The sequence below is a fragment of the Lygodium microphyllum genome, chromosome 22, assembly GCF_053477565.2.
Source record: "Lygodium microphyllum isolate KBCC chromosome 22, Lygodium_microphyllum_v1.1.10, whole genome shotgun sequence".
In the NCBI taxonomy this organism is placed as follows: domain Eukaryota; kingdom Viridiplantae; phylum Streptophyta; class Polypodiopsida; order Schizaeales; family Lygodiaceae; genus Lygodium; species Lygodium microphyllum.
The window spans coordinates 468777-540865 of NC_141156.1; the positions used below are offsets into that span (position 1 = coordinate 468777).

The 72089-nt window shown below is 39.6% G+C and overlaps 2 protein-coding genes across 6 annotated transcripts; one reads left to right on the plus strand and one right to left on the minus strand.

Moving 5' to 3' along the window:
* Positions 1–24698: 24698 nt before the first annotated feature.
* On the minus strand, positions 24699–38330 carry LOC148016812 (uncharacterized). 5 transcript variants are annotated; one of them, XM_087662863.1, is made up of 9 exons: positions 38195–38330; positions 38036–38125; positions 37495–37943; positions 27547–27954; positions 26879–27100; positions 26589–26784; positions 25951–26470; positions 25078–25858; positions 24699–24945 (listed from the first exon to the last, which is right to left on the minus strand). In XM_087662863.1, exons 2-9 carry the CDS (start codon positions 38085–38087, stop codon positions 24838–24840), a joined length of 2736 nt encoding a protein of 911 aa, XP_087518989.1. In that variant the 5' UTR covers positions 38088–38125; positions 38195–38330; the 3' UTR covers positions 24699–24837. The 5 variants fall into 5 exon arrangements, with proteins under 5 accessions (XP_087518989.1, XP_087518988.1, XP_087518991.1 ...); XM_087662862.1 differs by having other exon boundaries at positions 37495–37955; XM_087662865.1 differs by having other exon boundaries at positions 37495–37966; positions 38195–38329.
* A 6886-nt stretch (positions 38331–45216) lies between these two features.
* On the plus strand, positions 45217–46908 carry LOC148016813 (uncharacterized). Its single transcript, XM_087662577.1, has 2 exons — positions 45217–45581; positions 45811–46908. The coding sequence occupies exons 1-2, from the start codon at positions 45314–45316 to the stop codon at positions 46614–46616; spliced, it is 1074 nt and encodes a 357-aa protein (XP_087518703.1). The 5' UTR covers positions 45217–45313; the 3' UTR covers positions 46617–46908.
* The last annotated feature ends 25181 nt before the right edge of the window (positions 46909–72089 follow it).

Below are 72089 nucleotides of genomic sequence, written 5' to 3' on the forward strand. Positions count from 1 at the left end.
CATTTTAGGGATTCCTTCTAAGCCTATAGGTTGTTGAATGCTTTGCTTACAAAGTATCTCTTGAATAACAACTTCTTCCATATTTGTGTACGGAACGATCTCTTCTAAGATGGGTTGCTACTAAATACTCTTGTCCCGCTCACGAATGGAGAACACTCTCAAAATTGTTTCCAAATTTGGTTGCTTCTGCACAGTTCCTGGTTGTGTAGGCTTTGGTGGTCCTTCAAACATGGTTTGAGTGTCTTGGATTAGCTCAATGTGTTTTGCGGATCACTCTTTTACCTCTCTAGGATTGGAGTATTTTTGGAGTCTCTTGGGGATTTTTGTATGTGCTGTAATATGATTGGTGAAGGCATTTAAAGTCACTTGCAAAGGCTTGTTCATTTTGCTGACAGCTATCAAACCTCCCAAGCTAGGCTTTGAGCTAGCTACCTCTTCTAGAGCTAGTTGCTTTTTAAAGATATATGGCATTTGCAGTTCAAGGGGTCTGATTTGCAGGGGCTCTACAATTGGCTCATTGGGCATTGATAGTTCAATAAGTCTCCTAGGTTTAGGTTCTACTCTAGGTTCCACTGGTTTTTCTTGGTTCTTTTTTGAATTTTTAGATTCCCTTTTGATTTGTTTGCTCCTTTTTAAGCAAGGTTTGCATTTTGGTATGTGGGTTGGTCTCAAGGATCTCTCAAGTGTAGGCTTTGTTTGGTTCTAGGCATTTCTTCTACTTTGAGCTTTTGTGATGATATTCAAAGATTTAAGCTCAAGCTTTGTTGATTTTGAAATACATGGATATGGGATTACTCTAATGTATTTTCAGCTAGTTCTTGGGCCCTGACTCATAGCATCTTTTGGTTTTGATGGATAGTCCTTAGGAATATGGTCTGTGGAGCATCCTATACAATAGTGTTCTACCAACAATAGAGGTTGTCTAGAGTTCTAACCTTGTCTGTTTGGATAGTCTTGCATGTAATGCTTCCCGTTGCACTCATAGCATTGGAATTTTGAAGGTGTCAATGTAGGTGTAGGTGTCTATGGCCGTCTCTAAGGATATGCTTGTAGAGGCTGCATGGCTGAGGCATTCTTGTAGGCATCGGTCCAAAAAGCATTGGAGAGCTGGGTTTTGGTGGAAATGTCACATAAGGCTTGTTTGAATTTTTATACTCTCTTTTGGGCTCATAATACTCAAGAGTAGGCTCTTGGTAATATGGTTGTATGCTAAGCGGCTCTATGGATGGCTCTACTTGATAGTTGGTATCAACATATCTCACAGGTGCAATACCAAACAGTGGCAAATGCACTCCTAAGACGGGGGTCTTGCCATCTCTTGATGGGGATATTCTTGCTAATAACCTTGCTAAAAGTTACCTTGGTTTCCTTGAGCTCGAGATGCATCTCGCTCTTTGGCCTATCTTGCTACATGTATGCAATCCTATGTGGCATGCGTATTTCTCCATTTGCATGCAACACACTAATATTTGGTTGGCGGTTGGTTTACTTTTGGTGCATATGATACACATTTTTTTGTAGGATGCGGTCCTGCGCATTTCCCACATGCATATGGTTCTCTTGCAAGCTATTGCACTACATATTTTTGCTGTCTATAAGGCTATTGAGGCCTTTGGTCTTGTCCTATCTTTTATAGGATCTTATTTGCTAGGGTGTCACTGTTAACATTCTCAACAAAGGAAGTCCCTCCAAATAAAGCTCTAGATACTCTAAGGTGCAATTTTGTGCTTATTCCTAGATTATCATCATAGTCCATGGCATCTACACAACATTTGCTGAATGTAAAATGCTTTCCAACGTACAACAATTTCATAAAGAGTTTTGTTTCCTTGTACCTTGGAAAAAAAAGAGATTAGTCTCTTTTGATTGGGGTTTTTGCTGTCTAGATATTTTAGGAAGAGTTGTTTCAACTAGTCAACACAACTCCTGACCATCTCATTCTCTAGCTGCTTAAAGGTATACACCTGTCCCACCGCACTATGATTTTTCCCCATCTTTGAGAAAGAAACCACAAAGATCTTCTCAAGCATTGTAAAGGAATCTGTTGATGCAAGATCAATGATCTAAAACCATGCCAAGGCTTCACCCCTAAGCGTAAGTCCAAAACCTTCTACTTGTGTGTCCATATCCTTGACTTGTTCTGCATGTATAGCTTGCCTATATGCAGCTATGTGACTATAAGGATCTCTTATTCCATTGTATTTCTTGACCAAATTTTGTAAAGTTGAAGGCCTTAATCACTTTGAGTGGTCATCCTCATGTCATCTTGCCGATCTAGGCATTGCTGGCTCAATAGGAGGAGGTGTAACTCTTTCTTATGCTCCCATAGATCTTGGTCTTCCTATGGTTGGGTTGACCCTTACCACTATTCCTACTCTTGCTCTATGGTCATGTCTTGGAGGTAAACTCCAAGCTGGCATTGATTGACAAAATGTTGTTCTTTTAAACATACTAGGCTCTGCATAGACAAAAGTTGGAGCTTTTGTCTCAGCACCATATGCTCTCTCATCCGGTCTAGCCATAGTGGACGGTTCTTTAAAGTTAAAAAGGGGTCTTCCTTTCCAATTTAGGTTCATGATCTTGCTCCACTCAAGCTATCTATACCTATTGCCATAGGAGTCTACAATTCTATTCCCTGTCTCGGTGAATGTTCAAGGGATGATAGAGTTTGGGTCACTAGATTCAACTAGGTCATTCTAGTGGTTGCAAAGTAGTGGTCATCAAGGTCCTTAAAGACTTTCCTAGAAGCTATCATCTTGAAAGATTTTGAGGAATTTTACTTCCCTAAATAGAGTTTGGGTCACTAGATTCAACTAGGGCATTCTAGTAGGCGCAAAGTAGTGGTCATTGGGGTCCTTAAAGACTTCTTGGAAGCTATCATCTTGAAAGATTTTGTAGAACGTTTTCCACACCCATGATCTCAAGCTCACATCTTCTCCCTTATTTCCTCGCTCTTCAAAAACCAAATCTACAAAGGTTGGCTCAATAAAAGTATTAGAGCACGTACCTGGACCTGTTGGTTTATCTAGAGTTTTTGCTTAATTTCTTGCATTGTTGGAAGGTTTATTTGGTCTTAGTGTTGTTCTTGACGCTTCTAGTGTCCGTGTGGTATCTAACACTGCTGGCCATGTTTGAAGCACACCAAAAGACATCCACTTGAGAAGGATGTTTGGCTACAATTTTTCTAGCCCCGTCTTTGCCAATGTATGTGTCTCCTTAGTAATTGACCTTTGGAAACATCACAAATGGCACATTGTATTTGGCAAATTTATAGACCCATCATTTCAACGGGTCCTTGTAAGTTTTTGCACCAAATTTGTTGGTCTTTTCATACTCAAGTTCTAGGTTGAACTCAAGTCCTATGTTGGGGTCATCAAAAAGATTTTCAACAAATTTTTCCCATTCGCATTTGGTCTGATTCATGTTTACATTTGTGTCCATGTTGCTCCTAGCTATAGAGAGCAAGTCAGATGGAGATTTCAAGAAGGAATACTCCTGAGTGCTCTCTAGTTGCCCTTGTGAGTGTATATCGCTTCCCCTTGTGGTGGTTTGTGAACCAACATTGAAAACACAAGTATCATGTTGTTTCTTTGACCTTAAATTCATAAGCAATATTGCTTAGGTGTTTGTTTTTGGATTTTTATGTTTTTTGTCTTGTTTGAATTTTGTATCTTTTAATTTTTATGGTTTTTTCCCATTTTACACCTATCGTTTTGGCTATGTACACTACACTAATCTATGGCTATGCTACCCAATGCGGTATGCAAGATTTGCTTGAGAATGCAAGTGTTGATGCAAGGTTTCCATTTCCATCTTGTGCAAACCCTCTTTCAATGCCTAAATGCTATCCTTAGTGTACTAGATCCTTGTGGTATTCAGTGACTTGAATGCACAAGAGTCTAACAACCTTGGCTAGGGGATGTTTGATTAGCATTCACACCGTTTCCAGGTCCTTTATCTTTCTTGGAATGAGTGGTTGTTCCTAAAAGTTAGAAATTTTGGCAGTGTTGTCAGGAACTTTTTTGAGTTTATTTTTTGCGCATATGTACATATGCATGCATTGTGTTTAAGAATAAAGGGATGCCCATCTCCAATGGCCGGACAGCTAATGGTGCTCACACAGTGTACATATCAGTGTTCTAGTGCATCGAGTGTGATTCTTCTCTTTTTGTTCAATTTTATGCAAGGGTTTTAATAAAATGGCTCTAAGGGTGCAACAAGCATCACAAGGAAGTTTCACGTTGGGTGGCTTGAAGAAGAAGCTAGAGGCGCACAAGAATTTGAGGGTCCCAGTTGCTGTGCCTTTTGTAGGCGTAGTGCATGAAATCAGTTGCGATGTTTGTTTGATGAATTATGCACCAAGATTATCGTGAATGTCAAGGGCAGGGCCACTTCACATGGTTTTCATATTCTTTGAGGAAAAGAGTGGAATTTCATTGGTGTGATGGCTGCCAGGTGTGCGAACGGATAGAAAAAGTCTATGGGGACTGTTTGGAGCATTTTGGGCTCATTCAACTTCAAAAAAGGATCAAACAAGTGTTCAAAGGTGGAAAATTAAAGACACACCAACCCAAGGACTCAAAATGTGTATGAAACCATCAGAAAAACATAAATTTGCTATGTAAGAGCCGAGAGCAAGTTGTGGATGAAGAGGAGCCATTTTGGAGAGTGTTTTGCCTCTAATTCTCTCATACGATGTCAGAACAGGGCAAACCAAAGTTGTAGGTTGGGAATTTGGGACATGCCAAATGTGATGGTGATGTCCATTTTGTCCAAAAATTCTCCCATTTGCTGCTATATCAAAGATGTTTTTCCCTTGATTGTTTGAGAGCTCCCCTCTGTTTGTGTGAGTTCTGGCAGCTGTGTAGTCATTTGATTGCCTTGTGGTACTGATGTATACCCCTATTGAGATGGAATCAAGGGTGTTGGCTCTCTAATTGCTAATATTTGAGTGAGTGAGTGTGTGTGTGTGTGTGTGTGTTTTAGGTGTGTATGTATAAGCCCAAATTTGGCGACTGTGTTGCTTTGCCTCTATTTTCCCACAGTTCTGGGTGCTCTTTGGTGTTTCTTGTGTTTGAGTGAGACTGCGTGAGTAACTTTGGTGCCCCTTGCATGTGTGTGTGATTTTGTGGGTGTGTGAGTGGAGACTTATAGAGGCATGTTAGTGCTCTATTTCTCGCTTTGCATTCTTTTGGTGCCCCCACTGAGGAGTTTGGCTATGAGTACCTTTAGCTGCGAATAGCTACACTTCTTATTATAGGTGCAAGTGCAAGTTATCTTTTCTTCCAGGTACCGCAGTCATTATGGCCTGAAGGATAGTCTTGTATGTAAGCTTATTGTGGGTCTGTGGGTTGAGAGTCATGCCCACGGACGGTCAGAACCACATTAATAGTGGTTGCAGAGAGAGTTATGTTGTGGTTGTATTATGAATTGTGGTTAAAAGTGTACCTTGAGATAGATGCTTAACTTTGTGAGTGTGTGAGGTTTTTAACTGGGGGATTCTCATTTGGGAGATCCTTTTGGTAATATAGATGGAAGGCCTCTGACAAATCCCTTTTGGCATTGAGCATAGGATGTTATACAGTGGGTAGATCAGAGATTGCATCTATTGCTTTGGCTATTGAGGCATTGTTCTTACTACATTTGTGCGCAAAGAGTTAATGGAGGGACAGCATCAATGGTTTCCCTTGGAGATTGAGTAGTGTTGATCACTTATGGCAGCTACCTTTTTTGTTATTTTGATTGGTTTGGGTTGTCGTTTGATCATTTTACAAAGGAGACTCTGTCCTATTTCTCCTAGATTCTGTCACTTTGGTTTGGGATTACTCAAATTGTAGCCGTTATGCTGCCAAAACTTTTACAAAATTATGGATAATGGGGATGGTCCTCACTACTTGCAGTTTTATCCTACGCAAAGAATCTGTATAAACTCGCATGAGGATAGAAAAATTTTATATCAGCAGCACATCATTTATATGTTTGGTCCTCAGAGTTTACGAGAGATACCGGCATCACCATAGCCAATTATTATTCCCATGATTGCCTACGAGACATCGTTTGATGTGCATGTCTTCATCCTATTTTAAGGTTGAGAGTTGGTGATGACAGAGTGCATAGATTGGGTGATCTTGGCAAACTCTTGTGGTTGGGGAAAGAAGTGTTCTAGAGGACTGTTAGTGGGCTTGAGGAGGCATGGCATTCTCTTATTTGGAGTTTCATGGTAGGATGGATGAAGACATGGACAAGTATCTAAAGAAGATGGAGGTGGCCTGTATTAGCAACCATATTTAGGTTGCTACTCAAAGGTTGCAACTGCTGCAGTTATGTTTGAAGGGAGATGCCAGAGTCTGGTACAAGGCATATGAAGAGCAATTAGAAGGGACAGACCCACCAGGTCTTCTAAGCTAGGAAACTTTAAAAGAAGCCTTGGTTGAGGAGCTGGAAAAGACTGAAGATCTAGATAGGGTTTGGCATGAGGTTCAAGAGTTGAGGCAGAGAAAAATGAGCCTGTAGAAGAGTACATGAAAAAGTTTTCCTTGTTGTGGGAGAGAATGTGCAAATCATTGAAGCCGCAAGTTGCATCTCCTGACATGATGAAGAAGAACAAATTTTTGGTTGGTCTTTGTGAGACATTGCGATGGTGGGTGAGACTCAAAAATCCAAGGACTTATGAAGATGCTCTAGATGTGGCAAGGAACAAGGAGTGGAAGCTTAAAAGGCTAAAATAATTGGGTCTTAGTAGTGCACCAAGGAGGTCACAGATAAGGCATGTAGAGCCTATGCAAGAAAGAGCTCCAGCAAAGGTTTCACAGGTAGTAGCCATTCCGATGGTTCCCCAAGTTATGCCTGTAGTGGTTGTGACTATAGCTACAATTGAAGGGGTGAACTAGGAATGAGACAAGTGGTGGATCTCATGAAAAACCTCAACCTTAAATCTTTGAGCAATGTGGAAAATGCTCGAGGTCGTGGGAGGCAATCAAGTCAGCTAAGTGGTGACAATGGGCTGAATAGAAATGGAGGTGGCTCCAATAATGGTGGAAGAGTTTGGAGAAAGGTGCCAACATGCTACAATTGTGGGAAATTGGGTCACATCACTCCACAATGTAATAAGCCATTATGGATGGGAGGTGATATGTATCCCTTGCCAACATAGTTATTGAATCAATCAAATGATTATGGCATTGAGATAAAAGGAGATGTAGGGCCAAATAGGTTGAGAATGGAAGAGAAAGGTAAGACAAAGATCATAAGTGTTGTGAGGTTGGAGAAGACATAAGCATTTGATGAGCCTATGGTCATGGATCTAGGAAGGAGGTCTACAAAGGAGAAAAAGGGATGAAGTGCTGCAGGACCCAATAGGAAGAAGGGAAAGATGCATGAAGAAGAGGACGTGTCAGCAAAGAAGAAGAGGCGAGCTCGCAAAAAATTTTATGTCTTGGACTTTCCACTAGGGGATGGGCAAGCAAGCTATAGCTTGAAGGAGGATTTGACAAGCAAAAAGGCTAATTTGACTTCTAATCAGCTGGTGGAAATGGTTTCCAAGCAAAAGAGACAGTGAAAGAAGTTTGTGAGTCCGACAAAGTGGTAGCCAGAGAAAGAGTCAGTCAAGGTGCTTTCTATGGAAGAGGTCTCTAACATTTGTCCCATTGTATATGTTTGGCATAGGAGAAAGAACAAGGGCCAAGGCTATGTGGATGGTGGAGCATAGATTTGTGTCATTACACAAACATGCATGGAGAAGATGGGACTTCCAGTCACTAGTGTGTCAGGGTTTTGCATAAGGTTGGCAAATCACCAGAAGGTCTAATGTTTGGGAGTGGTGAAGAGCCTTGAGATAGAGGCCTATGCAGTGAGGACGTTGGTAGATTTTCATGTCATGCCAATTGGATTGGGGACATATTGTATTAAATTGGGCATGCCATGACTACGAGTAGTGGGAGCAGTCCAAGATTGGAAGCATGGCACACTTGGTCTTTATGGGAAGGCAGGTGGCCATAAGCTTTTTGACATGCATAGCAAGAGGACTCTAAAAGATGATTTTGAAGATGAAGAAGAGTCAAGTGAGGAGGACTCTTCCACCATTTCAAAGATTGACAGTGATAACACAAGTGACAATGACAGTGAAGCAACAATGGCTTTTTTGTTAGCCAAGCAAGAGTTTGAGGAGAGTGACATGTTTGCACTTATGCATGAAGAAGGGGATAATCAAGTTGTCCCTTATGAAGCAATTGAGGAGCTAGTACAACCTAAGATAAGGATGGAGGAGAAGAGACAATTGATGATGAAGATGGCTGGTGCAGATCTCTTGACCATGGAAAAAGAGAGGTACATGCATATGTTGGCTAGTTTTTCAGATCTGCTCATCACCTCATATGAGGAAATTAGAGGTTTCAAGGGTGAAGATATTTACATATCATTAAAAGTGGGTGCTGAGCCGGTGAGGCAAAGGCTAAGGAGGATGGGTCAAGGGAAAATGTAGGCCCTGCATGAAGAGGTGGACAAGCTATTGAAGGCTGATTTTATCTATCCAGTGCAGACAACATAATGCGTGAGTCCTGTGGTAGTCACGCCCAAGAAGGATGGAAGATGGAGGGTTTGTGTTGATTTCAAATCTTTAAATGCAACCACTAAGAAGGACCCATATTCATTGCCATTCATTTACCAGATCTTGGATTTAGTAGCAAGATTTGAGCGCTACAGTGTTTGCGATGGGTTCTCAAGGTATTTCCAGTTGAAGATTGCTAAGGAGGATCGGAAGAAAACCTCTTTCATCACACCATGGGGCTATTTTTGCCACAAGGTTTTACCATATGGCCTCACAAATGGACCAACTCATTATCAAAATAGGGAAAATTGGGCTTTAGCACCTTTCATTGGCAGTTTTGTGAAGGCATTCATAGATTATTTTTGTGTATATGGCAGCCAAGCAGAGCATTGTGAGAAGTTGTAAATGGTGTTGGCTTGCTATGATGAACGTGGAGGGTAGTTGAACCCCAAGAGATGTCACTTAGGATAGCCAAGAGTGAAGCTTTTGGGGCATGTGGTGTCAGAGAATGGAATAGAGGCTGATTCAAATAAGGTTAAGTCAATCATTCTTTTGCCTTTGTCGACGACTACAAAGCAGCTTGCTACATTTATTCAGAAGGTGAAGTACATGGCAAGATTCATTCCATTGTCCTCACAACTATTGTACCCTTTTGAGCAAGTGGCAAAGCATGACCCACTAGACTGGAGTGATCAGTGTGAAGAGGTGTTTCAAATTGTGAAAGAGGTTCTGGGAGGGATGCTAGTTATGCAAGCTCTAGACTGGGAGTAGGTGTTCTATGTGAACCCTTCTGTTGGTGAGGATGCCATTGGAGCTATGTTGTTGTAGAAGGGGAAGCCAATTCAATACATAAGGCCTATCTACTGTGCAATTAGGGTGAAGTTGGCTACAGAGAGGTCATTGTCAGAAGTGGAGTTGGTGATGGTGAGCATGGTATTTTCTTGTCGGCACTTTTGTATTTATCTCTTGTCGTGGCCGTTTGTTTTTTTGACAAGCTCTACATTCTTGTTTCAGCTCATAAATGGTGTGAATATGTCTAAACCAGTGAAGAAGTGGGTGATTGAGCTTCAAGAGTATGAGTTCTCTTTTTTAGTGGAAGAAAGCACAAGGGTGAAATTGGCAGACTTATTGACCTACAAGGAGAGTCCTTTGGTCATCAAGGAGGAAGTAGTGAAAAAGGCCAGTGAAAGTGTTGCAAAGGTGAAGAATGCACATGTGATGCTCTTTGATGGATCATATAGAAGGAGTCATGATGCAGCATCAAGTGGCATGAAGCTATATGATCCACAAGGGAAGTTGGTGTGCAAGCAAGGCTTTAAGGTTGATGCTCATAATAGTAATGAGGCCGAATATCTTACCTCAAAGGATGGGCTGAATATTTTCTTTAAGAATGGTGTGAAGAGGCTATGCATAAGGGGGAATGCCCTTCTTGTGGTCAAATAGGTTCTTGGTGTGTGGAAGAGTAAGAATACTTGTTTGAAAGAGATGTGCTTCAGGATCAAGAATGTGCTAAAGTGATTTGAAGCGTGGAGCATCCGCCATATTGATAAAGCTCAAAATGGAGAGGAGCATGAAGCTGCATAGGAGATGATTGGAGAGTTGTTTGTGATCAAGGCTAATCTCCCTCTCTATCGTGGCCAAGAGACTCTAGCAAAGGAGGAAGTGTTTTTGTTCATGGGGTTGACTCCCAAGGATATTGCAAAGTCCAAGAAGTAGGATTTTGTGTGCAGAGCTAGCAAGTACAAATTGATTGGGGGTGTTTTGTACATGCAAGGGGCTGATTTGGTCCTAAGGAGAGTGTCGTGGAAGGAAAAACTTTACAGGGTGCTAAAGGAGAATCATGAAGGAGCATGTGGTAGGCACTTTGCTGTGAAGATCACTCTGCATAAGACTTTGCAAGAAGGGTATGTATGGCCAAGCATACAGAAGGATGTGCATCATTGGTGCAGTTCATGCAAGAGGTCTCAGGCATTTGGGAAGAGGGTCTTGAAGCCAGAGTTACGGAAGACCATCTTAGCATTTAACATATTTGAGAAGTGGGGAGTAGATGCAGTTGGTCCACTTTTGATCACGAGTCGAGGGAAGAGTTACATTTTGGGTACAGTGGATTACCTTTCACGGTCGGCAAAGGCAAGAGCTTTGAAGTGGATCACGGCCAAGAATGTGGCACGATTTTTGTATGAAGACATCTGTTGCAAGTTTGGGGTGCCTTTTGAGTTTCTTTCCAATCAGGGACCTAGTTTTAGGGCTGACTTGCTAGAGTTTTTGTGTGGCAAGATGAAGATCAGGCATAGGTACACCACAAGCTATCACCCACAGTGCAATGGTCTTAATGAGAGGCTCAATGGAGAGTTGATGCAGATCTTAACTAAGGTGGTAGAGCATCATGGGAAGTACTGGGATCTGGAGTTGCCAAGTGCATTATGGGCTTATCTCACTTCAATGAAGACTAGCACAGGGTTCACTCCATTTTGCTTGGCATATGGTAAGGAGGCATTTTTGCCTATGGAGATTGAGATACCCGTGGTAAAGATGTTGGAAAAAATGACGGGGCAGCCCACTGATGCATTTAAGGAGAGGTTGCTACATTTGCAGGAGGTCCAGCTTGACAGGTTGAATGCCATTGAGTATTATGTGCAGATGCAAAAAAAGAGCTTTGGCAAAGGTAAATGAAAATGTTAAGAAGAAAGGCATTGCAAAGGATAATCTGGTCTTGCGCTACAATAGCAAGCTAGATAAGACCTTTCAAAAGAAGTTCTAGGTGAAGTTAGAGGGTCCTTTCCGTGTGGTTGATTGCTTTGCAAATGGCACATATCAGCTGACTAATCTGGATGGGCCACTGCATGCCTCTAGGGTGAAAGGTTTGCAGCTAAAGACTTACCATGCAAGGCTGGTGATGGTCATGAAAGATGAGATGTCTGAAGAGGAGATAGTACTTTGTAAGAATGAGGAGACTTGGGATGCAACGAGTCTCTTGTCGCTTTTTTTTTATGCTCATCATGAAGGATCTAGCAGGCTAGGGGGTGGGCAAACTATGTCAGGCATTTTTTTGAGTTTATTTTTTGCACATATGTACATACGCATGCATGGTGTTTGAAAATAAAGGGATGCCCATTTCCAATGGCCGGACAACTAGTGAGGCCCACACAATGTACATATCAGTGTTCCATTGCATCGAGTGTGATTGTTCTCTTTTCCTTCACTTTTATGCAAGGTTTTCAATAAAATGGCTCTAAGGATGCTAGAAGCATCACGGGGAAGTTTCACATTGGGTGGCTTGAAGATGAAGCTAGAGGCAAACAAGAATTTGAAAAGCCAACAGTGGGTCCCAATCAATGTGCCTTTTGTGGACGTAGTGCATGAGATCAGTTGCAGTGTCTTTTTTATGAATTATGCACCAAGATCATCATGAGTGTTAAAGGCAAGGCCACTCCACATGTTTTGCATATGCTTTGAGGAAAAGAGTGGAATCTCATTTGTGTAATGGCTGTCAGGTGTGCGAACAAACAGAAAAAGTCTGTCGGGACTGTTCAGAGCGTTTTGGGCTCGTTCAATGTCAAAAACGAGTCAAACGAGTGCCCAAAGATGGAAAACTAAAGACAGACTAGCCCAAGAACTCAGAATGTGTGTGAAACCATCAAAAAAATATAAATTTGCTATGTAAGAGCTGAGAGCAAAGTCGTTGGTGAAGAGGAGCCATTTTGGAGAGTGTTTTGCCTCTAATTCTCTCATATGGCGTCAGAACACGGCAAACCAAAGTTGTAGTTTGGGGTTTTGGGACATGATAAACGCGATGGTGATGTCTAATTTGTCCAAAAATGCCCCCATTTTTTGCTATGTCAAGGATGTTTTTTCCTTGATTATTTGAGAGCTCCCCTTTGGATGTGTGAGTTCTGGCAGCTGTGTAGTCATTTGATTGCCCTATGGTACTAATGTATATCCCTATTGAGACGGAATCAAGGGTGTTTGGCTCTCTAGTTTTTGAATTTTGAGTGTGTGTGTGTATTTGTTTTGGGTGTGTGTGTGTAAGCCCGAATTCGGCAATTGTGTTGCTTTGCCTCTATTTTCCCATAATCCTGGGTGTTCATCGGTGTTTCCAATGTTTGAGTGAGATTGTGTGAGTGACTCTAGTACCCCTTGTGTGTGTGTGTGATTCCAAGGGTGTGTTTGTGGAGACCTATAGAGGTGTGTTGGTGCTATTCTTCCCGCTTTGCAACGTAACAGCGTAAAAACTTACAAGTGCTCAAGCAAAAAAAATGCTATAGTCTCCCCTGTATAGGGTTAACTCTAGGCTCTTCTTAGCAATGCTAAGACATGTAAAAAAACTATGCTTCACTCATCCAGTAAAAATTGGGGATGTAAAAACGGTGCTCAATCAACTAAGTAGTTGTCACACCCACGCACACGCAAGTTTTACACTGTCCAAATAAGAGGTAGTTCTTGAGAGATACGACCGAAATAGATTTGGGTCTAGAATAGTCCCAAGCCTCTACCCTTCAAGTATATAGATTTGTAGAATACTCAGCTTAAGGGTCAGGGGAATCAAAAGAAATCCAACCGAAGTAAATTGGGTCAAAGGTAATATTTGATACCCATAGCCAGCCCAAGTAAGCTTGGCGATTGTCTTATACTTAGTCAAGAGCTATGCTCTATGACCAAATATAATGGGATGCCAGCCCCCCAAAGGCCACAACCAAACTCTACTTGCAATCCACAAATAAGGGTTAGAACTAACAAATGTACTAAAGTGCATTAGAGCTATGGATAGCGCGCTTTGATGCTCTTGCTATGGATAGACTTTTGCACTTGTTTCCCGCTTGTCCAAGTATAGAGATGTGTGCAAGAGATTCAACTCAAGTTCAAGGAGATTCTTGGTCTTTATTTGTAGAGTGTTTAGCTTATGCTAGATCCCAACCGCGCAAAATTTTTGATAAGGTGTTTTTGAGGGTCAATCAAAGGCAATATATGCTCTTATGTATTCTATTTGCAAAGGTATGCAAGTGAAATTACAAGCCTATAAGGATCCAATGCCTTTGATATTTGAGGGGCTCAAGGCAAAAGTTTTTGCAAACTTTATGCACTATGTGGATAGGGTACGATCCCAAGCTTAAGGATAAGCTAGAGATACAAGACATCTTGTCCTAGCAAGATAAGGACGCCTATGAGTATGGAAACACAAGAGCAATCCAATGTATAGCAATATAGCCTTTGCAAGCTATTGGCTATGAATCTAATTGGCTCACTTAACTTTAGCAACAAATGCTAGTGCAAGTGTCCAATGGCATCAATGGCAGTGGTTTTGCAACCGTATGCCCTGTCAAGTCTTTTGGAACTCAAAAATTATTGTTTTGATAGCAACATTTTTTCTTCCTTAGTGCTTAGCCACTTCTTAAATTAGGGCACAAAGAGTATAAAAAACTCTTCTGATACCTATCTAGCTACTAGCTTTTTCAAGCTAAGTCAATTAAGCAAAAGCAATTCCAATTCACAAATTAATTGGAATCAAACATGCATACTTATCAATGGTCAACTATGCTCAACAAAAACCCATTCCAAGCAAGCATGAATAGGATCAAACCTTGTACAAATGTGAGTTGCTTCTTGTTTATGACTATGCTCATGCACTTACAATACTTTCAATAATGCAATGCAACACTTTAATCCAAAGCAACCAAGCACGCAAAACCAGTCAACACAAAAAAGACAATATCTAGCAAACGGAAAATGATCTTCACTAGCTATTTGAAAGAGAGCTTTCCTAGTATGTACCCAATATTCCCAACACCTTGAGGTGCCTGTAAGCCCTCTGGTGGCTCTTTAGAGGCCCAAATATTGACAATTCCAAATACACTCAAAATTGCACAGGAGGTCAGGGCAATGGCGGGCAATACACCCCTGAAAGAGTTTTGCAATTGGTGCTTTTGGCTAGGACTGAGCAGCAAATATTGTCAATAAGATTGTCAATATCTAGAAGCATCAAAGGTGTTCTTGATTGCTGCCTATTGTGAAGCTTCTTGCTCAAGGTTTTAAGCTATGGAATCTTCCCTTGCTTTAGCGGGTGGGATGGGGAAGATGCCCCCTTGCTTGTGGTAATCCTTTTCCAACTCTGATGATGGCTATCTTTCTCCCAAAACAACACCAAAAGTGAGCTAAATCTTGATGCCCAATGCTATTACTCAATCCTCTTTCCAATGCTATGATCATTGCATATAGGCATACCAAGCATTCCTCTTGCATAAGGTTACCTTGCTAGCTCATCAAGCACACCATATGTAGCCAAAACCAAGATTAGCAAACACTGATCCTAATGCAAAAGACTAATCAAAAACTACTAATAGCACTAATCACTACTAATCAAAATAATAAGCTAGATTAGACTACACTAACCACTATGCTACTACACTAGCAAATTATTCAAATCCCAGAACACTACACTAACTACTCCTAATCTTACCTTGATCTATCACTAATCACTAACACAAATAAAGAAAGAAAAATATATCTTCTAATCATGCAAACAAAAGGAAATAAAAGAAGCAACACATGTGTATGCAAAGAAAGAAAACGGATACAAACAAAGCATTAAACGCAAAGAAAACAAGCTATGGCAGGAGCAAGCTCATTGCATAGGTATTCCTAGCATCCTATCCTTTGTTCAATCCCATTGGTATCCCCGCATATCCCTTACCGTGCTACACAATGCTAAGCCAACAATGAAGAAGATGATAGTGGCGCATCCATTGCTCTCAACCACTTGAGTCCACTTCCTCGGTGCAACGATGCCAATGGAAGAAATGAATGCTCCCCTTTTGGTAGCACTAGAGGAGTGTCAATCCTCCCAGCTTGACCATAGGGAGTTGCACCCCCTTTAAAAGCAAGCAAATGGTCCGTACGATATTACAAAAGCTTATCCCATTAGGGAAAGCTCAATGCACATGCAGCCACTAGACCACAAACTCAATCAAGCACACACTCCAAGCACACATTCATTACACTAGGAGCACTCATAGAGCGCTCACCTCTCTCAATACCAAACCCACACATTCCCACAAGCTCTAGGATTCTCAACCAGCCTCTTCCATTGAGCCTCGCCAAACCCACGGCCACATACAAGCATGCACAAGCTATGAGAAAGCTTGCCTATACATTACACTTTCAAGACAATACTCAAGATGATGACAATTGATCACAATGAAGCTTGCAGCGTGTAGACAAGAGAAGGAGGAAGAGAAGTTTATGCTTCATTAATAGTAGTGAAGAGCTTAGTTCATACAATAGTAGTAGTGAGAACGAAGGTGAGGATGATGATGGAGAAGGCCATAGCCAAAGCTAAAGAGCTCTTCTCTTCAATCTCTATTCTTGAGAGTTACAAATGATGAGTGAAATGAGATAATTTCTACCTTTTGTTCACTTTTTTGGCCTTGTCTACACCTTGGACAGTCAAAGCTAGTGAAACTACAACTAGGCAAACTAGCAGACAAAGTTTGATACAACTGTTGAGCTTGGCCGGGCCCACTAATCATTTCAATGCTTTTACACAGCTTAGACCATTGATTGCAAGTGGTTACAGCACCGTGACTGGATATTTACATCCATTAGCTCATTAAAACAGCCAACTAGTGGAACAAACCATAAAATCCAAAAAAGATCTTGAAAAAGGAAGTGGAAAAGAAGGAAAAAGAAAACTTGAAACCTAAAGCTACTCATGCAACTTGGGTTTGAAACTTCATCCCAACATGTCAAAAGAGCAATAGGCATAGTGGGAGTCTAGCCTTTGACACAAGAGAGTTCCTCTAAGACACAAAACCTAGGTCAAATCCCTTCCACTCAAAATCAAGAAGACTTAGAAACCTCCTCTAAATCAAGCATAAGTACTGAACATGAACATTGTTCAAGTCACCTAAAGACTGTGGGACTAGACTATAGCACCAGACTAAACTTCTAGGGAACAAATGCCAATGGAGCTAAGATCTACAAGGGCAACCAAGGTAGATATGCTATCAAGGTAGAGGACCATCCTTCACTAGATGAACCCTTTGTTATGGTAAACTATCAAGGGGATAGATTCATGGCACCTATGGGAGTTTTGTAATTAATCGTGAAAGACCTAGAGTATGTAGATCCCTTAGGAACACCAATCCTTAGAGAAAAAACCCCTGATGAGGAAGAGATACAATAGCCACTCAAAGTTGATCAGGAGGAAATACGCTTGAATACTTCCATAAGGAGAGAGAGAGTGCCTATAGATGACCAAGCTCAAGCACTCTATACTAGAAGAGAGGGTCCAAAATAAGCTTTTATGGGGGACTTCATCCAAATCCATCTACTTTGTCTGTAGAAAAGACATTGTATGTATTTATATGAAAAACTTCCAAAGCCATAGCGGTTTTAGTAATCCTTGACAAATATAACCAAAAGTGGGCACTCTTGGTCCATGAGAAAGAACTATAAGCCTACAAACATGGGGATAGTCCTCTAAGCTTCTACTACCAAGGGGATAACAAATCAAATGAGACGGGAATCTCAAAGGGGCCATATTGTGTAAAATTTGCATCAATTGTAAAGGATCTTCCTATATAACCACCCAAAGCTAAGAGAATGAGCGAGAGAGAATGAAAGCACAAGAGAAGTGGCCATTTGGGCCATTCAAGACCATTGGGGTCAAGTGGATCCTTTGGATCCAAACCAATAGGTTCCTCAAGCAGCTATCCTATTGGAAAACCACCTATGGAATACCCTTGAAAGACAAGACCTTCAAATTTTCAAAAGTCAGTAAAGAAGGACAATGGATTAGGTAACCTATATGAACAACTTTCTACCTTTAAAAAAGTTGTATAGGTAGAGCAAATCACTGATCATCACACACAAGTGGAAGGATTTAGTCTCAGTCTTGAGAGCAAAGCCCTTTCATGGTTTCAGACCTTATAGCCAAATGCTTACAAAAACTTTGTTGCACTAGAAAAATATTTTGTTGTTGCCTTTTTTAAAATGAGAATCAAATATAATGTGGTAACACAAATATCTACACTAACCAAAAGAGCTACTTCCCCCAATCATACTTATCCTTGAATTTATATTTTCAAAAGATACATTCAATTCAAATATACATACATACATACATACATACATACATACATACATACATACATATATATATATATATATATATGTATATATATATATATATATATATATATATATATATATATATATATATGTATATATATGTATGTATGTATGTATGTATGTATGTATGTATATTATTTTTAAAAAAATTAATTATTATATAAGAGTTTGTTACAGAGAGAGAGAGAGGACAATTTATGGTCTTAATTTTATTTTTAAATATTTCAAAATATTCTCTCTTGTCCAATGATACCTAATAATTTCAAATTTTTCAAAATGTTTCAAAATCTTTTATTCTCTCTCTTTCTAGAGAAAGAGAATAAATTATTTTGAAACATTAAAAAAGTTTAATACCATAAATTATCCTCTCTCTCTCTCTCTCTCTCTCTCTCTCTCTCTCTCTCTCTCTCTCTCTCTCTCTCTCTCTCTCTCTCTCTCTCTCTCTCTCTCTCTCTCTCTCTCTCTCTCTCTCTCTCTCTCTCTCTCTCTCTCTCTCACAAACATAGCATTCCACTTGGTTTGCACTAGTCAAAAAAGATAGACAATCTTAATTTTTTAATTTTAATCACTTCATTTTTTTTTTTCAAAGTGGAGAGACGATACTAAGGCCTTCCACTTTGAAGGCCAAAAGAAAATTCAAACTTTTCCTCACGGTTGATAGCCCTTGCCTTGGGTTCTTGTAATAAATGTGTTTGCCCTTCTCAATTAGAGGCAATTGATGTTGTAAATGGGCAAGGGATGGGAATCAAAGGTGCACTTGAGAGAGAGATTCTCCTTGTACTTTTTTTCTACAAAAAAAGATCATTTACTATTAAAGAACACCTCAAGGGCAGAGGCCTGGAGGTAAAATACATCAAAAAACTTTATCAAAGGGCTTTAAACAGAAACTCCTCAAGGAAATATCCTCAAGGTAAAGTACATCCAAGATAATCAGGATAGCCAAAGAAAATACTCATAATCCCAGGCTCAAAGCTCTTAAGAAACTATGCACATACAATTAGGCTTTCCTTTATGCTTAGCATATCTTCTAAGCTTCTTCTGAGAAGCATTTTATAAGATTCAGCAAGTGAAGGAACGAGAGCCTCATAAGAAGAACTCTCTTCCTCCAACGAGCTACTAGAAATAAGATTTGTAGCCACCTCTGGGACACCGCAAGGAAGCAAGGGAGCTGAAGAAGAAGCCTCTACGGGAGGAAGGATCCTTACGCCTACAAACCATCTGCACTCGCTAGCCCTCTAAAAAGTGAGCAAATTTCCTCTTCCTCTTCTTAGATGCTCTCCTCCTAGCCCTTTCGGCCTCTTATGTTTGCTTCGTTGTCCCTAAAAAAGCATCTTGTGTATGTTGATCCACATTCCCATCCTATGCTTATTGATCCTCAAAGGCTTTATTAATCTTCTCTTCCACATCTACTACAACTTGCTGCTGCTACGGATGCTGCCTCCTCCTAGTGCAATCTGCCACCAAGTGACTTTCCATCCACAAACATAGCAATGGCCTAGCAAACCAATTAAAAAGACCCTCTGAAGAGCTTCTCCTCCATGAATCGTAGGGAGAGAAATAAATGGAGGGTCTTTCACTAAAGACGACAGAAAAATCATTCGAAGGCAAGGGGTCCAATCCTCCCCATCTGGGATAAAAGCCTCACCCACCACATATCTAATACATCTACTGATTTCTCTCAGGTGAGGCAAAAACCCCAAAAATAAAGCTAGAAACTTGGATGTAGTTGCCAGTCAACCATCCAGGTTGGACAAATCCATTTGTTGTGTCCATTTTGCAAAGAAACCAATACCTATATCCACATCCACAAAGCTCCATGCTAGGACCTCGTCAGTCTTAGAAGGTGATCTGATTTTGAGTTGCACTCAAAAACATCCTTTCCCTATTGGGGAAACATCCATAATCTTAATTAAAGCTCAAAAAGCTCCTTGTATTGCATCTTGCAATTGTCTATTGAAGGAGATATTTCCAACCGCTTTGCAAACTAAACAACAAGGTGCAATACCTCTTACCAATTCATGGATGGTGCGCAAGGTGTCCAAAGAAATTCGTATGCCGATAGTCAAGGCAGCAATGGGGGGGGGGGCATCTCATGAGGATCCCTTGAGGAAATCCCTGCAAGAGGGATGCGTACCTCAGCAATATCAAACGCCTCCATAATTTTTGGAAGAAGATTCGACAACCTATCTTGTATTCCGCCTCAAAAGGGAGCATGTGTGTGTGTGTGTGTGTGTGTGTTTGGGGGGGGGGGGGAGCTGCTCTGTACCTTCCAAAGGTGAAATTTGAGGTGTTGTCAGGTCTGACAAAGGCGGAAAATGGTGTTGAGGGTAGACAAAGGTTTCTAGAGGTGGACAAAGGGGGAAAGAGTGGGGGGGGGGGGGGGGGGGGGTGGGGGTGCAGAGGCGTTGAACAACAAACAGGCATGACCAGATTTCACGCACAACACATCCTCAATTTTCCACCTATTTTCACCTAACCCCCTCTCCCTTTATTGAACTCTATAAATTTTTAAAAAAAAAATTAATAGTTAACCTTACACAATTATTTAGAGAGAGAGAGAGAGAGAGAGAGAGAGTTTATTTCAACTACCTTATCTGACCCTCCTAGTTAATTAAATTAATAGTATTTGATTACTTTTTTTTTAGTTGGAGAGAATATAGGAAAACTCACTACTGAGGCTTTGTTCTTTAAATACCAAAGAGAAATCTAAACCATGTCCAACTCAAATATACATTCATCATGGCATACTTGCAAATCCTATACGTGTGTGTGTGTGTGTGTGTGTATGAGAGAGAGAGAGAGAGAGAGAGAGAGAGAGGTGAGTTATGCAAATAGAACGCAATCCCATGGGTTTCTATAGATGATATGGAATCAACAGAGAATAAAAAGCTACATTTATTTACACAGCTAGCTAGAGAGTGATTTTGAACAGCGAAGACATTAAGCGGTGCCACATGCATACGTGGGCATCATTGGATTGGAGTGACTAGTGCTTTTTCTTGAAGCAAGTTTATATTAAAAAAATCAAAAGCAGTCAAAAAAGCAAACCTTGCAGCCCTTGTTGTGTGTGCATTGCAAAATCAAAAGAGGGAGGGGGCCTTCACAACTGATCAAAAGGCGGATTGATCATTTTGGAGAGGCTCTTGCGAAGGAGGCGCAACAATGGCGGGTACTCAAAGAGTATTTATAATGATAGGTACAGCAGGTGATATATTCTACGAGTGGTTTAACTACATCTACTTAGAAGTGTCTTCTTCCTTGCAGAAGTATCTCTATGATAAGTTTGGCTTTCTTTGTGTTTTTTCTTTCCCTTCAAAGCAAGCGTCCTCTCTTCTTTCCAGTTTTTGTTGCCAATGTTAAAAGAGCTCTCACTTAATTATGCTTTCTTAATCAATCTTAAGAGTAACTTTTCATATACCAAAAAGTTAATTAAAGATGACGCTTCATAAGACATCCACTAAAAACTACTCTATGGTTCCCTCGGGGGGGTCACTATGTGTGAACCCTCCCTATCACGTGCATTCATGGCCTATTTGAAAAACCTCTTATCTTTAAATTTTTCATGAATAAGTTGACCCCTTATCCTATTCAAGCTGTAAGTACCCCCCATTAATGACACCCTTCTGTATGTAAAAAATGTAAAAAATTAAGGTTTTAAATATCCCTTATGTTGAACTCACGTGCTACATTTACATATCTATGAGTGAACCCCCCGAGATGGTGGCCTAACTTTTGACCTTCTTCAACTACCTAATTTGGGTTTTGTACGCGTTGTGACTGTTCATCTTCACAGCGTGTTTGTGCTCTCCAAAAATTTTGCATGGGTTGCCATCGACTTTGTGGTAAAAATCATCTACACAGTTTGTGGAACTTGTATGTACGCAGCTCCTATGTATATATAATGGTCTTGGTAAGCGTAAACTTCTCAAATAGCTTGTCTCTTTCTGCTACAAAAAGTCTAATTTATGATTCTAAAAAGCTAACTATTGCAAAAAATAGAAGATTAAAAGATATTAAGCTCTAAGATTACTGTAGTGCAATTTACTTTCTATTGTCAATGACCAAGTCATGAGATACGTGGGCATTGTTGGATTGGAGTGGCTGGCACCTTTTTTTGAAGCAAGTTTATATAAAAGTATTAAAAACAATCAAAGAAGCAAACCTTGAAGCCCTTGCTGTTCGTGCATTGCAGAATCAAAAGAGGGAGGGGGCCTTCACAACTGATCAAAAGGCGGAATGATCATTTTGGAGAGGCTCTTGCAAAGGAGGCACAACTATGGCGGGTACTCAAACAATATTTATAATGATAGGTATGGCAGATGATATATTCTAGGAGTGGTTTAATTACATCTACTTAGAAGCATCTTCTTCCTTGCAAAAGTATCTCTATGATAAGTTTGACTTTCTTTGTGTTTTTTATTTCCCTTCATAGCAAATGTTCTCTCTTCTTTCCTATTTTTGTTGCCAATGTTAAAAGAGCTCTCACTTAATTGCGCTTTCTTAATTAATCTTGAGAGTAGTTTTTTATATACCAAAAAATTAATTCAAGATGACGCTTCATTGGAGATCCACCAAAAACTACTCTATGGTGCCCTAACTTCTGACTTTCTTCAACTACCTAATTTGGGTTTGGTACATGTTGTGACTGTCCATCTTCACAGTGTGTTTGTGCTCTCCAAAAATTTTGCACAGGTTGCCATCAACATTAAGGTGGAAATTGTTGACACAGTTTGTGGGACTTGTATGTATGCAGCTCCTACATAAATATAATGGTCATGGTAAACGTGAAGTTTGGAGCTTGGACCAGGTTATAAAGTTCTCAAACAGCTTGTCTCTTTCTGCTGTGCAGAAATCTAATCTATGATTTTGAAAAGCTAACTATCGTAAAAAATAGAAGATTAAAATATATTAAGCTCTAAGATTAATGTAGTGCAATTTACTTTTTATTGTCAATGACCATGTCATGGGAAAAGGTGTCATTTCTACAGAAACACGTCATTCACACAAGAAGTGTGGAGTTCCTGCCCTTTTGGTTCTTCTTGGCCTCCCTCCTCAATGCTCTAGTGTGAACAGCTTATGTGACCATACATCTTGAGATATAAACCTACTATGCCCCACCAGCCTTGGCTTCAAAACACTAGAGTAAAAATCTAACTCAAACACACACCCTTAGGCCTTCAAAATTTAGTAGAGTCAACATATATAACCCAATAAAATAAGTTCGACATTATTTTTTAGTTTTTTTAAATATTTTTTTAAATTGATGTACGAAATCGTAAAATTCGCACATTTCTCTAGGACAATAAAAATCGAGAGAATTGTGCCACCTTCCAACACACTATACTCTGTAGTTTTTTTTTCCTTCACCTCTCATATATATAAAAAATATAACATGTCCAACTTAGTTTCTAAATTTATATAAGCTATACACACTTAAATTTAAAATAATATATTTCATAACCTACTAAATTAAATGTATTTCTAAATATTAATATTTATAAACAAATCTTGAAACTCAATTTGCAAAGCTTCTTGAGCAAAAAGAGCATTTAACGATGCCATGTAAAAATATGGGCACCATTTGGTGAGAGTAATTTTTTTTCTACACAATATAACCCTTCACACTTATGACCAAAACCAAAGCAAACCAGAGCGCACACCAAACGAGCGCAAAAACATCACTTTCATTTATAACTCTAAAAATTTGATGCATTTTTCCTAGAAAGATTCAACTTGGCCTCATATGGTGTTTTGTCAGCTTTACCCTTAACCATCACATGTGTCCTCTTCCTAGGTTGCCAAAACACAAAACTTGAAGCTACTTTCTTTGCATTTTATCGGCCTCGCACTTGTAATCTTCAAATCAATGCTAATTATCAAAGAGTCATGTGGCTCTTGGATGACTGTACATGGGTCTTTCATGAAAATATTCTAAACGTTATATTCTCTATCGGATGTTATCATCTTGTACTCTTTACTATGCCACAAATTAAACTTGGTTGTCCAATTTTTCAACTATATATCTCACTTGAAAGGTGTTTTGAAAGCTTGTCACTTAAAACAAAGTTTATCCTCTTTGCAATCTATTCCAAATATCAACCAATCGAACTCCTTCCAATCTATCCCAAATATAAACCAATCAAACGGCTTCTATTGTCAAAGATTTTCTTCCTATGTCTACGTACAAAAGCAATAGATGGTCTGATTCTATTCAACCCCATAATGCCCATCACTTTTTCAACCAAATTCTTCAACGTGTCCAAGCATACCCCCCTACCACCATAATATTCTTATTTCCAACACTTTGCTTCCTCCATTTTTTTTGGCCTGCCTATAGGCAAAGGCTACCGTAATGGTTCGTAGAGAGATGAGAAAAAAAAAATGCACGATTTTCGAAACACATTCAAAGTTGATAATAATTGTTTTTCCTTCTCGAGACTGACTCCTTTAAAAATTTTAGACAGATTACATTTTTTAAGTTGAAAAATATTAACATCCACGAACGAGAGAGAGAGAGAGAGAGAGAGAGAGAGAGAGAGAGAGAGAAAGAGATTAATTGAACATCAAAATTTTTTTAAAAAATTTTAGATATTTTTTAAATAATTTCTTAACGTTCTCTATATAAAATTGATTTTATAAAAATATTTTTTAATTTATTAATTTTATTTTAAAATTTTTAAAATTAATAAAATTTTATAAAAAATTAAACTTTTAACTAAAATAAAATTTTAAGTTTTTAAAAAATAATTATATATATGTATATATATATGTATATATATGTATATATATATGTATATATATGTATATATATATATATATATATATATATATGTATGTGTGTGTATATATATATATATATAATTTTTTAATATTTATTGATGTTATTTTAAAATTATTTAAAATTTATTGTATTCATTTTTCTTCTAATTAGACAGGCCTTCTTACTTTTTTAATTTTATTAAATTTGGCGCAAGAGTCGCGGAAAATTTACAGTTTCCTTCGAACTGAATCAACCAAATGACCTAAGAAAATGAAATACGCAGGCTCTTTCAAAGTTCCAACAATTTGAACACTTTTACCACCACTACAATTCCCATTTAATACAACGCATAGCCGTGCACACCTAGTTTAAATATCACTTTGTTGACAAGTGATGCCACCGGGGTTTACAAATTCTTAGCAATCGAAGGTGGTGCTTGGGAGGCACTGGCTGTGAGTTCAGTTGATAGGGAAGCCGATGTTGTTGCTGTAGCAGGATCTTCAGTCGACGACGTCTGGAGATCAATGACAGCACGAGTAATAATTAGTGCGTAAAAGGATGACAGGAGACTGTTAGTAAAAGGAAATAAGAAAAAGAGAGATATATACAGTTGGTTTTGAAATCACTTGCATGAAAGGAGACGTGCCTGTATTTGTGGAAGGGCAGTAACGTAAAAGGTGATTGTAATCTGGACGGGGCTATCTGCATGATCAGGGAGTGTGGGGAAGGCCACGCCCTCGTTCTGGTATGCAGATGCAGAGAGACGCAGTCTCCAACGCGTGAAGGGTGTCATGCGGAAGAATTTGCCACTCTGGGAGGGTAGATTGGGGAGTGTCGTTGCGCCGGTTGCCAGGTCGTAGGCATACTGGTAAACGAGCGGAACGGCCGCCTCATACTCCAGCACCTCCTCTTCCAACCTGTCTTGGAAGTTGGCAGATGACCTGAGCACCAGGTAGATCTCTCCTGTGTTGGTCACTGGCCGGTGCTCCCCCGTGAACTTCACCTCCACGTACCGAATACGCACATAATCCCACGGTGTCGGAAAAGACGATGCATTTCGCTGCGGATTGATCGTGAAGTTATAATCCTCGCCTGACAAGAGCACGCTCACGGGTATGGCATCCAGCACATAGTTGTGCTCCAAATCCACAGTAAGGACTCCATTGCCAAACAACCCGCTCTCTCGGGCACGAGCCCTTTGATTCAGCTGCAGCAAATGCATCCGCACGCTGTCAACTGAAGGCCAGCTGAATGTGAACACCTCCAGCTCCATCAAGTAATGATAGTGGAGTGCCCCCTGATGGCCAGCCAATACATTGAGCAGGCTTAGAAGAAGGCGTGTAGTGCGCATGTCCGCCTGTGTGGCCAGCTCTATGTAACTGCTCAAGTCGGCTGCTATTTGCATTCCCTCCAAGCGTTCTGCTTGCCTGCACACAGAGGAGTAAAACTAATTAGCACCAAAACATCCATGCATCTTAATTAGCTGCATCAGCTGGTGAGCAACTGAATTTGTGACTACCTTCGTGCCATCTCTTGTTGCCTAGCATGCACAAAGAGCTCATATTGCACCTCGCAGGCAAAGCTGGCAGCAACGCAAATTTCCCTGCATACTGCAACTAAGTTCCTGCACTTGGCCTTCCATGTTACCACCTCCGACACCTCAGAGGGCATGAGAGCTGCAAACTCCTCTATGTCGTTCTCCAGGATGTCCCATGTATAAGATAGTATGATAGGCAACTCCGGAGCATGTATGATGTCCTCCAGCTCTGTGGCACTCTCCACTAGCGCGTTCACTGCATTTACCACGTCAACCATCCTCTCTAGATCCATTAAGCTCTGCGATATGGCCAAAAGCTTGGTACTTGCACTTGCATCTTCCACCGCACGTATCAAGTCTATTGCTGCAGGAACTGTTGTTGCTATGCCCCCCGCAATGTCAGCCCCTCCACCAAACTTCAGGGATGCGCAAAGCTGCAGTAGAGCTCCTAGGATCCCAAAGATTGCCCTAGTCAATTGCCTTCTGTTGTAGTCCTCCAAACCTGCGGCATTCAATCACACATCTCAACATTTCATGGTTTACATTTCCATCCATTCAAGCTGACAAATTACAATAAGTATAAGTCATGTAATTAGTGAGCATTTCATAAGACAAACAACCCTGTTCCATCCTATATTTGGCGTCCGCCATCTCAAAGCTTCGTCTCTCAATCTCTGTCATCAACGAGTTCATTCTCCTGATGGCCTGATCCAGCTCACTTTGCTTGCGAATGACAACCAAAGACTCGAACGTTTCTATTTGCCTCTCCTTTTCGGCGAGAGACTTGCTCAGCTGCAGGAACTCGTTGCCTATGATCTAGCCAATATTTTTGAGACAACGCAATCAGCTCTGATGTAATCATGGCGAGCTCCATTATTAAAAAGAAGAACATGCATATGCTGTGTGAGACCTCGATTTGCTGTACGAATCGCGTAAGCGCTCTATACTCTTGGTCGTACGCCTCTGCATTTCTAAGCAGCTGGTCAATATCTTCTTGGTATTCGCCATAAGCCAGTAATGGAACTTTCAAATGCTGGCTTCCATCGGTGGGCAATTTCTTGAGCATTTGCACACGGGCCAAAAGAGTTTTTACCTCAGGAATGCCAATTGTAGAGTCTGGCAAATGCACCACCTAGCACAACAAAATTGTGGCACCATATAAACCTTCTTTCTTTTTCTCAAAAACTCAATACTACTTCCCAACAAAATTGTGGCACCATATAAACCTTCTTTCTTTTTCTCAAAAACTCAATACAACTTCCAAACAAGACTGATAATTTCACAAGTTTCAAGCAAAATCCCACTTTTGCAGATTACCAACATCAAGAGCTTCTGTTTCACTGGAGGCATCACACATTGACCTACAAGGTTTGGTTGGTGGCATGGCCAAGACTGCTTGGCCTAAACGGGATGATAGTTTCTCACCACCAATCACCCCACCCAGCTAGGTCTGTGGTGCCTCCCTTGTGGAAGCCTATGATGATGAAAATTATCATGGACAATACTGGGCGGGAAAAGAAAAAAGTTCAGAACTTCTTGTGCTAATTTGGACATGAACACCCATTATTACACTGGTACCTGAAGTAAACTATCCACGATCCATTCAGCATGCTGTTTTGCGAGGGCAATAATGGCCGGATTGTCAGTTTGAAAGTTAAGGATTGTCTCCACAATCAGTAGAGTAGACTGAAAGCCACTGATAACATCAGGATGCAGCAGATCATCTAATGAAGGCAATGCAGCTTGGCAGTCGACGATACCCTTCCATGGGACTGCATTTACAAGCACATTGAACTTTTCAGAGTTCACTCGAATGAAGTTAGACAAGGGTGCTGTACCCGGCCAGGTGCTGCTTGACTGCATAGCAGAGGTAGTCCTAGTGGTGGTTGTAGCATAAGAGTTGAACTGAGATGCGGTGAAGGAGAACGGACGCCCAAAATACTGATCAAGATGAGTGCCATTGCTCCATTCGAGTTTATGTTTCACCTGCAGTTACAAACTGGTTGTTTTTTTCCCCAAAAAACAAAACAAAATCATTTTCTTCCCCCCGCCCCCCCCCCCCCCCCAAAACAAAGATCATTTTCTACTAAAGAGCACCTCAAGGGCACAGGCCTCAAGGTAAGATACATCAAAATTCTACATCAGAGGGCTTTAAATAGAAACGCCTCAAGAAAATATCCTCAAGGAAAAATACATCCAAGATAATCAAAATAGCCAAAGAAAATACTCATGATCCTGGGCTCAAAGCTCTCAAGGGAATATGCACCATACAATTAGGCTTTTCCTTAATGCCTAGCAAATCTTTTAAGCTCCTTCTGAGAGGGATTTTTACAAGCTTCAACAAGCAAAGGAAAGAGAGCTTCATAAGAACTCTCTTCCTCCAAGGAGCTACTAGAAGTAGGATTTGTAGCCGCCTCAAGAACACCACACGGAAGCGGGGGAGCTGAAGAAGAAGCCTCTACACGAGGAGGGTCCTTACGCCTATAAACCATTTGCACTCGTAGGCCCTCTGAAAAGCGAGCAAAGTTCCTTTTTCTCTTCTTAAATGCTTACCTCTTAGCCCTTTCGACCTCTGATCTTTGCTTTGTTGTCCCCGCAGATGCATCTCGTGTATGTTGATCCACATACCTATCCTATGTTGATTGATCCTCAACGCCTTTATTACACTTCTCTTCCACATCTGCTACAACTTGCTGCTGTGGATGCCGCCTCCTCTTGGAGCAATCTGCCGCCAAGTGACCATTCCATCCACGAACATAGCAATGGCTTGGCACACCAATAAAAAAGACCCTCTGAAAAACTTCCCCCCTATGAATTGTAGGGAAAGAAACAAAAGAAGGAGGGTCTTTCACTAAAGACGGCGGAAGAATCATCCAGAGACAAGGGGTCCGGTCCTCCCCATCTAGGATTAAAACCTCACCAACCACATAATCAATACGTCTACCAATTTCTCTTAGGTGAGGCAAAAAGTCCGGCAATAAAGCTGGAAATTTGGCTGTAACCGTCAGTCCACCATCTAAGTTGTCTAAATCCATTCCCTATGTCCATCTTGCAAAGAAGCCGATACCTATTCCAAAGTCCACAGGGCTCCGTGCTAGGACCTCGTTAGCCTCAGAAAGTGAACTGAACTCTACTTGAAAAGCATCAATTCCCCATTGGGGAAACGTCTATAATCTTGATTAAAGCTCGAAAAACTCCTTGTATCGCATCTTGCATCTATCTATGGAAGGAAATATATCCAACCGCTTTGCAAACTAAACAACAAGGTTTGATACCTCTTACCAATTCATGGATGGTTTGCAAGATGTCCAGAGAGAGCCGTATGCCAATAGTCGAGGCAACAAGGGGGGCGCGGAACATCTCATGAGGATCCCCCCGAGAAATCCGTGCAAGAGGCATGCATACTTCGGCAACATCTGGCGTCACCAAAGTTTCTTGAAGAAGATTAGATGATCTATCATTTTGCATTCTGCTCCGTAAATGTGTGCCCATGGATAGATGGGTGTGTATCTATGTATGTGTGTTGGTGTGTGTGTGTGTATGTGTGTTGGGGGGGGGGGGGGGGGGGATTCAAAAAAAAAAACATCAATCTTACATCAGAGGGATATAATTAAAAAACCCCTCAAGGAACATCTATTTGGTATTTGATCGAAACGGCCATGAGTGAGTTCTAATCCTGTGTATCTACAACCCTCGCCCCCCCATTTCAGCGCCATCTGCCTCCATCACTTCCCCCCTTCCCCCTCTCCTTAGCTTTTTCTTCAGCGCCCAGTGCCCCCTCTATGTTCATCGTTTCAGTTAGAGCTGCACATTCATAGAGCTTGTTTGCCCCCCCCGCGGATGCGTTTTACCTCAAGGCGTCTGTTCTTGAGGTGTTTTCTAATAGAAAATAGTCCTTTTTTATGGAAAAAAAAAAACCCTCAAGGAAATATCCTCAAGGAAAAACATAGCCAATATTGCTAGTGAAAAACAATATAACCTGGAGCTTGAAGCTCTTGAGTGGTTATGCACATACAGTTGATCAAGTCTTAGTTTTTATGCCTAGCATAACTTCTATGCTCCTTAGTAGGCTTAAATTTATGTCTAGCAGATCTTCTATGCTCCTTAATAGGCTGATTTCTACAAGATTCGGCAAGTCTAGGGAAGAGAGCCTCATAGGAGGAACTCTCTTCCTCTAAGGAGCTTCTAGAAGGAGGAACCAAAGTTGCCTCTAGAGTAACTTAAGGGGAGAGGGGGTTATGGAGCAAGCTTCTTGGAGGCTAGAGCAAGCTTTTCTTACAAGAAACTTATTGCAATCAATGTAGATGACTTAAGTGAGTTTCTTAGGATAAAAAGAGAGACAAAAAGGGGAGGGGGAGATAATTGCTTGTTGACAGAGAAGAGAGAGAGGGAGGGAGGAAGAGAGTCAAGTATTATGAGAATGAGAGAGAACAAGGTTGAGAGAGAGTGAAAGGGAGATGGCATATTAAAAGAGTGAGAGACCTACTATGAGAGAGAGAGAGAGAGAAAGAGAGAGAGGGGGGGGCTAAGCCTCTGTGCCCATGCCCACGCAATCTCTTAACTTTTTTCTCCTTTTCCTTCAACCTATCTACAATTTTACGCCAACCCTATACAATCCCCCATTACTATGTGTGTAGCCAAAAAAGGTCGCTGGCTGCTGAGTGCACTGGGAGCTGGCATTTGCAATAGCAGCAGCAACAGCAAATGGTAGCAGATGTAGATGAGAAAAGTAGTACAATCATTGAGGATCAGCCATCATTGGATGGAAAAGTGGATCAGCATACACACAATGCTTCTATGGGGACTACAAAGCAAAGATCAAAGGCTGAGAGAGCTAGGAAAATAGCAGCTAAGAAGAAGAGGAGGAACTTTGCTTACTTTTCAGAGGGCTTGCGAGTACGTATGGTCTATAGGTGTAAGGATCCTTCTTGTGTAGAGGCTTCTTCTTTAGATTCCCTAATTCCTTGTGGTGTCCCAAAGGCAACTAATGTTCATGTTTCTAGTAGCTCCTTGGAGGAAGAGAGTTTCTCATATGAGACTCTCTTTCCAACACTTGTTGAATCTTGTAGGATCAGCATACACAAAGTGCTTCTATGGGGACTAAAAAGCAAAGATGAAAGGCTGAGAGAGCTAGAAAAAGAGCAGCTAAGAAGAAAAGGAGGAAGTTTGCTCGAATCAAAGCGCTTGCGAGTACATTTGGTCTATAGGTGTAAGGATCCTTCTTGTATGGAGGCTTCTTCTTCAGCTTCCCCGATTTCGTGTGGTGTTCCAAAGGCAACTAATGTTCCTATTTCTAGTAGCTCCTAGGGGAAAGAGAGTTACTCATATGAGACTCTTTTTCCTACACTTGCTAAATCTTGTAAAAATCCCTCTCCAAAGGAGCCTAGAAGATCTGCTAGACATAAAAGAAACACTTAATTACTTGTAAGTGCATAACCCCTTAAAAGTTTTGAGCTTGGGGTTATGCATAATTTATTTGGTTATTTTGAATGAATTTTTCCTTGAGGGTGTGCCAGCCTTGAGGTGTTTTTTGCTTTATAGCCCTTTAGTGGAACTCTTTGATGTAGTTTACCTCAAGGCCTATGCCCTTGAGGTGTTTTTTAATAAAAAATGATCTTTGTGTGTGTGTGTGTGTGCTGGGGGCTTGGGGGGGGAGCGCTACATCCTCAACCACACAACCATTACATCTCCTAATCTCTTTTAAATGCAGCACACATTGCAAAAGAAGACCTAGAAACCTGGCTGTAATGGGAGAAAATCCACCTTTCAAGGAAGAAAGGTCAATGCTCTATATCCACTTTGCAAAATTGCCAATACCAAAGTCTAAGTAGATAGGCTCTGTGCTAGGACTGCCGTTTGAGTTGGGGTTTTAAGCTATTTTCTGAGACATTCCTTTCCCAAAGGGGAAACACTCACAATCTCTATCATAGTCATTAAGGCGCCTTCTAAAAGATATTGCACCTGTTTGCTTGAGAAGGCAATCCCTACTATCTTATAGACAAAAGGGAGTAAGGCTCAATATAGCTTACCGAATCGTGAATGGCACGTACTATATTTAAAAACACTCAAATGCCTATTGTCAAAGCGGTAAAGGGGGGGGGGGGGGGGGGGGGGGGGGGCAGGGCATCTCAAGTGAAGCCTCTAAGGAGCTTCTTGCAAGAGGAGGGCATGCTTTAACAGAGTCTTGTCCTAAAGTGCTCTTTGATAGACCTTCCTTATCCATGCTACAAGAGAAAAAGACAGCTAAGGATCAGAGGAGAAGCTAAAAAGAGGTGAGCAGAACTCAAGTTCTATAGACTAGGGTTAGTGTGGAGATGTTGCAAATGGGCGTGCAACACCTATAAAAGAGGGCAGGTGGAGGGAGCTTGGTTGTTGGGGGGGGGGGGGGGGGGGGGGGGGGTGTGTAGGAAAGGGGGCAGTCAGGAGACGAGGCAAAGAGAGGTGTGGGTGGTGCAACAAGCAGAGGTAGGCCGGGGTTTCACACGCTTGAGGTTTCAAAGCTAGATAGTCTCTATAGGATTAAAGTTTTCTTGACTTAGTGCATGTGTAATAGTGTTCTTATGCTTGCTATTTGATTCTTGGGTTGTGTAAGAGAGTTTTCATGTGCTGTCTGAAGTACTAGGGCCTGAATGTAATGTCACGTAGCCTGTTGCCTGAAGTCTGATAATAGCTAGACTACATGCATAAGGGTTCTCATGACCCTAGTTACAGCCAAGCCTTATGCAAGACAATGATAGGGGAAGTACATATTGCCCAAACACTCTTTGACGTGGTTCATTTGACCATTGAGGTGAAGCAAGGATGCCCACTTTCTCCTACTCTATTTGGTATGTGTGTGGAGGAGGTTTTTGATGATATAGAGAGAATGGATGGGCAATAGAGGAGCACAACTATGTGGAGCATGCATACCATTATTGCCCTATTTACATATTGTAGTGTTGATCTAGGTTGCATTAAATGCTATATGCATTAAATGTTATACAGGAGTAATTCCAATTAACGTCAAATTGTCTAAAAATAAAACCGTATAGTATGTCACCATGGCAAATTGATACAAATAGATGTTTTTTCCAAACTTATACAATTGTATGCCATACGATAATGTCATACGATCCTATGACCTTTTTTTAATTTTCACAACTGACAAACCATGAAAGTGGTCTATGGAGACATCAAATCTAGTGTAGCCATACGATTGTATGACATAAGGTCACAATAAGGTGCCTTAAAAAAAGTTATTCCATAAATTATTTCTCTGTTCACGTTTGAGTACGTGTTAGATCAAAGATGATTATGCGATCTTATAAATGCAACATAGGTATTGATTTCAAACTCACCAATAGGGTGTAACATGGCTTGAAAACTTTGCATATATCTACCCATGATAGTGCTCTATCATTAAATATAGGCAAGTCCAAGGTGTTTAAAGCCACGCCACAATGGGTCAAGAAATTTGCATTGATTTTCATTTATGGTCCAAAAAAAGTTGAGTACACACATGCATACACCTACCTAGGGGTGGTATTTGGTAGCCCAATGTTCTCTCTAGAAAGAGCAATAGTTTCCAATCCAACCAAAGCTTATATAGTCTTGGGAAGACTAGAACACATGTGTTTGCAAATTCAACTCCATGAACCTTGCTCTAATTTATGGCTTTTTGATATTCTAGTAGCCTTAGCTCTGCTTTATGTGGTAGAGGTACAAAAACCTTTACTACACCTTGGTATCCAAATGGTAGCATGGCTGGATAGAGATCTCTAGAATGGTCCTTAGTCTCTATAATCCCAAGTAATGAAAGCCAAAAACTTAGTAGCAAGTGAAGCGATTCATGCAAGCATGGTTGCTCCTCTGGTGGTAGTAGAGGCACTTACTAAATTCATTTCTTCTATACACAAGATATGAAATCTACCCAACAATAGATATACTTCACACAACCTTGAAACCATCTCAACAACTAGCTCTGTAGGAGGCTCAGTATGCTCATACGAACAAATGATTTCATGGTTTCAATAGCATGGCTTAAGTATAGATAGGCCACTCCCCTCTCAATATGCCTTAGATGCACCCTCTCAACACCTTGCATGTGAAAAGAATACTAGGATAGCTCACTAAGACTTGATCTAGCTAGAGACTTAAAAAACACGGATGTAGTCAACCTATGAGCTAGACACAAAGATGGCACATCATAGAGGAATTTTCCTCCAAATTACACATGACAGGTTTGTGACTAGACCCAATTATATGGACACTCACTTGTATCATGGACTACATTGTGTCATTGGCAAGCTGCAAACATCTTTGCACCAACTTGAGATTGGGACCAACAAATTTAGAGTGCCAACAAAGGGCAAGCTAAGTCAATTATCCCAAAGGAAGCCAAAAACAAAGCTTTAGTTTATATGTCGCTACCTAGTTATAGCAAAAGACTAGAACTCATGAAAGATAAAGCCTAGCTCCCTCACCATAGATCTTTAAACCTCAACCCAACACTTTTTCTCAAGTTTGCAGGTTTTAGTTTTAATTTAGTTTTAAATTTTTAAACAATCAACTTTAGTATCAGATACACCTTTTTATAACTTTTGGTCTCATACATCGTTTTGGCCTTTCACAAATGTTAATATAAAAACTTCTCTCTCTCTCTCTCTCATGCTTAAAGCAATTAGCCTTTAGCGTAGATTTCAACATCAAATTTTTCAAACAAAAAGGTTAAGCCACAATAAACCTAAATTCAATCTTAAGTTTAACACGAGCCATGTGCAAACATAGCTGACTGCACTATTTGCTTGTACTCCTGCCTCTTATTGCCCACCCCTTTCAAGGCCCTCTGTCCCCCCCCTCCCTCCTCCTTTCTTGCCTACACACCTTTATCCCACATGGCCGGTTTTTTTTTTATCAAGAAGGCACAAAGCTTGTTTGAGTTTGCCGCCCCCCACCAAAATAAAATAAATAATAAATTATATAAATAAATAAAATACAACCCATTCCACTTTTTCTTCTTGAATCAAGGTGCAAGTTGCTAGGACGTCAACACAAGCTAATCTTCAAGAAAGTTTGGAGACACCATATATTGCCAAGGTATAAAACTTTTTTGCACGAATTCTTCTCGGCGGTCCTCATAAGATGCCCTGCTCCCTCTTGCTACCTCAACTATAAGCATATGACTTTCACAAACACAATTCGCACCATCCATGAATTGGTAAAAGGTATTGGACCTTGCTATTCAATTTACAGAACTATTGGAAGCATTTCTTCCAACAGACACATGCAAGATGCAATACAAGGACCTTTTCAAGCTTTTATTAAGATTATGAATGTTTTCCCTCTTGGTAAAAGGCTGCTTTCGAGTGCACTTCAATTTGCTTCCAAGGCTGACAAGGTTCTAGCACAGGGCCCTGTGGACTTAGGTATAGGTATTGGTGTCTTTGCAAAATGGATGCAAGGAATGGGTCTCTCTAATTTGGATGGTGGACTGATAGTTACAACTAGGTTAGCGCTTAGTTGCCGGAGTTTGTGCCTCATCTAAGAGAAATTGGTAAATGTATGGGTCATGTGGTTGGTGAGCCTCTAGATGGTGAGGATAGCACCCCTTGCCTTCAATTGATTCTTCCGCTGTCTTTGGTGAAACGCCCTTCTTTTTCTACATCTCTTCCTGCGATACTCTTTTTTTTTTTAGGGAAGGGAAGCGGAGGGAGGATTCTTTAAAGAGTCTTTGTTATCAGTCTTCCAAATTATTGCTATGTTCGTGGATGGAAAGGTCACTTGGCTATTGAGTGCACTAGGAGAAGGAGGCATCCGTAGCGGCAGCAAATAGTAGAAAATGTAGATGAGAAGAGTAATAAAGTCATCAAGGATCAGCCAACATTGGATGGAAAAGTGGATTTGCATACTCAAGATACTTCTACGGGAACTACAAAGCAAAGATTAGAGGTTGAGCGTGCTACAAAGAGAGTAGCTAAGAAGAGGAGGATGAGATTTTCTCATTTTTCAAGGGGCTTGCAAGTATAGATGGTCTATAGACGTAAGGGTCCTCGTGTGGAGGCTTCTTTGTCAACTTCTCCGATTCCTTGTAGTGTCCCAAAGGCGACTATTGTTCCTACTTCTAGTAGCTCCTTTGGGGAAGAGAGTTTTTCATATGAGGCTCTCTTCCCTATGAGTCTTGTAAAAATCCTTCTCCAAAAAACCTTAGCAGATTTGCTAGATATAAAGGAAAAACTTAACTAGTTGTATGTGCAAAACCCCTTAAGAGCTTGAAGCCCAAGATTATGTATGTTTTGTCTTTACTATCTTGAATGTATTTTTCCTTGAGGCATTTTCTGATTTATAGCTCTCTAATGTAACTCTTTGATGTAATTTACCTTGAGATATGTGCCCTTGAGGGGTTTTTTAATAGGAAATGATCTTTTTCTTTTGTTCCCTTTTTTTTATGTGGTGGGTGGGTGGGTTTTTTTTTTTTTGTGGTGGGGGGGAGGGGGGGGGATTTCAACCTTAAGGGGATTTCAATCTTAACTCAACTCCAACCTAAGCTAAAGGCTAGTTTTAAAAAAAGACAAGAAAATATACGACCCCAGCCATATCATAAACCCTAAAAGTTTGTAATGTGAAACCCTTACTTCACTCCTTGTCAAGTCAACAAGTAAAAGGTGATAACTTTGTCATGCATTGATTGGACAGAAAAGGTTATGACATCGCTATGCACATCACCAGCATGCCCAAGACTAGGTCTAAGTTTTATTAAAGTTAGTCCAATCCAAAACATACCTCATTAGACCATTGAGCTAAGGTTTCTTTCACCCTTTAGAGCTAATGAGTAGCTTAATCCCTATGATAAGACCTAGCACTAGCAAAAAACAATCTGAAGAACCAACTCAAAAGAGCAATCATCATAAAAAAGATGAGTGGGCTTCTAAGCTCCCCTCTCCTATAAAAGTTGGTACTTAATGCTTTCAGCTCAAACTTATTTCAGAAAAATGTTGAAAAATGACTCTTTATCAACAAGCAAAGAAACAAGACGACAAGGTTAAAACACTAACGACGGTCTTGTTTGAACAAAAAAAAAGAAAAACGACATGAAACTTAGGAAATTTGGAAGATGTATGGGACATGCATAAAGTCTTTAGGTTAGCCTTCTCAGGTTCGAGGCGTCGTTATCAGTATAGGTCTACTTCCAATTCAATTGACTCTGAAAGTTCTGGAGGTCAAAGAGCTCACAACAATTTTAACTACAAGATCAATCTAATTTACAGAACTCCTCAGGATAAAACTTACCATCGAAGGAGTTTGGATCTAGGTACATGAGATCTTGAAAAGAAGGCAAGTCAAGAAAAGAACAATCATCTACAGAATGCCTTACATTAAAAAAGAAAGTTTGCGTAAAAGAACGAGGTAAGTGTTGGAAAAGCAAAACAAGACGTACCATAAAACCTCTGCCACTTTCCACAGATCAGTGCCCACCATACCAATTGAAAGTGTTTGAACTATATGTCTAAACATATAGTTCAACATAAACATACTACAGAGTAAAATTACCTGAATGAGTAGAGAGGCCGAGAGGGAGCCCGAAGCAATGACAACTCGTTGAGCACGAATAGAGCAGCGATGAAGCGGAGTTGTGGTCGCAACCCTCAAATCCCAACTGCTGAGGTCGAGGACCACATCCTTGCTTTTCAGGATGAGGATGCGGCAAAAGATGAGCACAAGAGAGGAGCCAGGAAGCGAGAGTGTGCCATTAGAGCCCTCTATCTCCACCACATCAGCGACCACGATGAGACGCTGAACGCGCTCTGGTTGCCGCAATAGCTCTTGGGATGCGGTGTCCAGCCTGAAAAACATCCGGTGGATGGCCATTACCTCGCCGCAATTCACTTTGCTCAGTCCCACCTCCCTTGCTATCGAGTTTGACCCTCTGTAAATTTCCTCATAGTCCTCCACAACATTGGCCTTGAACCTCTGCCTCGTTTGCAATGTCTGCTTCTCCTCTGCGTGGTGATCTGCATGCACACTAGCATGCTGTGTTACTCATACCTCACCATAAGCCACAGTACATGCGCAATCAACCCACATTCCTCACCATCGTCCTGCTGCAGGGACATGCTGATTCCGTCATGGGCTCTCGGGTGCATGGTTGTCGGAAGCCAACACCCACGTCTCGTGCTCGTTCCTGCGGTCACCACACTGTTATTGAATCAAATGCATCGACACTACTTAACTCGTCAGGATTTGCACTTACAGCTGGACGTAGAACGCAACCCTTTGTGTTATGGACCTCGCCGAGTCGCCGCCCTTTTGTGATCGATGGATGGAGAATACCAACACTTGCCTGTTACTGTTTACAGCACGGCCCTGCAGAGCTGGCCGTATTTTGATACGTGGCGCATATTACAAAAAGTAGTCACGCGTGACTGACGGGACTTGGATAGATCGCTGGATGTGACTGCCCGACACCTGCAGCAGGTCCGTGCAGGGCCGGCTGTGTTGTCACGCGGGACGAGCATGGACTCAGGCAACTTGCAAGTTTCAAAATGAAAGAGACTCTCGTACGGAAAAGAGAAACATATATTTCAGAAGTTAGAACTGAATCCTCGGGAATCTTAATCATAAAATACGAGAAGAGCCTCAGAATCTTTATCATAGAGCACACAAGTTAGTAAAGAAGTAATTAAATACAAGTAACTGAAGGTAATTAAAATTTAAGATGGCTAGACAGACAGCGGACTACCTACCTTTATTTCAAAGTAGTCAAGGGAAGAAAACCCATTTAGAACAATAGAATAAAGAATGGATTGTTCAATATTTCAAACAGTTATTCACAGAAAACAACGTCAAGAGTGAGGAACAAAGGATCAGTACTAAAGAAATAAGTCGGACATACATACATACATACATACATACATACATATATATATATATATATATGTATATGTATGTATTTATATCTATAAACACACACACACATATATATATATATATTTATATCTACAAACACACATATACATATACACATATATATATAAATTTAAAAAAATATATAGAATATGTCTTTTTAAAAAGCGCTGGTATTATCGGCGTTCTGTTATTTATCACCGGTATTACCAGCGCCCGCCGGTAGTACCAACGATTAACGTCGATGTTACCGGTGCTTCGTTTTTTATTTTTTTTTAATAAAAAAGTCTGTTTTTTGTCGGTACTATTGGCGCCCGCAAAAATATTCGATTTCGAAACGCTGGTAATCACTCGTTTTGTTGTAGTGTTATGCAAAGATTTTCGTTCCCATGACTGACCAGTTAAAATGTACGGCAATAACTTCTCATTGGGGAGAGGAGTAGCAACGAAGCTTTGATAAGCTTAAGGTTGCATTAGCTACTGCTCCCGTTTTAGCTATTGTGGATCTGAAAAAGCCATTTGTGGTTGAAACAGATGCAAGTGCTAAGGCAATAGGTGTTGTTATTATTTAAGACAGTCATCCAATAGCCTATGAGAGCAAGAAACTCAATTGTGCTCAACAAAACTACTCAACTTATGAAAGAGAGCTATTTGAAATCATATATGCCTTACGTAAATGGCGACATTATCTATATGGTGCGCAATTTGAGATAGTTTTTTATCACGAAAACATTAAGTGGTTTATGAACCAAATGGATTTGAAGGGTCAAAAGGCCAGATGGGCTAAGATTCTTTAAGAGTATGATTGCAAGCTACGATATCGCAAAGGACATTACAATATATTTAGCTGATGCTTTAAATCGTATGTCGAAGATTATTTTGTTATTATTCATAGAGTTGAAAAGCCAATTATTAGAATCTTTACGAGGCAAATGCAAGCAAGATTCGCCATACTCTAAAGTGTGGAATCATGTACAAATGAGGGGTCCCTCTCACTCAAATAGTAGTGTTCCAAGTTCTTCCACACACGGTTCTTCTTTATCACAAGATGAACTACAGCGATGGCAAAATTTTTCTATTGATGATGGATACTTACTCCACAAGGGGAGAATTTGTGTTCCATTGGACTTAGACATTCGGCACCAAATTCTTTATGAATGTTACAACAATCCAAGTGCAGGTCATGCGGGCTTTTGAAAGACATTTGCTCTTGTAAGAAAACATTTCTATTGGCTTGGACTTCATAAAGACATTACTGACTATATTCTGTAGTGTCAGAAGTGTCAGATTAATAAAGCAGAGCGCCTTAAGGCTAGCGGGTTACTGCATCCATTGGAAATTCCCGACGGAAAGTGGGAAAGTATTTTTATGGATTTTATTACAGGCTTGCCCACAACGAATCGTGGACATGATGCAATTTGGGTAATCATGGATAGATTAACCAAGCTTTATAGGTTTGTACCTACTAAGAAAACACTTACTACTCCAGAATTGGCACGCCTATTTGTGGAGAATGTGTACAGACTTTATGGATTACCATCCAATAATATCAGTCATCGCGATCGCAACTTTAATGGCCATTTTTGGCAAGCTGTATTCAGTAAGTTAGGTACTATGTTGAACCTTAGTACAACTGATCATCCACAGACAAATGGTCAGACTGAAATGATTAATCAAGTACTAGAAGATATGCTTAGAGCATATGTCAGTAATAAGCAATCTGATTGGGCGTCTTATTTGCCTATCATTGAGTTTGCTTACAATAGTGCAAAGCATGTCTCAACTGGCTTTAACCCACTCATGTTGATGTATGGTTTTCAGCCACGTTCACCTATGTTGGTGGGTTTGGCAAATGAGAAAATCAAGAAAGTTAAGGATTTTCTCTAAGATCATATGGACATGTTGCATCTTGCACGTTTAAATGTTTATCAAGCGCAAGATCATTACAAAAAGTTTGCGGACCAAAAGCGTAGACCAGTTCACTTTCAAGTAGGTGAGCAGGTGTTTCTGAAGGTACCAAAAAACTCTACAAGTTTACGAATGGGTCCTGTACCAAAATTGTCACCCCAATTTTGTGGACCCTTTAAGATACTCAAGAAGGTGGGTCAAGTAGCCTAAAAGCTTGAGTTACCAGCACATTCAAAAATTCATCTCATCTTCCACGTAAGTCGTTTATGCAAGCGTCTTATAGAGCAGAAACGATCGGTGGATTATTCTGTGTTGGTGGAATATGTGGAAATCCCAATACTGCCTCATAAACCAGAAAGGGTATTGGACTACCATATGTTACGTACTCGCCACCAAGTTTGGAAACAAGCTTATATCAAGTGGAAGGACCGTCTAGAGGAAGCTACGACTTGGGAAAACATTAGTGTGTTGAGGAAACGTTTCCCCACTTTTGTTTGCTAGTTCAAACTCAAGGTGCACTTGGTCCCAGCTACAAAACAAAAGTTTATTATGGAGCAGATTCAATTTGGTGCCCAATTGAACAAGAGGATAAGGAAAAATGCTCAAAATACATGCGGCACGTAGAATGATTTGTGGTTAATGATTGTCAATGATCCTCCACAAGTTCAGACATTTGTGTGGATGGACAATTCACCATTTTAGAACTAATTAGAAAAGATCATTACAAAGCCCAAAAAACCTTGCCTGGCATAGCTTATCGTGTTTAGAGCAATCCAAACAAGCAAAAGAGCGCTCAAAAATACATAAAGGTAAAAATGCTCCTTTGTTTTAATAAAAGACTTTTTTGTTGGAAAAAAACAAGACAATACCTAGTGTTACCGCTCAAAAGAACAATGACCTTTGGAGCTTTACATGTACTATAACTTTAGTATTAGGTTGGGATCTATAATTGCTAGCACTTCTCTCTTTCCAATCAAACGCTCAAGCTTACTCACTTCTTTAACCAATGTTTTGCTCTTTTTAGTTTTAATCCTTTAGATTTTCTAATCCAAAGACTCAAACTTCTTTGTTATGTGATTTTCTCCTACTAAGAGCAAGGTTTCCTTCAAAGAGTGTGTAGCTTGAGGCATTCCTCTAGACATTGCTTCTAGTCTTGTGAGCCACAAAGAACTGTCCACAAGCCAATAGAGCACCCATTATATTCTCCTATTAGTAGGCTTCTGAAGTTCCTTCCAGCTTTTCCTTCCTTTTTGACCACCTCTCCAACACGATTTATGAAAGGCCTTGGGGAGGTTGCTCATAAATATGTAAATGTAGCATGTAAAAGAAGGATATTTAAAATCGTAAATTTTTACAATTTTTTACTTAGAGAAGGGTGTCATTTATGGGGGGTACTTACAGATTGAATAGGGTAAGGAGTCAATTATTTCATGAAAAATTTACAGATAAGGGGTTTCTCAAATAGGCCATGAAGATACATGATAGGGAGAATTTACATATAGTGGCCCCCTGAGTAAAAGGCTTAATTTTAGGACAGGAGAAAAAGATGTGGATATCACTTTCTTCTCCCTTGAATCTAGCACATTTGTCATCCCCTTTGTGAATCTTGAGCACCTTTCTATTTGTCCAAACTACTCTAAATATAATCAGACATGCTAAGCATGTTTTTTTGGGTTTGACAAGCTTATCCCATAAGGCTATCAAAGTGGTGTACCAATACCCTCTATGAAGTTTGAAGATCATTTAAAAACAACAAATTGGTAAGAACTCCTCATATTTAGGGATTGGCCGTAACAATAACTTCGAATATCGTTAAATGTGGTTGAAATGTGACTGCCAGTAGCCACCTACTATCTATGTTCCACAGTGCCATTCTGATCTCTCTTAGATTTAGTTGAGAGTCTGAGGCATCCAATTCAACAATTAGATCTACCCCTAACTTCCAAGTACTCCTTGTTTGGTCCTAGGTTTGAGCCCAGAGGGCACAGACCTTTGTTGTAAAGTTTTAGGGCTTCCTACTCTTCGAGCTTGTCAACTGGAAGGAGTCTAGTGGCCGGCCACCAAATAGAATCTTTTGTGCAGATCCTCACTATATTTTTAACCTTAAATGGGAGTTTAATATTTTGCTTTATCTTGTTTCAACTTTTCCAAATTGGCTATATTAAATGCGATCCTTTTGAGTTTATTTTAAGTTGGCTAGCCCATCTGGTTAGTTTGGGCAAGTTTTTCCATTTGTGTAACCCTTTTAAAGAGAACTAATTTTAATTTCTCTGAATAAGACGACTCCATTTTCTTTTGAATTTAATACACTTCTAAACATTCATCTGGCAGCCATTCTATTTGCCAATTCCTTGACATTCTTGATGCCTAGTCCTTCCTCCTTTTTAGGCAATGTGCAATATTCCCATTTGACTTCGTCTTGATCCATGGATTTTCTCCCCACAAGAGATTTCTACATAGAGACTCAAGTTCTTTCAAATATGCGTCTAATGGTCTACAATAGCTCCAAAAGTAGCTCGCCATTGGGATAGTATAGTGGTTCAACACCATCTTCCTTCTTGCCATGTTTAGTACTTCCTCTTTTGCCATTTAACAAGTGTTATCTCTATCTTGTTCAAAACCCATTTTCACCTATCTCTATAGGGACCTTTTGTCCCATTGATACACCCAGTAGTCAAAATATTTCACCTTCTTCAAATGGTTTAAAACCTACTTCAAGAATCGAGTTAGAAACCACCTTTTTTACCATTAAAATGCCAATTTTGAGGTGGTTTACTACTACACTTGAAGCTTGGTGGTAGGTTTCAATGCACTCCCAAAATGAGGTTATATTTTGTTTTTCGTTGGTAGCCAGCACATTTGTATCATTTGCACACAATTCTAGATAAGTTTGTTTCCCATTGTCTAGATAATGTTTTTAATTTCCCCTTCCAAATCTTTTTTTTTACTAACCAAATCACGCCATTGCAAGCAATGCATATAGTAAAGGGGCCAAGGGGCACCCTTGTCTAATTGACCTAGTAAGAGTAAAGGTTTCTATAAGCTCCCCATTGATATTGATTCTTGCAGAGACATTCCCTAGCAGTGTTTTGACCATGCTACAAAATGGTTCCCTGCAACCCGTCTACTTCAACACATGCTTTTTTCAACTAAGCCAATCGCATGCTTTTCCAAAGTCAATGAAATCCTATTCAAATTCTTCTGCAAGCTCCATCCCTTCCTAGAAGAAAAAATTGGCATTTAGAGTAGATCTTCTTTGATGAATCTTTTTTGTTCCTTGCAAATCTAGTCCTTCATGTGGCTAGTTATTCTGAGAGTGATGGCTTTGGCAAAAACCTTATAGGCACTTATATCAAGGGGTAAATATAAGTACTAAAGGGCCGGTTGCGCGTGGTTGTAAATCAGCTATCCTGCCCTGATGTTCGGGTACACAACTGGTTAAATTATTTAACGTTCTGAGTTACCTCCAATAAGGTGAGTTTTTTTAGCAAGAACCGATTTTGTGAAGGTCCAATCAGCTTTATCGGGTTGAATCACCTGCCGAATCAACTTTTTAACCGACGATTTTACACCTGTTTAGGGCCAGATCACATTAGAGAGCTTTCTAGCTCTTCAATCGGTGTTTAACCGGTTGTGATTTTTAAGAAAAACTAATTATGATTTCGATTTGACGTTAAAAAGTTGATTGGATTCACGACGCGACAACCAAAGAGAAGGTACTGGCAAAAAAAAAATCCTTCAAATTTCGGATAATTTGAAACGTTCGATGGCTGCTCCTCCTATCTTGTCGAATCAATAATGATTGGTTATTACTTTTTTTAATCTCTGATCGCCTGTAAAAAGATCTGATTAAAAGACTAAATTACCGGCTGAAAGGCTGGACAGCAGCCATATACGACCGACTCGGCCCTTACCAGTGTGCGGGAAAGTATTTTTTCTAAGCTGGATCGATTTCCTCTTAATGAACATTCACACCGGATATATCAGGAAAACTTTCAAGTTTTACCGGATTTGTGTACTATTTTCTCGTAATTTCTACAGGTTTTACTTCCTTTTACCTTTACGATCAACTGGCTGACCTACAATCTCAACCGGCTCAAGACTAAGCTGAGGCACACCTTTCCCGCCCACTGGGCCCCTTACTGAGCAGAATTGCTGGTTAATGACTGCCACGCAACCAGGCCCTTAAGTTAAAATTAAGGTCTCCTGGCAACTTCTTGCTTTCAATTTTCTAGCTCCGATGTTCCGACAGGCAGCAGTCATTGCTTACGTCATGAGCGAAAGCGAGAAACCGTACAATTCTTCAGCACAAAGATTCGTTGCCGGTTGCAGGGCCCTGCAGATTTCCATGTGATCCCTTCGGACAGGCTGCAGTCATTGCTTACGTCATGAGCAAAATCGAGCCTGCTCAGTGCTCACGTTTCTCCCTCTATCTCTTTATATTTCTCTCTGTGTCTTCAACACTTCCACGTTCCATGTAAGTTTTGTAGCAGAACGTAATAGTCGCGTCTTGTCTGTGTGTTCTGCGTTTGGTGCGTAGCACGTAGTAAGGTAAGTCATGAGTTTATTGCCGAGTCATTTGATAACTGGGTCTGCAGGAGGTTTTCTAGGGGGTCGTACGTTCAGACACTCAGGCGAGACTGAGGGGAGAGTGCTACATCGCATCCGGCTGTCTCGCGCAGCTAGAAGAATCACTGCTGTCGAGTTTTGGCTCACAGGCAATTCGAGCTCATATGTCTTCGGCGTAACAAGCTCGGAGACTAGCACCTACGAGTTCACCCAGGACGAGAGGATTACAAGGCTCGAGTTTCGAACTCATCTATTTGGTAGTGCTGTAAGAGAGAAAAGCTTTTGTGTTTGCTGTGCAAATTACATATTAGAGGGCGGAGAGTGAAGCATGATGCCCGCGTCTTAGCTTTGTTTGTTGACTTCAGCGTCATAAGAACGGGGCTACCAGGGGAGATCAGGGAGAAGGGTGGGGGGGGATGGCAATGATCGTGTAATATGGAACAATTACTGGTACTTAATCAATGGATCTTCATTTTTCTGGAGCAGGCATAGCTGGAGTGTTTACCTGGAACAATATAGCGCGAGTACGCTTCTACACAAACAGAGGAAGATTGTTTGACTTCGGCTCAAGCAGCGAACCGTCAGGCCAGTGGTTTGGAGTGGATGTGGGGTCAGGCGTGTGCGTGGGCATAGGGGGAGGTGAGGCGAACGATGGCGCTCTTGCTAGGCTTAGCTTTGTGTTTTTGAGGAGTATACAGAGCGTGGCGTTCTCCTCTGTGGAGTATCCCACGATCAGTACCTCCACCATCAACACGACCTCCATCCTGGAGCCGTTACCGGACGCTTTTAAGAGTAACGACGATGACGAGCCCCTTCACCTGGTGCTGGCTGGCAGTCGCCAGTTCAAGACGACCTCCACGTGGACAACGGCACCTGCGGCAGCCGCCCTGGTGTCCCACCTAGCTGGCAATGATATTACAGTTAACGTCAGCTTGGGTATCAACACACCTACTGTAGTGCCCACCGGCCCTTCTGGCGCGTCCACCACTTTCCACTGGCAAACACTCCGCACCTTTCCCTCCTCCAATGCAATTCAGGGCTCCATTGCCCAGCTCACAGTCACTACCGATGAGTATAGTGTTTGGTGCCACATCACCGACACTGTAGCCCCTGCTCAGTTGCTCCCCAAACACGCTGCCCTGGTCGGGGAAGGTAGGATTTCTGCTCTCCGCTGCTCGGCAAGAATCCAAGTGCTAACTGATGGAGGGTATGGCTTACCAGTTGCTACCTTCTCGTTTCCGGTAGAAGTTCTCTACGACGGTCGAGCCCACTCGAATGTGCAAATCGTGTAATCTGTGGACTTCCTAATGAGTCCAGCTTTTTTTTTTTTTTTTGTGGAAACATGAAGTTGTATTAAAGTAAGTAAAAAAAAGGGGAAGGTATTACAAAATTGGACTATTACAGGAGTCCAGCCTAAACACATACTGAGCATTAACTGTGTTACATCATCATCTACTTTCTAGCTTGAGCTTCCATGGAGTTGAGTGTGCTAGTTGTTGGCTTTTCAAACATTGCTTGGAACATGGCTTCCCTTTTTTCCATCTTCCATCTCCGCTCTTCATGGATGAAAAATTTCTTCATTTCTATTCCCATTCCTTCGTACGGGTCCTCTTTCTTTTTCCTTGTTGTTTGATGTTTGCTGCGATCCTTGGCTAGCTGTTTTTTCTTTGCTTTAGCCTGCATCAAAAATGCAAATTTAAAACCATACATTGGGTCCTCCTGAACCTGTTCAAACACGAGCTTGTTCCGAGAGATCCAGATGTGCCATAAATACAAACTTTGAAGCCAATTCCAAATTACAGGATGCAGACCATAAATCTCTCCTAATATCAGTTCTTTCCAAGTTATCGAGGAGGGATGGAAAGGGGCAATGATTGTTTGTAGAAGATTCAAAGCTTGGGTATTGCTTTGGCAGTTCAGAAATAGGTGAGGAATGGTTTCCTCTTCTTTTTGACAGCGAGGACAGAGACCTGATTCTATGCCAATTTTCCTAGCTCTTGCATTGGTCCATAGTGCTTTCATCAAAATGAGCCACAACAGACAGGAGTGCTTAGGTTGTATGCTAGAGATCCAAATCATTTTGAATCTATATGTCCATTGACTCTGGTTCCAATTGAGATGCTATCTTTTGTTGAGTTTCTTACATAATTTAGAAGAATCAGCTTCCTTCTTCAGCATTGGGAGAAGTGGTTTCTCATTTAGCCAGCACACTCCCTTGTAGTTGAACTTCAGATTCAATTGGATGGCTTTACATATATTCGGACCCCAGTAGTTGATTCTCTGGTAAAGGAGAGTAATCTCTTCAGCACTGAGCTGAAATTGCTCCTCCAAGATGTTGAGGTCCTTCCAGCTCTTGGTATTGAAATTCCAAATATCAGCCCATTTATTAATGCCCTTCTTTGCCATCCTGAGGGCCATTTGAGTTTGGTCTGCTTCTATCACACCATGGAATATGCTGAACCAGATGGAATCAGAAGCAGCCCAGGTGTGAGTGAATTGGGCATTGGGGGAGATGCCAACCTGATCCTTAAATATAAACCACGCATTCCAAATTGTCTTCATGAGGTCAGAGCATCCCTTGATCAAGATCTTGATCTGACTGAAGGTAATTGTCATAGGGTCTATGTTTTTCCATCTAGTGAGGTGTGCTACATGGAAAGACTTGCAGCTATTCTTAATCAAAGCAGCCCAACTTTCATCCTCTATTTGGAAAGCTCGCGGGATCCATTTAGCAGCCATTCTGTCTGCTATTTCCTTGATATTAGGAAGACTTAGACCACCCTGATCTTTCGGCAGGATGCAGTCTTCCCAGGCTACTTTTGGGATCTTGAACTGTTCACTGTTACCAGACCACAGAAAGTTTCTGGACAGAGTTTCAAGATCCTTTAATCCTTTTTTGGAAGGACTCTAGCATGATAGGAAGTATATGGTAGAAGGAATGAGAATGTGCTTAAGCACAACCATTCTACCAGCATAGGAGCATTGCAATCCCTTCAAGTATTCCATCTTCTTCTTGACTTTGTTCATGGCCCAGTCCCACCGCTGCTTCAGGGAAACTCCAAACCCCATAGGGATCCCCAACAATCTGAAAACTTTCCCTTCCTCCAGCTCTTTGCATCCTGCATCCATAAGCCAAGAAGGGGGCGGTTTAATAAGAGTTTTGATTCCTGTTTTATTCGGGTTTACTATTGAACTTGAAGCTGCACAGAATTCTTGAATACACCGCCAAAAGGATTCAATGGAGGATGGATCATTATTAACTGATCCGTTTGTATCATCGGCAAACAAATTCAAAAACATTTGTTTGTTGTCCGGAAGGACTATGCCTTTGAGTCTTCCTTCTTTAACTTCTTCCTCCATAAGCCAGCCCAATGCATCTGAGGCAATTGCAAAGAGCAATGGGGCTAAGGGGCAGCCCTGTCTAATTGATCTGTAAAGAGGGAAGGAGGTAGACAACTCACCATTAATAGCTATTTTAGCACTAGCATTACCAAAGAGGGTGCTAACATATTTGATGAACTTGCCTCCTAGTCCCATATCTTGAAGGGACTGCAGCACAAAACACCAATCAAGTCTGTCGTAAGCCTTATCAAAATCAATTTTAAAGAAAAGAAAATCTTGTTTCATTTTCTGAGCATATTCAAATCCCTTCCAAAGGCTAATGATGGCATCTAGAATATGCCTACCTTTGATAAATCCATTTTGTTATTTTCTAAGCCACCCATCAAGATGTGGACCTAGTCTCCTAGCTAAGGTCTTTGCAAAGATCTTATAAGTAGATGAAAGACAAGTGATAGGTCTCCAATTAGAAAGTATAATTTTCTCATCCCTCTTATGTATTAAGTTAATCACCCCCTGATTAATGTTAGCTGGCAACGCCCCGTGTTTGACAGATTCCTTCCAAACCTGTATCAATGGCCGAATGAGGACTTCTTTAAACTCCTTGTAAAATTCATTTGGGAGACCATCCAGCCCTGGGCTTTTGCCATTGGCTAAACTATCAATGGTATCTGATAGTTCAAACTCTGTAAAGTCTGAGTCCATAATTCTGGCCAATGATGGGGGGACTACTTTGGGTCTTATCCTAGAGATTTTGGCTCTAGCCTGGGTGGTTTCTTGTGACTGCTGCCCTGGGGGGGCAAAAATTTCCTGGAAGAAGATACGAGCTGTCTCTAAATTCTCTTCCTTGGAAGCAGCAGTGGTACCATCTTTTTTAACCAGCATGGGGTCCAGATCTTTCTCTTTCTTTTTTTTTATGAAACTGAACATTTCTTTAGTAGGCGTATCTATCTTCCCTGCCCACCAGGTTCTAAGGTAGAGCCTAATGTTCTCAGCCTCCTCTTCCTCTATTCTCCTCAGATTTTCCTTGATCTCCAAAATCTGGCTTGGAGTATCCTGGCACCCTAGATCAACTCTGCTTTCTAGATCCTTGAGCAATTTGTATCTATCCTCTCTTTCTTTCCTCCTTTTATTGATCTTCTCCCTTTTTTTTCTTTTAATAGGGCTTGAGTGGCCGTTATTGCTGTTGACCAATCTCTTGCAGGGCTACTGTTCTGTCCAAATAGATTTTCCCATATTGCATGAATTTGTTCCTTGATTTTTTCATCTTTAAATAGGGAGGGATCCATATGGAACCACCCAGATCTAATTATATCAGTATTAGAAGAGAAGAAAATTGAGAGCGGATAATGATCAGACATTACCAAGTCTTTGCTTACGTTACAATTGGTATTGGAGAAGGTGGAGAGTAAACTTGAAGAAACATAAGCTCTATCCAACCTTGCTTTCCTTAGGGCAGAACCTTTTTGGTTATTAGCCCAAGTATAGCCTGTGTTGATGCTGGTGTCCAATAGTCCGTGGAAGGTTACAAGCTCTTGCCAGGCTTGCTTCTCTAGCCCTGCTAGAACTTGACCTTTACCTTGAAACCTGTCAGCTCTGCTTTCAACCATATTAAAATCACCTACAAGAATTAGAGGAAACTGAATCCTTACCAGAGACTTCCAAAGCAGAGCTCTTTCTGATGCCAAGCAGGGGGCATAGACTGATACAATAGCTATTTCTTCTCTTTCTTTAAGATGGACAGCTACCTATTTATTGCTAGGATCTACTGAAATTTGATGAACTAGGTTAGAAATCTTGATATTAACACCAATAACAGTGCCTCCTCTTCCTGATGAGTGGTTCGAGGCATACCATTCATAATCTTGAGCAATTTTTTTTGCATTGACCTCCAAGCCAGATCCATAGACCTTCACCTCTTGGAGGCACAGTAAATCAGGTTTGGATCATTGATCATTGATCCACTTTCTGATAACATTGGCTCTGGCTGGGTCGGTCAGACCTTTACAATTGAAAGAGATTATTTTTAAAGAGTTTAAAATCATGACAACCTATTTTTTATTTTTGTTTTTCTTAGTACCCAGCGTATTTTTCCCAAACGGGTTACTTTCACTCTGGCCTACTTTAGATATTCTTCTTTTATTAATTTTGTTACTATCTTCTTTTTTTTTAGGACTGAGAGTAAACTCTGGATGCATGAACTGGACATCATCCTCATTGTTTTCTTCTCCTTCCTCGTTTTGCATGTCTTCAATTTTTTCATTAAGATTAGGAACAGAGTCTCTATTCTGAGAGTTTTCAACAACCTCTTCTTCCTCCTCAGAGTCATTGGAAGTACCTCCTTCTTTCGAAACTCCTTCTGCAGGCTGTGGGCCTACTGAGTCATCAGGAACTTCAATAAGAAGAGGGGAGTATCTGTTGCTATTCCCATTTGTTTTTTTATTCTGGTTGTTATTATTAACATGAGTAGGTTTTTTCCCCTTCTTTTTGGCGGCTTGGAAGCCATCCTTAGAATTCTGTTTGTCTTCCTGGGCAACCCCTTCTTTCTGTTTCATCTCTGGACAGTGCCTAATGTAATGACCAACCTTCATGCATTTGAGACCATAAAACAATAAAACCATAGAGTTAGAGCCATTATGTATCATCGATAAAAAAAAACAGAAAATCTTTTAATTAGATAGATGCTATAGAATATGCTCAAATTTCTTGAAAAAGAAAGGGGAGATGGAGCACACGCCCCTCCATCTCCCCTTTTTTTTACACGTGTCTGAGATTTTTTCCTCTCTCTCTCTCTCTCTCTATATATATATATATATGTTGCGCATGCTAGTGGTTGGGGCTAAACCTGTGGCTCATGGATTGGCTTGTGTAGAGGCGGGTTTGTGTCGGGTGCGGATGGGCTGCTGCTAGCGATGGGCAACGTGGAGAGGGGTGACCAGTAAGAGGGAGGTGCGCAGGGACCAACCGTTAAGGGGAGCTCTTATAAGGGTAGGGCAGGCCCCACAGGGGGGACCGTTTAAGGGTAGTAGCAGAGCGGAATAATGCTAGAGAAAAGGGAGGTGGTGGAAACGCCGGAGATGCAAAGGTGGAGGGCAGATAAATGGGCGCAGAGGGGAAAGTAGGAAGGAGAGGGTGGGGAGGCAGAGAGAAAGGGCGTGTGGAGAGAGAGAGAGAGAGAGGGAGAGAGAGAGAGAGAGTGTGTGTGTGTGTTTATTATATAATATAATATAATATATTATGTTTATATAAAATAATGGAGTTTAGGTTTTGAACTCTAGGAAGGAAGAAAGAGAAGAAAGAAAGAAAAAGATAGAGAGGGAGAATTTAGAGAGAGAAATTGTAAAAAATAAAACCATAATAATTTTTAATTTTAAAAATAAAAAATATTAGTGGAAGAAAATATAAAATAACTATTATTTTATAATTAAAAAATTTATATATACCTTTGAACTATTAATTATTATGCCTACCCGATTGATGAAAGTGAAAATCAACTAATCCACAAAACAAATGCCAAGGAGTATTCGAATTTGTATTTGAAAAAATTTTCATGACATGTGAGGCACTGGACAAAGAGTTCTCTAGATATTTTAGTCGATGGCATGTGCGCATTCTCTCTCTCTCTCTCTCTCTCTCTCTCTCTTTCTTTCTCTCTATGTGTTCAATTTTTTGCGCGGCAGTATTGTAGCGGATTGGCGCTTTGTGTGTGGTCTGTGAGTGGGTGTTGGTGATGCAACCCTCTTGAGTAATGCAGTCAAGGAAGCGGTACTGCAGCGTGTTGTGGGGGTTTGTGTTTTGCCTGCGAGTGGGCGGGTGTGATGGACAGTGGGGAGTGGGGCGTGGATGGTGAGGGGAGGTAAGATGTAGCGAGAAGGTTGTGGAGGTGGTGGGGAGAAATGGGCGATCGAGAGAAGTAAAGATGGGGTGGGGAGAAGGTAGGGAAGTAGCAGGGGGCTGAGGAAGATGAGAGAGAAAGAAGGAACGATAAACAGAGATTGAAATTAGGAGAGAGGTAGAAAAGAAGAAAATATTCTGAAGGGATTAGGTGAATGAATTAATAGGGATTTTTAACGCTGAAGCCATTATGCTAAAATTAATTATGAGTACTCGAGAAGAGAAATTCAAAAATTAAATCCGTGGATAAATTTCAAATTTTAAAAGAAAATTTTTTATGGACTAAAATCTTACACAGATAAAGCAAGTAACACCTAATTGAATTGAATTAGTGCCGTAGTGTACTTAAAATATCTTAGTAGATTTATTGTAACTTATTAATAATTAAATTTGATTTTTTATTAGAAAAAAAAGATATAAGCGGTTCGTACAGAGATGACACCAATAAGAAATCGACTTGTCTTTCTGTCCTAGATACCTTCCTCCTCCTTTTGGTTGTAGAAGACTTGAACTTTGAAATTACAACACACGCATACACCCAACCTTGTATGGTAGAGGCACCCATCTATCTTTTCCTCCCACTCTTTTTCTTTCTCTTTCTACTATACACAATGATAAACACAAATCTTCCTGTCACCTTTTTTCTCTTAAGGCCATCAATACCCAAATCGGACTAAGAAGCTTGACAAAATGTACATACTTCCTACATGCCTTGTTCGTTGGTGTCCAAATTTGGGGAGGGGAGAGAGAGAGAGAGAGAGAGAGAGAGAGAGAGAGAGAGAGAGAGAGAGAGAGAGAGAGAGAGAGAGAGAGAGAGAGAGAGAGAGAGAACTAGGTAGTGCTATATTAAGAAGTTTATATAAACATATATTTGTACACAAAAGAAAGATAACATGGAAACAAAGTTTTTCCTGTAGGATTCAACAAATTTTTTTTTCTGAATGCTTATTGTGGGCACCCATTCTCCCATTAAAAAAAAGAGAAGGAAGAGAAGGGGGGGGGGGACTCCCTTTTTTTCTTAAAAGTTTTGATTCTCTCTCTCTCTTTCTCTCTCTCTCTCTCTCTCTACTTTTTTGGCTCAACGCTATTCAACATCTAGGCTTTGGATATCTGCTACGGCCTTGCACAAGTTCTCTCTCTCTCTCTCTCTCTCTCTCTCTCTCTCTCTCTCTCTCTCTCTCCTCCCCCGCAAGTGCAGAATGGTCTATGTATAAAGCTCAAGTTTATGAGCTTGGTGGTTTCTCTAGGTGGCAACGGTAAAAAAGTTTCCCCCAATTGTCAAATTTCCCAACCTCTGTTGGCTCCTTTTTGCATGAAGAAGGGACTGCGCGACCCGAACCCTTTGTTAGATTTTCAATCACTGAAGGTTTCTCACAATGGAATTCGCATTGGCTGTATGAGGCGAACACATGAAGCCCCTCCCCACTTTCAGATCCAAAAGGCCATGTTAATGAAAATTGACACATGGCAAAAATACAAGGCCCCAACCACTTACTAATCCTAAGCTAGGAAGCTTGGAATTTATCCACGGCTTGCGAAGAAATAGAAAGAGAGAGAAGTCTCTCTCTCTCTCTCAACTTTGTCTTTTCAAATATTTTTCTTAATGCTTTTAAAATTCATGTAATATAAGATGTGTATATTAAAAATGTATAAAATATATAATATATGTTATATCATTTAAAATAAACTGAAAAGTTATGTAAAATAAATTGAAAAGTTAAAATAGCCTGCTTCTATCTGTTAACGCTATAAACTTGAGAAACAATCTAATTATTTATATGAGAAGAAGCTAGATAATTAAAAAAATATTAATCAAAAAATTTAATATACATGTTAGTTTTTCGTATACCATAGTAAAATCTCTTTCTATTTTTTATTTTTGTACAACAAATTCTCACCTCTAACTTTTTTCCTTCTCACAAATAATAGATCAATCTCATATAGCCTTGCCTCTAATAGGATGGATATATATATATATATATATATATATATATATATATATATATATATATATATATATATATATATATATATATATATATATAGTTTTGTTTTGAAAAAATGAAAAACAAGAAGTTTTTCAGTTTCAAGTCCATACGTTATTGTTTCTTCAGAAATGAGAAATAAATATATTAATTTGATAATAAGATGTATTTAAATTTTTTAGAATTTACAAAAATCAAATAAAAAAATTTATCTCATGTAATGACTCGTATGTTTATTCTATCTATGGAGAAAAGATCATGTTTTTAATAATACCTTAATTATTTTATTTGAAAGAATAAAAAAAAGTATGAGTGTTTTGCCTCCTATATTGAACGTTTTATCATGGAGTGAGGGTAATGGGATCGACAGAGAAGAAGTGTTCCCGCGTCCGTTCCGGGGGGGGGGGGGGGTTCCCGACTATCCAAAAAAAACTCGGACTAAACAAAAAACTTGAGCCAAAGATTAAAACTCAAGCATAAAAATAAAACTTGGGTAGGGTGAAAGCATGCTACGGTGTACCCATTTAGTAGTGAATTTGGCAAAAAATGAAAGGGTATTGTTGATACCTATAGTACTATTTTTGGCGGTAATATATTGAAAATTTAAATTTGTAAAATTAAAGATAGTCTTGCAGTTCAAGAAATTGTATACGTGCATGGTAGTTTAATGTTGATTTTCTTGGATGTTGCTCGTTTCCCTTCTCTGTATGGCGTCTTTTTTCTCTGTTTCTCTCTCTCTCTCTCTGTCTATCTCACTCTCTCCATATCCTTTTTTCTCTGATCTAAATATGGAGGATTCAATTAAGCACCCATGCATCTCTGTTGGATCATCGACAATTGAATATTCAAAGTGCTCTAAAAGGAGCAAGCGGGCTCTTGCTTTGTCTATAGTGTGCTACTTCTTGAAGATTACTAGTAGTTTTGATGAAGAAGGACGGTCAGAAATTTTTAGTAGGATTGTAAGACATCCTAAACTAGAAGGCATTATCAAGAAGACAATGTCTCCAAACCAGCAAATTTTGGAGGTAATTGTAGAGAACATGAAGACATCATTACGCATCGTCAAAGGCATGGAAAGTGCGGAGAAGCTAGCTGCAAAGAGAGTAGCACTTCACATGGCTGCTAACTATGCACGGAAACATCAATACAGTGATAGGAGAATTGCTAAAGCCCTTGGGGTCCAGCCAAGAAATGTAAAAAAGCAGTGTGCTGATTTACAAGCTAAAACATTCAAATGGGTGGGAGAAGGGTGCAAACGTAGAGTTGATTGTCTAAGTGAAGAGGTTGTTCACTTTGTTACTCAGTTTTGGACAAACAACACAAGGGTTTCTCCAAATAAGAAGGATGTTTGCAGGCAGCAGATAAGTCAAAAAACCTACAGATTTCATCCCTCCCATTACTTGGAGCTAGCCAAGGTATACCTCAAGCATGATTCAAAGTGCCTTTACCTCTTTTTTTAATGAGCTGTTTCATTTTTTAACATTATCATAGCTAAAATAAAACTAGAATGCAGATCCAAACTTCTCTACTCATGCTCTTAAATTTCATCGTTACAAAGTTGGCAGATCCTACCTCTCAAGCATTACCACCAACCTATTTCATTTTCTTCTCTAGATCAAATGAAGATTATTATTATGATCTATCTAATAGCATTGTCAGTACTACCTAGCAAAATCACCATTATAGTCACTTCAAGTACTATTAATAATGTCGTAGTTCATACTTACTAATCTTCATTTTGTACATTTTGTACTGTTAATGCAGACAGATTTTTTCATGAACTTCAAAGAGCAACATCCCTCACTTGACATTGGATTTTGCGCTTTTCAAAGTCTGAAGCCTTTTTTAGTTAGAAAGCTTAAGGAGAGAAACACATGCTGTTGTGTTTAGCATACAAGAATTGATTCACTGCGGCTTGCTATAAATACCATGAAAATCAACAAAAAATCAATACATGGAGATGCATGTGATTGCTCGTGTATGGTTTGCAGGCCAAATGAGGAGGAAAAGTGTAGTGCCTCTACAGTCACCTTTTCTTCCGTGTTAGAACTGTGGAGGTTGGCAGTATGCCCAAAGGAAGAGTTAGCTGAGTGGCACAAGCTTGCATGCTTAATGCGAATGTGTAAGCAGTGTTCAAAACCTTTATATTGTCCTTGTGAGCTTGATGTGGCAAATCAAGAACTGGTAAAGTGGAAAACTTTTGAGTATGTCACGGAGGACATAGGAGGAGGTCAAATGAGGATGCACATAAAGCAAGTATACAAGGAGACACCTGCAAAAGACATTATCCCAGGGTTTTTACAGCATTTGAATGTGTTCATCCCTCATAACTTTCAAAGTTATTGGCAAAATTTTCAGTTCAAGGAATGCTCGAAGAATTTGCCAAATGATGCGGTGATGTCTATTGTCAACTTTGCCGAGAATTATACCTTTAAGGTGCAAAACAAAATCCAATCCATGCATTGGTATAATGACAAGTGTATAGTAATGGTATAGATTTGCTATTAGAAGGAGGATAGAAATTTAAAGGAGGAACCTATCTTTTATATTTCAGATGACAAACAGCATGACACTTTGTTTGTTTAGCATTGTTTTAAGATTCATTATGAACGTCTTGTGTCTTGAGGATTGAAGTTTAAAAGGCATTGGGTATGGTCAGATGGAGCAGCATCTCAATTAAAGGTAGCACGGCCATTTTACTTTATGGAAAGGTGAGGTTTTGCAAAATTTTTGCAAATTTGTTTTTTTGTGCTCTATCAGATTTGCATCATTGATATTTGTTACTCCTTATTCTAGTACTCTGGTTTATTGCTCAATGTAAGTATCATGTGACTATGCACTTTAGTAGTATACTTTATAACTCTATTTCGGTACTATAAATTAGGAATCTCTTGTGTTAGTGCTCCATTCTAGTACTACATCCATTATAATACCTTGTACTAGTAATCTTCTCTATTAGAACTAATATTTTTTAGTACTTTATACAAAAATTATATTTTAGCTCTAATGTAGGCCTATTAATTCTTTTTAGTACACTTTGTAATGTATCTTAGTTTATTCTAGTACTATAAACTAGGAATCCTGTGTTAGTAGTCCACTTTAGGACTATATCTATTTTAGTACTTTAGTACTGATCCATTTAAGTAGTTTATCCAAGAACTATATTTTACTTCTAATGTAGTACTACTAGCACTTTTCAGGAGACTCTTTGTATTGAATCTTAGCTTTCTTCAATACTATAAATTAGGAGTCTCCTGCATTTAGTACTATACCCATTCTAATACTGTGTATTAGTAGTCTTCTTTGTTAGGACTATTCCATTTTAGTACTTCATCCAAGAATTCTATTTTAGTTCTAATGTAGTACTATTCACACTTACTAGTAGAGTCTTTGCACTGTATCTTAGCTTATTTTAGTACTATATATTAGGAGTGTCCTATGTTAGTACTCCATTTTAGTACTATATCCATTCTAAAATAGTGTGTTACTAGTCTTCTCTGTTAGTATTTATCCAATAGTGTAGTACTTTATCAAATAGTTCTAAAAAGGGTCTATTGGAGTACTATTAGAACTAATTAGTACAATCTTTGTATTGTATCTTAGCTTATTTCAGTACTAAAAACTAGGAGTGTCTTGTTTTAGTACTCCATTTTAGTTCTAAATCCATTCTTGAACAGTGTAGTACTAGTCTTCTCCGTTAGTATTAACCCAATTCACTACTTTAACGAAGAATTCTATTTTATTTCTAATGAAGGAGTATTAGTACTAAATAGTAGACTTCAAATAAGGACTATTAGTACTAATTAGTAGAGTCCTAATTTTAGTACTCCATTTTAGGACTATCCATTCTAATACTGTATGTTGGTGGTCCTCTCTATTAGTACTAATCCATTTTAGTACTTTATCCAAAAAGTCTATTTTAGTGTGTTAGTGCTCTGTGTTAGTGCTGTATGTAGCTTGCTAGTGTGTTGCTTTTTGAGAAGGTTGTGCCAACTGATAGCGTCTTTAGCAAGGATGAAAAGACTGATACTATCAAAGCTACCAAGGGTCATGGTTACCAGTGTGTGGTGAGTAGGTGAAGAGCTACAAGGCTACTTTTCAAGACACACCGTGGTCTCGGCAAGATTGCATGTATCGGAGCATGGCACCCTGCTCATGTGTCCTTTAATCTGGCCAGACTTGGGTAAAGAGGTTATTACCAAAGTAGTGATGAGCAAGAAGGTTTACAAGATTGGCAAGGCTGGGTAGGAGACTCACAAGGCATGTACTAAATATGACCCATTTTAGTATTGTATCCACTCTAACATTGTGTAATAGCAATCTTATCTGTTGGTAACAATCCATTTTAGTACTTTATCCAAGAATTCTATTTTACTTCTAATGTAGTACTACTAGTTTTTATTAGTAGACTCTTTGTATTGTATCTTAGGGTAATTCATATCTATAATTAGGAGTCTCTTGTGTAAGTACTCCATTTTAGTACTATATCCGTTCTACTACTATGTCGTGGTTGTCTTCTCTCTTAGTATTAATACATTTTAGCACTTTGTTCAAGAATTGTATTTTAATTCTAATAAAGTAATATTGGTTTTAATTAGTGCTAAATTTTAGTACTCTGTGTACTAAATACAATGACTGTGTTGATCAGTGATTATCTGTCCTAGTGCTATGTTAGTACTCTGTGTTAGTTCTCTATATAGCTTGCTAGTGTGTTGCTTTTTGAGAAGGTTGTGGCAACTGATAGTGTCTTGAGCAAGGATGAGAAGACTGATACTATTGGAGCTACCAAGGGTCATGGTTTGGTGCGCAGATCGGTCGCAGTATGCTCACATAGTGAATCTCGGAAGGTCCCCAAGAACAATGAACTCTACCTTTTTGCATAAAAAACAATGTAAAAGCATGAACGACAAGAAGAAGAGACGAATTGGGTTCAATCTCCCCCCATGCCTTGTGTGAGCGCTTCACAAAGCATGTATTTTATGTATATTTCCATCTTCATGCTTAATAATAGCCCAATTTTACAAAAATATGACAAGCTTTTAGCTTTTGAGTTTACTTTCTACAAAAATAGAAAATAAAGCTAATGGATGGTGCCCATGGAATCTGGCACGCCCAATCTCAATGTCCAAATAGAAATAACATATCCGTGCGCATAGGCGCATACAAAATAATAATCAATAATCAATGTCTCAATAGACATAACAAAATATAGGCGTGGCGCCTATCAAAATATAATCCAAAGGTCGAATACTCGCTAGACTCCAATGCTTTCCTCCGCCACTGCTGCTATCTCTACACATCAACTGAAGTATTCACAATCGTTAGTAAAATAATACAATTAAACCGACAAAAGTGAATACCTAGCAGTCTTCAGCTACATAAATAAATCAACTGGTTAGAAATAAATCCTAACCTTAATTTATTACGAGTGCGCACTCTAAACTCATAAACGTTTATTAATTTAATATGCATTTTGCGGAATCACCCGCTATGGAATCACCCATGTACACACTAAATTAATGAAACGCCCGAAAAGGATAGGCGTCCCCATCAACTTCTCGCACAAAGAATCCTCTTTGTGTATGAGCCCCGGTCATCTAAGTTTACGGAATCCACCGTAAAACCTCACGGAATCCACCGTGGAATATGCCTCCTGGCATCATACCCCCGGGGTGGGATAGCAATTGACCTCAATTGCTATTAGCTCAATGTGGAGCTAACAGAGTGGGGAAAGTATTTAAGTCTCTAGCGTGCATCCATTGTGCTTCCTCTACAGGATGGCTCTTAAATTTAACTAGATATCTAGAATACCTTCGGCCAGTTCTAGTGGTCATGTAGTCAGTGTCTATGATGGCTTCTGGTTCAAGTATTTCAGTCTCTTCCTCTAATAAAGGTGGGTTTTCATAAACAGGGTGGACAGGTAATTGGCCTCTAAATGGTCTCAATAAACTAATGTGAAATGTATTGTGAATTTTCCAATGAGATGGTAATTCTAACTTAAATGCATTATCATTAATCTTATGAATGATTCTAAATGGTCCATAGAATCTAGGAGCTAATTTGACAACTGGATGTCTATCTACACTTTGCAGTCTACGTTTTTCTATTCTAAGCCAAACATAATCATCAACTTTGAAATTCATAGCTTGTCTTTTCTTGTTGGCTTGTTTAGTATATGATTGTTGGGCTTTAGCAATCATATCCTTAACCTCATCAAAAATACTATTATGCATAGTAGCAATATCATCAGCACTCTGAATTCTATTAGACAAAGATGCAATAGGTGTAGATAATCTATATCCATAAATGACTTCAAAAGGTGCTTTCTTTGTAGATGTGTGCGGTGTATTGTTATATGCAAACTGTAATAAATGCAAATGAGTGTCCCATGTCTGAGGTTTAGAGATAGTATATGCACGTAAAAGATCTAAAATGGTGCTGTTTGTGGCTTCTGTTTGTCCATTTGTTTCTGGATGAAATGCAGATGAGAAATCAATCTTTGTGCCTAGATTTGCAAACAGTGTAATCCAAAAATTGTTACAAAATCTAGAATCACGATCTGAAATAATCACTTTTGGCAATCCATGGTTAGTAAAAACAGTTTTCAAAAATAGCTGTGCTGCTTGTGATGCTGTTAAAGTTTTCTTACATGGAATGAAATATGCTTGCTGACTAAATCTATCTACAATTGTCCAAATCATATCATGGTTAGATTTAGTATTTGGTAAACCAGTAATGAAATCCATAGAAATATGTTCCCAAGGTTTAGATGGAATAGACAAAGGCATTAATAATCCATACTGTTTACCATGATGTCTCTTTATTCTTTGACAAATCAAACATTCAGAAACGAAATTAGATACATCTGCATCCATATGCGACCAATAAAAATCTTCAGTTAACATGCGTAATGTAGATATGATACCTCTATGACCTTGATATGGGGGACAATGAATTTCATTCAAAACAAAAGATCGGAATGGAATAGTAACACACAGTCTCTTTTCAAAAAACATAAATCCATCATTATATGACAATGAATCAACAGGAATGAAATTATTTTGAACTAATTTTTGCCAATCAGAATGAAAAGTAAGATCCTGGTGATATGTATGTTTCATAGCAATCAAAGAATCAAAAGATATGACAGAAATATTATGAATTGCAGGTCTTCTACTCAATGCATCAGTAACTACATTTTCTTTTCCAGGTTGGTATTGAATGATAGGATGAAAACTTTGAATGAAGGAAGCCCATTTGATATGACGGTCAGAAATTTGGGGTTGGCTAAGTAAATGTCTAATGCTTTGCTGGTCGGTCTTTATCATGAATTCTGAACCCATTAAGTAGTGTTTCCACTGTTTTAATGCTTGTACAAATGCTAATAGTTCTTTGTCATAAGTGGAATATTTGAGCTCAGAGGGTTTCAGCTTAGAACTAGAATATGCTATTGGATGATTGTCTTGCATTAGTACGGCTCCTATTCCTGATCCGCTAGCATCGGTCACAACTAGAAAGAATTGTCTATTAAAGTCAGGCAACTGTAAAACAGGGGCATTGGTTAATGCACGTTTCAGTAAGTCAAAAGATTTCTGCTAAGTCTCAGTCCATTGATAAACAATTCCTTTCTTGAGAAGTTTGGTTAATGGTAAAGCAAGTAATGAAAAATTACGTACAAACTTCCTATAGAAACTAGCAAGACCAAGGAATGAGCGTAACTCATGCACGTTTTTAGGAACAGGCCAATGCAATATTGCATCAATTTTCTTAGGATCAACTTTAATTCCTTCTTTTGATACAATATGACCTAAATACTCAATTTCTGTCTTAAAGAATTCACTCTTTTCAGGATTTGCAAACAATTGATTTTCTTTCAGTAATTGAAAAACTAATGATAAATGCTCATAATGCTCTTTTTCACTTTGACTAAACACCAAAATATCATCAAAGAAAACAATCACACAATACTGATATTTCAGAAAGATACGGTTCATCATTCTACTGAAAGTGGCAGGTGCATTAGTCAATTCGAATGGCATGACTAAGAATTCATAATGGCCAAACTGTGTTCTGAATGCAGTCTTAAATATGTCAGATTTATCTAGCCTCACCTGATGATATCCAGACTTAAGGTCAATTTTACTAAATATAGAAGATCCTTGCAGTTTGTCTATAAGGTCATCAACTCTAGGTATAGGATACCTATTCTTTACAGTGATCTTATTTAAAGCTCGGTAGTCAATACACATACGATAAGTATTATTCTTTTTCTTGACTAAGAGTCCAGGTGCACCGAATGGAGAACTGCTAGGTCGAATTAAACCTCTATTTAGTAATTCTTCAACTTGACTCTGGATTTCTCTTTGCTCTATTTGATTGTGCCTATATGGTGCTTTGCAAGGTGGTTGTGTGCCAGGGATTAAATCAATCTTATGGTCTTCTGGTCGTGAAGGTGGTAAACCTGGTGGTAGATCTTCTGCAAAACAGTCCTTAAAATATGCAAGAAATTCCTTATGCCTAGGGTGCATATGATTTTCCTTTGCTTGCAATTCATTCACCCAAATAAGATATGATTTAGTACTCTTGCGTAATGCACATTTTGCTTGAGTATGCGAAAGCAGTGGAAAAACATTAGATCCATGCATACCATATAATGTAATAGATTTTCCTTGAAAATTAATATTCATTGTGTGGGTGGAATAATCTATATTTGGATTATGCTGGTGTCTCCAAGGCATTCCTAAAATAATGTCACTTGACTGTAATGGGACAACTAAGAAATTTCTTCTTTCAATATATGAACCAATTTGAACCTCTAAATCTTGTACTTCTTGTGTGCCATTGTACCTAGTGCCTAAAAATGCAGCTTTTATGCGATAATGCGTAGGTACAGTCTGTAATTTCAATTCCTTTACCAATTTTGCTGAAATAAAGTCACGAGTACTATCGTCATCATGCAAGATAGTTCTTTCCTTTCCATGCACCAAACATTTCATAGTCAATAATGAATGTGGAGTAGGCATACCTGGTAAAGTGTCGGAAGTAGTAGTAGTATCATCCTCATCTTCAGTGAAATCAGGCATATCCTCATGCTCGTCTTCGTCCATGGCTCCAAGATAGTTGATTTGTGCTGGTGGCTTCTTTGAATGACAATTTGCTGCGAGATGCCCAGGTTGGTGACACTTATAGCATACTATTGGCTTGGCTTTGGTTACATTATTTGCAATGGCTGGAAGTCTAGGTACATTTGGATTTGCTTGTGGAATAGGCTTAGGATTTGGATTGACATTGGATGGTAATGCAGGTGGTTTAGCCCAATTCTTGCGGAAAGATGGTGATGAGAAATGACCTGGATTAAACCTTTTAAAATTGGAATTGAATTGTTTAGATCCATAATTACCATTGGCTTGGAATTGCGGTGGTCGTCTGTCTCTTCCGCGTAACTTATCTTCAGTGTCGTGGGCTAAGGAGATGGCGTCTTCAAGGGTAGCAGGCTTGAACATGTTCACTTCAGTGTAGTAATGTCCAAGAAGTCCAGACATATACTTCTGCTTATGTGTCGTCTCTGGTACGTCTTCAAGCATGCGTAGCTGTAGGAGTGCATTCCAAAAACGCTCTGTATACTGTGGAATAGGCTCACGATCCCGTTGTTGAAGTAAATCCCATTGCTTGATAGCCTTCTCATGAAATTGCGGTGGAAGGAAATTCTGCATGAACTTCTTCTTGAAATCTTCCCAAGTAGCAGGACATTCTATGCTCTTGCGTACTACAGTCCACCAAAGTGATGCTCTGTCTACCAAATGATTAGTAACACACTTGATTTTATCTTTTTCTGGATAGGTTTCCTCATGGAAATAGTCATCAAACTGGCTAATGAAAGATAAAACAGTCTTTCCTTCTCGTATGCCATTGAAAGTGCGAAATTTGAAACTTCGTTTACTTATCTTTGATTCCTTGCAAATGGTTTGTGCTTCAAGAGTGGCATTGATGGTACGTCGAATCAAATCTTCAGCTTGAGGTTCTTCTTTGTCGGTAGACGCTCTTTGTAATTTTGTCAATTGCGCTTGCAATGCTTGCCTAGCCCTTCGTTCTTTTTCCAATTGCAGCATGATTAGATCTAGCTTTTGTTCCATGGTAGGCTCAGGTAGGTCGTCTTCAGCCATAGGATCATCCATATGTGGGGTCGTCATCCTGTAAAACTCAATAAATCTTTCTCACTCAAAATCAGATTAGCGGGATGAGCGTAGCTCAAATTCGGGGTTACAAGGCTATGTATTTTTGGGTATTTCTTTCTCAATTATCAGAAAATCTGCAATATTTCCATCTTCATTTGCTGAAAATACTTCAGTGAACCTGTAGATAGGTAGAACACTTTGCCACGAACAACTTTCCAGTTCAGAATTTTTGCGCAAGAACAAGCCTTTTAGGAGTTTTGAGCATTAGTCAGTTCTGACTCCAGTTGACTAGTCTGACTTGCAGAGTTGCAGACTTAGCCGACTTACAGAGTTGTAGACTTACAGAACTTAGGTCGACTTGATGAACTTGCAGGACTTGATTCCAATCGACTTGCAGAACTTGACTTTTGATTCGCAGGACCTGGAGTTTGGTGACTTTCTTGCCCTGTGTGACTTGCAGAAACCTTGCTTTGACTTAGGAGATTAAGCTTGAAAAGCTTAAACAGTAGGTCGTCTGATTTCATGGGGGGGGCGTTTTTCAGCACGGCGCGAAAAACACGGAACCCCCTCAGATACCACGATGAAAAAACTGAAGCTTTAAGCTTCTTTTTAAAGCTTATAAGCTTAGCAATTAAGCTTTGAAAAAGTTGGTTTATGAATTTGCTCACTGTATAACCACGACTTGATGAAGGAGATGGATGCGTGGTCCTCCGCCTACACAGCCTGGTCCTTCGCGATCTGACAGTAGAAACATGGGTTCTTGATCGCCAGAAGTCTGCCTGTATCGACGGTTCACGATGAGATTGACTGTAGAGCCCGATCGTTCCTGGAGCTCCGCCTTCGCTCGAGATGGGTAGCGATTGGAAGCTCTTGATCTCAGCTCCGCTCTGATACCACTGGTGCGCAGATCGGTCGCAGTATGCTCACGTAGTGAATCCCGGAAGGTCCCCAAGAACAATGAACTCTACCTTTTTGCACAAAAAACAATGTAAAAGCATGAACGATAAGAAGCAAGAGACCAATTGGGTTCAATCTCCCCCCATGCCTTGTGTGAGCGCTTCACAAAGCATGTATTTTATATATATTTCCATCTTCATGCTCAATAATAGCCCAATTTTACAAAAATATGACAAGCTTTTAGCTTTTGAGTTTGCTTTCTACAAAAATAGAAAATAAAGCTAATGGACGGTGCCCATGGAATCTGGCACGCCCAATCTCAATGTCCAAATAGAAATAACATATCCGTGCGCATAGGCGCATACAAAATAATAATCAATAATCAATGTCTCAATAGACATAACAAAATATAGGCGTGGTGCCTATCAAAATATAATCCAAAGGTCGAATACTCGCTAGACTCCAATGCTTTCCTCCGCCACTGCTGCTATCTCTACACATCAACTGAAGTATTCACAATCGTTAGTAAAATAATACAATTAAATCGTTAAAAGTGAATACCTAGCAGTCTTCAGCTACATAAATAAATCAACTGGTTAGAAATAAATCCTAACCTTAATTTATTACGAGTGCGCACTCTAAACTCATAAACGTTTATTAATTTAATATGCATTTTGCGGAATCACCCGCTATGGAATCACCCATGTACACACTAAATTAATGAAATGCCCGAAAAGGACAGGCGTCCCCATCAACTTCTCGCACAAAGAATCCTCTTTGTGTATGAGCCCCGGTCATCTAAGTTTACGGAATCCACCGTAAAACCTCACGGAATCCACCGTGGAATATGCCTCCTGGCATCATGGTTACTAGGGTGTGGTGATTAGGTGAAGAGCTACAAGGCTACTTTGCAAGGCCCATCGTGGTATCCGCAAGGTTGCATGTATCAAAGCTTGGTACCCTGCTCACGTGTCCTTTACTATGGCCAGACCTGGGCAAAGAGGTTTTCACCACAGAGTACAGATGAACAAGAAGGTTTAAACATTTGGGAAGGCGAGGCAGGAGACTCACAAGGCAACTACTAAATATGATGGTTGGCTTTGCTCATTATGGTGTTTTCCATGAAGATTACATCATGATCAAAGACTATTGCATGTATTGGAGCATGACACATTGCTCGCGTGTCTTATACTATGGCTAGAGCTGGGCAAAGTGGTTATCACCACATAACAGAGATCAAGAAGGTTTATAAGATTAGGAAGACTGGAGAAGAAAATGACAAGGCTTTATGCTAGTGCTGTGTACGTAAAATAATAGTTTGTCTTGATAGTTAGTAATAATGCTCTGTTAGTTGTTTGTGCTATATCTAAGTCTGAGTTAATACTAAAATGCTCTATGATGTTAGTTTGTCTTTATACTCTAAGTACCATGGTAGTACTATATGTTTGTTCTATCGTATTAAGTTCTGGATAATATTAGTGCTAGTCTAGTTCTAATGTACTATTATTTCAATATTATGTCTACATCAATATTTTATTTTTAAGTACTATCTCAAAAAAATGCTAGAATTTTATGTCACTGCTATTTTAAGACTTCTTTCAGTACTAAGGGAGAACTACCTTAGTCTTGTATTGGTCTTATGGTTGTATGATAGTAGTCCTACGGTAGTTTTGTCTTTCTACTATAGTAGTTCTATATATTAGTCTGTGCACTCTGTGCTACTCTGTGTAGTTTGTGTTGGAACTACATCCCGACTATTTTAGCACATGCTGAACATGTTAAAAATCAGTATTGTCTTACAATCAACTAAATTTTGTTGTATTTGTGATTATAGGTACTTTTCTCTAACCAACAGTCAAATTCTATGGAACTTTTTTGGTACTGGGCATGGTAAGGGAGAGCATGACGGTGCAGGTGCTATGATAAAGTGTGCTCTAATAGCTGAGTAGTTAGATGCAAATGGTGCTAAGCTATAGAATGCCCATGATGCTATTGAATGGTTGACTTGGAAGATGGTAGATGATGGAAAGCAAAGGTTTTTTGTGGAGGTGAAGATCAATGATGTCGATAGGAGCAATGCATACACCTGCAAAATAGTCAAGGGTACTTGCAACACACATTGTGTGCTGGGATTCAGTCGCAAAGATCCCACACAAGTTTTGTTTCAAAGTTTCTCATGCTTTTGCTCCTATTGTGTTGATGAATGTTGGGACAAATGTATCAATCTAAGCCATGTACAGCCATGGAAGTTGCAAAAGTTGGAGCCTAATAGAGGGGAGAGTAATGTAGTAGCTGTTGAGCAAGATGACATTGTCTACTCAGAGCAACAAGAAGAATTAGTTGATATGTTGGAGGTTGAAGACCACCTAGCAATACTAAAGTCTCCTACAAACATAGACAATGAGGGTTACTACATTTTGCTATGCACTCAAAGCAAGTGAGAGATTCCACTCAAAGCAAGTGACGGATGGTTGGGGTAATGTTTTCAACATTGGAGATGCAGTGGTGCATGCTATCTATTATGCTAAATTGCCACAATGTAGAAATAGTTATGCCTTGCTAAGGGACGCACCTACAGTTATTTTACATACTGATGTAATAGTTGCAATAAAGTTCCCTATGCTACAAGCAAAGCACTAGGTAAAAGGGTACAACAATACTTATTGTGTGCCTTTGGAAGTGCATGAGCGCATCCTAAGTAATGTGACACTCCTTAATACATAGGTTTAGCTGAATTGGGTAGACTGAGGGACAAGAATGGCAAGCTTATTGCCTACATAGTTGACCTGCCTAATCACATCAACAAGCTTAGAAATAGGAAGCAGTGGTTTTCTTGTAGTAGTTTGACTCCTTGTAGCTATTAAGAAGTAGTAATGAGCTTTTTCAATCAAGCTTTTTTCTAAATTGTATCCTTCTCCACATTTTTAAGTTCTTTGCATTTTTTTTGTAACGTGTTTATTACTTCTCCAGTCATGATATTGGGTTCTATCTCTGGACATTAATGTGTTGGTCATAGTTTTGTTTGTTTTTTTGGACAGTATAGTGTTAGTACTAAGGTATGCTAAAACTGTCTTAAAGCTATGCTACTACTGTGTTAGTACTATGTTAGTTGTACCTTATTATGTATAATAGTAGACAAAGGCATATACTAGTACTATGGTAAAAGTGTCTACTTAACTAGAACTTTATATAGCTTGAATAATATTAGTACCTTAGTTGTACTTTAGTCTATACCTTGGTTTGTACCATAGTAGACGAAGGCATATATTAGCTCTATGGTAAAAGTGTTTAATCAAATAAAACTTTAAATAGAACTTTAGAAGTTTAGTCAACTAGGCCTATATTAAAGCCCTCCTCATTTCAGTAAACTAACATTTGTACAGACATGTCCAAAAAGGTACTAAGAATTGAAGACTATTTATACCTAATGTGCATTTTTAAAGTACTAAATTAGTACTATGTAGAAAATGTAAAACTTATGCTATTTCTATGCTAGTATTGAATAATACTATCTTTGTTGTACCTTAGTCTGTGCCATAGTAAACAAAGGCATATATTAGTACTATGCTAGTAGTGTTTAGTCAATTAAAACTTTTAACACTAAGTGTCCTCATTTCAATAAACTATAACTTGAATTATAAAATAATATTTGTGCAGAGATCTCCAAAAAGGTACTAAAAACTCATGACTCTGTTAGTACTAAGATACATTTGGAGAGAACTAACTTAGTACTATGTTGAGCATGTCTTAAACATATGCTAATATTGTGTTAGTACTGTGTCAGTACTATCTTAGTTGTACCTTCGTCTGTGCCATAGTAGACAAAGGTATAAATAAGTATTCTGTTAGTAGTGTTTAGTCAATTAGAACTTCAAAAAGCAGACATCCTCATTTCACTAAACTATTACTTGAACCATAAAAATACATTTAAACAGATGTCCAAAAAGTTACAAAAAAATCCAATACTGTCAGATGACTACTAAGGAGCTCATACAAAAGGTGGTTTTTAAAAGCAAAACCATGTATTATTGTAAAATAATTGTCACATCAAAATCCATTTATAGTATAGCTGACTACAAAGGCCTAAGTTAATTACACAATCTATTTAGTTATCAGTTACTAGCTCTGATGCGCATGAAACCGGATTTTATTTGAGATTTTTTAGCCACATTGGATGGCAACATCCAAAATTTTTGTTTGCTTTCTGGCAAGTTTCTTGGAACTGGATCACCTCTTATGAAGTCCATGGCACTTTGGATGTCTTCCATGTTGGCAAACTCTGTCTCTACTGTAGTTCAAAGCTCTTGGGGGGGATTTGTGTTGTGAGCTTCCACGTATTGCTCAAAAATAAATCCTTCATACGTACATGTGTATGAGAAATTGGGGGCCATGCCATTAAACCTATACTGCTTCAGCAGGTAAGGCAACAACGTCCCTAGCAACTCACAATCATTTAAATCACCCTGATATGCCGTGACACAACATGTTGTCCCTTCTGGATTCAAGCATGCCTTATTTGGATTGTCATCAATGAGCAGGGTATGCATAATGTCTATTTTAATGCCCCTGTCAAGAAGCACTATGAATGGCTTTAATAACAAAAGTTTGTTAGTCCGCTGAAAATGGTATATGCCTACTTTTTGCACACACTCATCTTGCAAGAAGAGGAATTTGAACCTAAACTTTGAATCCACAACAACCACCTCATCCTCTAGCAAACTAACAATTGACATCATATTTTTGCGGGTCATGCTACTCCAAGAACCTATCTCATAATGAGACCCCACCTCAACAAGGAACTTAATCAGCCTTGGCCTGAGCGACACCATGTGATTGTTGACTTTGTAAAGCCAACTGTCAAGAAAATTATTGGATAGAGCATTTTGGAACCATATTTTGATAATGACTCCGTTAACATAAAAAATAAGTAATCTAACTGGAGGAACTAATGTAGTACATTTATCTAGCAAACAAAAGAGTGATAATATGAGCTTGACATGCCCCTAAAAAATGAGCTCTTACTACTTAATAAAAGTAGATGACAATTGAACTCTGCTCACGATAGAAAACAAATTGCATTTCAGACAGACAAGACACTCATAAAAGCCAAAAAGGCAGTTCACTCATATAGGATAAAAGGGGCAATATAGCAAGCCTACTTAGAGCCAGATCTGATTTTGGGAATGTGTACAATGTCAGAACCTCTATGGATAGGATGGCTATGAGCATTTTTCATCTTAAATCTCGTAGGGATAAAGGTTGACAGTTTAAAGTTGTCACCATCTAAGTGGGGTGTCTGCTCAAGCTCGTTGCCCACTGCGATCGCATCATGCACCTCAGCATCCTCATTGCTGGATGTGGCCTGGTTCCTTTTGCTGCATGTGGCCTTGTGCTCTTTGTCAGTGCTCTTGACAAATGTTGCAGCATTTATCTCTTGCTTGGCAGTCTCTTCATCCTTATCGGCACTGAGCTTGACATATAATGCAGTTATCTCCAGCACCTAGACATTGTCGCCACCACTGTTTGCAGGCAAACTGCAGTTACTCTTGACTTCAATACTATCATCTATAGCTTGCATGCTCAACTGCTTGGGGTCTTTAGAGTCTAAAGAGACTAGTGCAGCCTCATCAATTTTTTCATATGTATTACACAAACAATAGCCTCATAAAAATGGAATCAGAGCAAAAAAAGTGACAACAAAATTCAACATCTACAAAATACCAAAAAGAATACCAAACCAAATATACCGTACTTTGCTTCAATTTCTTTCTCTCTCTATAAATCTTCTTCAGTACATTTCATCTCTTAGAAATGAGCTTTTCTTAAGGAACAGAGTCCCCATCGCTTGATTCCTCATTCTGACTGGTTTTGTTAGCTGGCTCAAAACTGAAAAGCTCTTTTTGTTTGAGGGCAATTTCTACACACTCATCCTTGTTGTATGAGTCTCTTGCATTGTCTTTGTTTACTAAACCAAGGTTGCTTTCAACTTCTTTATGTTTCTCATCACCCTTTGCATCTTCCAATGACAGAAATGACTTTGGCAACAGAACGGGCTTCTTCGGCGCCTTAGTCTTTGGAAAACCGCTTCTCCTTGCTACTCTTGGCTACGGAGCCGTACAAAGACCCATGCACATCACCACTCTCTTGCACGTTGGAGCGAGTGCTTTTGGGTGTTTTATAGTCAATGGGTTCAATGCTATATGGCAGTCCACTTGCAAGCAATAAAAGCACAACAAGCTTATCAACATAGCTAAAAAAACATAATGCTGTAGCAAAGATTGGATTGGTAACACTAATGAAAATTCAATACTAATATGCTATAAAAGTTGTAAAATATAGAGCTAATTAGTACTATTGAAAGTAATGAATGGCTTAGAACACATTTAGTACTGATTAGTAATCCCAAAAAAACTAAATTTTTTAATACACAGTTCCTTCAAAGTACTAAAATATATTATAAAACCAATATAATTTA

What these genes read in the sequence shown, in the direction of transcription:
- LOC148016813 (XM_087662577.1), top strand. Translation starts at nt 45,314, where the DNA reads ATGAGTTTATTGCCGAGTCATTTGATAACTGGGTCTGCAGGAGGTTTT. An exon ending in GTTTCGAACTCATCTATTTG is followed by an intron (nt 45,582 to 45,810) that starts GTAGTGCTGTAA and finishes TTTCTGGAGCAG; the next exon opens with GCATAGCTGGAGTGTTTACC.
- LOC148016812 (XM_087662862.1), bottom strand. Translation starts at nt 38,087, where the DNA reads ATGCACCCGAGAGCCCATGACGGAATCAGCATGTCCCTGCAGCAGGAC. An exon ending in CAAATATAGGATGGAACAGG is followed by an intron (nt 26,471 to 26,588) that starts GTTGTTTGTCTT and finishes TGAATGCCGCAG; the next exon opens with GTTTGGAGGACTACAACAGA. An exon ending in CAACAAGAGATGGCACGAAG is followed by an intron (nt 25,859 to 25,950) that starts GTAGTCACAAAT and finishes CTCTGTGTGCAG; the next exon opens with GCAAGCAGAACGCTTGGAGG.